This window comes from Lissotriton vulgaris, unplaced genomic scaffold, assembly GCF_964263255.1.
Source record: "Lissotriton vulgaris unplaced genomic scaffold, aLisVul1.2 SCAFFOLD_690, whole genome shotgun sequence".
Lineage (NCBI taxonomy): Eukaryota > Metazoa > Chordata > Amphibia > Caudata > Salamandridae > Lissotriton > Lissotriton vulgaris.
This window is the reverse complement of record NW_028248208.1, coordinates 858,595-930,683: the sequence shown is the minus strand read 5'-3', so window position 1 is coordinate 930,683 and position 72,089 is coordinate 858,595. Positions and strand designations below refer to the sequence as shown.

The following is a 72,089-nucleotide window of genomic DNA, read 5'->3' as shown; positions in this document are numbered from 1 at the left end:
GGGAAAAGGTTCAGAAATCTTACTGGCCACAATCCTCTTAGGGAGGTCTTCTCCAAGAAAGACATTGACTTTGTCTCCCAAAGGATACTGAAGTGGGTTGTGGCTCTACAGTTCTGGCAGACTGTCTGTCAAGACTCGGGGTGAGGAGTGTGAAACGACGGATGATGTTGAGTGGTTTGGAGGTGAATAACTGGATGAAGGAATTAATTTGTGTCTGATTAGTGAAGGGTTGATACCTGAGAGTGAGTACAGAGAACCTCAGATGAACGATTTAGACTTGCAGAAAGTTCTAACCATGGTCACAAGGTGGTTGGTGTGAAAAGAAGGACTGTGAAGAGGTCCTCGAAGGCTTTTGGCAAGTTAGGGAAGATCTGAGGTGGAGGATGGTCTCCTCATGCGCGGTAGTATGTTGGTTGCACCCCTTGCACTAAGGGATAAGCTAGTAAAGAGTGCTCACACCTCGCACATGGGCATTGCCATGCCAAAGGAAAGGATCAAGTAAGCATATTGGTGGCCTGCCATGGATGTGCATGTAGAGAGGTTGGTGGGTGAATGTGTTGAATGTGCGTGGTGTGACAGGATATTGAAGTGCAGAATGCAACACATGGTTATTACAGAACATGCTTCTGGTCTGTGGACGGACATTTCAATCAATATTTTGGGACCTGTGAAGTTGAAGACTCAGGATTGCTATTTGATCGTGTTTATTGATATGTTTTCCGTTTGGCCTGATATCAATATTGTTAATTCCGTTGAGTCTGGTGTAGTGATTGAGTTTCTAGAGTTTCCCGTTAACACTCTTGTCTGACAATGGTGTTTAGTTCACATCCTTAGTCATGGAAGATTTTCTAAGTTCCAGGGGGATCAAGCATAAGAACGCGGCCCTGTACCATCCACAAAAAAATAGTGTGGTGGAAAGGTTTGTCAAGGTTCTTAAAGAGACTATGCAACAGGCTGTTGCCTTTGGTGAAAGTTGGGACTGGGCCATTGTTGGACTTGGCCCTTCTGGCAGGTTTACCCCTGAACATTTTGCTTTTAATTGTGACCTGGTGTTGAATTTCTTTGGCTTCTGCGCACTTTCACTGTTTCCCAGTGGAATGTGCGTGCGCACTCTTGAGTGCGTGTGGTGAGATTGGCCTGCCCTCCCATAGGAATGCAAGGGGAATGTGTGTGTCCATGTTAGTTCCTGATGTGTGGGGAGTGCAGGGTCGAGTTGATATGTGCAGACTCGTGTGATCAACTAGAAGTTGGCAGGTCTGTGTAATAAAGATGAATTGACTGTCTGGCTTTTGATTGGCTGGCTCCAGGAGTCAGGATGGGTCTGCCCCGGTGGTGAATAGAGAAATTGACAGCCAGATGGGTGGGAGGAGTGCACCTGGGACCTGAATAGGGCTGGGCCTTCCCTACACAATGCTGACTTCGCCCCCTGTGGTGCGACTGATGTCCCTAGCCTGAATAATGAATGGGGAGAGGGGCTGAGCACAACAAAGTGCTCCAAAACCAGCTGCGTCTGTTTTTCCCTTAACCCTGCAGCCTCAGACAAAGGAGTTATGTGTATACAAAGGGGCTGTGACCCCATGTAAAATGCCCGGACTTTTGTGCACCTCAAGCGCCTGGGTGCGCTTTGCCTTTATTTCTTTACAGCCTTTTGTTTTCCTCCAGGGAGTGCTTCTGCTTTTTACTGCAGCACGGAGCTGAGATCGTCCTGCAGAGGGAGTCCCCGGCATGGGGACCCCCTGCCTTTGTGCCGTCTTGTGCCCCTGACGGGTGCCCACCCCGCCAGAGACTTGGCGCTTGTTTGCGGGTGCCACCCCGCTTCCTGTGTCTCAAGCGGGTGCCTACCCCGCGTGGGTGGTGACTGGCAGCTTAATTACGGCGCGGGAGTCCACCCCATCTCACCAGCCGCATCGGAGATAGACCAGGATTCCTCCATGCATCTGTTGATTTGAAATTCCTAGCGGGTGCCCACCCCACCAGGGACTTTTGCCTCTAAACGGGAGCCTACCCCGTATCTTGCCAAGGGACTCACCGCCGAAGCCCGGGGCCTCATCGAGAGGGCCGCACTGCCATTGGCTAGCGCGCCCCAGGGCCTGAAGGTTCGTCTCCCGGGCCGCGCTGCCATTGGTTCAAGTGCCCCGGAGCCTAGAGGCTCGCCTGAAGGGCCGCGCAGTGATTGGCCGCCCAGCCAGCCTGCACCTCGAGCCAGGGGGTGCTTCCCCGAGGTGAGGCTGCACCGCCTGGGACCCGCGGCGGAAGCGGAGAGACCGGAGAGCCCCCACGGAGTCCAGGAGGCTCTCCCGGACACCGCCTGCAGCCCCGCAGAACCGCCACAGGAAGAGAAGGGAAGCCAGCGGAGACGCCACCTCCCAACAGCCGGTGAGTGCGTTCATCTCGGCGAGTCGCTCCTCTGCTAAAGGAGGCATTTGTTTGGAGCCCATGAGGCTCCACCTGATTTCGGGGCATTGTTTTAGTTAGAGCCCGAGAGGCTCCTGGGGGCATTGTGGTTTCGAGCCTGAAAGGCTCCACCGTGACTTGGGCACACTCTTTGTTTTAGAGCCTACATGGCCGGGTACATTTTGTTTCAGAGCCCAAGAGGCTCCAACGTGTTGGGGCCCCGTTCATTTCGAGCCCACGAGGCTCCAGCGAGCATTTTGTATTCAGAGCCCACAAGGCCCCACGTTGTATTAGGGGGCATTTTGGAGCTTAGAGCCTGCGTGGCTCCCACGTCGTGTTTGGTCGCATTCCTATATTCAGAGCCCCAGAGGAGAGCCAGGCTCAGTTCACCAGCTGCCCAGCACTTAGTGGGCAGCTGCATCGTTTAGGCCTTGTACAATCTTCTTTGGCTGCCTGCGCAGCCAGCCCAGACATTCTGGACATTGGGCCTGTGAACCCCTGAGAGGCCAAGCTGGCCTGGGGTCAGATATATGGTTTTCTGCGCAAATGTGTGATTACTTACCTACTGTGATTTCTGCATAATATGCAATGCTTTTTGCCTATACCCCTAAATGTATTTTTATGCCTAGGAGGTTGTTTTACCTAGTATAGTTATACTAGTGAATTCATGGTGCCCTGCGTGATATATGCCTACGGTGGTTAGGGTTGCGTAGTGTGTACTTACCTTTTACCAGTGGTTACTGGTTGTGTGCTACATGTGCTATTTGGTGCTACAATTATTCTATGTTCTAAGTGTTATTCCTACAAAGTGCTATTTCTACCAAGTGCTAGTTCTAAAAGTTCTTATTCCTGACAGTGGTCCACATGGCCCTGTCCCATGTATATAATCCCCTGTAAATTCTGCCTGTGCCAGTTGGCACAGTGTAAATTGTGTGTTTATTATCTAATGTGTTTGGTATAATACAAAGGCTATTTTTATATATAACCTTGTGTCGAGTTTCCTTTGTGGTGGGCCTTGGGTGTTGTTGCTGGGTGCACGCGCAAACGCTTCACATTGCCTCCGGGATAAGCCTGACTGCTCGTGCCAAGCTACCAAGGGGGTGAGCAGGGGTTATCTTTGGCGGGTGACTTCCTTGACCTGCAGCCATGAGGAAGAAGGTTTGCGAGTATAGGTACACTTCTTGATCGTCCACTGTTGAAACTTCCTTTCATTTATTTAAAGGAAGGGTCCCCAACACGGAGGTCACTCGGTTGTGGGTAACGACCAAAAGAACCTTAGTGGATAACAAGCATTGGAAATGCAATAGGTCTCGCATTAGAAAAGTTGGAGCTATTGGTCTTGTAAATGACAAATGTTTTATTTATTTGTTGCTTTTTAAAATAGCTAAATTGATAGCTTTGTCATTTACAATGCCAATAGTTATAACTTTTGCGGATGTGACACCTATAGCATTTGGAATGCAACATGTTTTGTATTTACGTGACTTAGATGGCAGCTCTGGTCGTTAGGCCACATCTCTAGAGAGCAGGAGAGTGCAGCAGGGGAGAGAAGCACAGCAATGCAATAGGTCTCGCATCAGGAAAGTTTGAGCTATTGGTATTGTAAAGGACACTTTTTTATTTATGTGCTTGTTTTGAAAATAGCGAAATTAATAGCTTTGTTATTTACAATGCCAATAGTTTTATCTTTCGCAAATGTGACACCTATTGTAACACAATATGTGTTGTAGCACTGAGTGGTGTGAGGGTGAGTGGTGTGAGGGTGAGGGGTGTGAGGGTGAGGGGTGGGAGGGTGAGGGGTGTGAGGGTGAGGGGTGTGAGGGTGAGGGGGGTGAGGGTGAGGGGGGTGAGGGTGAGGGGTGTGAGGGTGAGGCTGGTGAGGGTGAGGCGGGTGAGGGGGGTGAGGGTGGCACACACATGCTTTTTACACCTACTTTCCCACAGACGTGCACGCACATGATTACCAAACATAGGCCTTTTCTCCAAAGGACACATTTCGTATTATTTAAACTGGACTTGAGATAATTTCCGGCCATTTAGGCAAAGGTTTGGGTCACACGAGAACGAGTGAGATAATGAGATTGTCGTTCACTCTGAGAGACTCCAACGAGGTCCGGGAGTCTCATGGCAGCAGTAGACTCGCAAGCTCCACCCTTCTTTCTGCTTATTGGAGTTGAATTATTCTCAAATAATGTTTCTGGTGTATTCAAATTTGCTGCTTGCGAAGCGTTGAAATTCTGGTGGGATGGGGCTTGTAATGTTCTCATGTATCAGTTCTGTTCCTGGAAGCGCTCTGACACCTTCGGGTAAAGTCTGCGCTATATAAAAACCGCATAAATAAATAAAGTTTACCGAAATTTATCAGGACGGACTTTGAAAGAAACAAGTTAAACAACTTTTAAAAGGAGACACGGCCTCCGGCCGTGAAACTGAAAGTACGGCCGGCCGGCCGTGAATAATTAGGGGGTGAGAAATGCGCTGGGAGGGCTGCCTTTGATGTGCTAATGCGAGGCAGGCAGGCAGGTGGCTGGTGGCATTGTGCACGCGCTTTTTAGGGCTTGCGCTTGCGCAATCACCTAAAAAGCACATGCACTTCATGCAATCGCCAGTGGAATCGCCAGTGGTGGTTAACCACTGGATAAGCCACATTAGAGCTTCGCCAGCTATGCGCATGTGCGCACAGCAGGCGAGCCCTAAAAAGGTGAGCAGCATGGAGGGCTGGAAAGAGAGAAAGAGGTGATTAAAACAAGAAGGATCTTGTATGATAAAAGGAGGGCTGTGAAGAGAACAGTGGTCGACGTGGGAGACTAGGGCAAGATTAAGTCTCCCAGGAAAGGCGGAGACAGATCCAAATTCACTCTTCCATTTAATGTTATCAAGGTTTTCAAAATTGCAATAAAGACCAGGGACCATAGAATTTGGAATTTAAGTTGCGTGGCAAAGTGTCAGGCTAGTGCTAGTTTTGATACTAGCACCGCAACTGGTGGGCCTGATTCGGGCTCTGAGGTGGAAGAGCCTGTTGCACGAGAAAGGGGCTCTGGGCCACTTTACTTGAAAGGTATTTCCCGACGTTTGCACAATTGTGTTTCTTAAAGTGAGCGCTTTCCCATTTGCCATGCACCCCAGTTTTCTCTTTGCCTATGAAATCGCTTTGTTGAGTTCTTCAAAGATCGTAACTGCATTCTCTATTATGTTCTCAGCATTCTTTGCATTCATAGTTAAGTTTCCTTTTATTTTCTTCAAGTTTAGAATGTGTAAGGGGGGAGTAGGGGTGACGTCCTGTGTCATGATACTCTGGAATGTGGGGATGGTTGCTAGGTGGTGGGCTGGAATAGAGACATTTGTCGGTCGGTCTTAGCTTGATGATGGATGGGGTCTCTGTAGCTGTGATACTTAAAAAACCCTTTCTTGACTTCCACTGTATGTTCTACTCTGCTTTCTGGAGGGACACACTTCCACAGAAGTCCATGTTAAATCTAGAAGCGCACAACCCACTGAGCATTCCTGCAGGTGTGGTACTTGATGGCAAAAGTTTATTGTCAGCGGTTTATGCCATAATGCCTAAAACATTAATATTTACAGCACCTAATAAAACAATCACAATTCTTATTCACTTAAAACAACTTAAGCACAGTTGATATAAATACTACATCTTGCGCATCGTCCATGATCTGACGTTAAATGCAAGTGCAAACGGATGACGTACATCACTATTAAAACCAATCAATTAGATAGAGCGGTCATTAGATCTTACAAAGCGTATCAGCTCACAAGCGCGTACCTAGGTGCAGATACCGGCATCTCCGTCTGCTCGTTGCCTACTCAGAGCAAGTAAACCTGCTAGGAAGCCTGAAAGCTGTCTTATAAACAACAGAAATAAAAGAAGAGCACAAGCTTGTGGCGCAGACGTTACCTAGTATGGTAAAAAAAGCGAGATTAACCAAATAATGACAGTTTTGCTGACAGCCCAATGGAAATTAACCCTCAGATATGCGTCAATAGACGGCCAACACCTAAGCGAGCATTTTATAAAGTGCAGGTGCAAGTAGAAATGTGCAACAATACCTCTCGATGCTCTGTTCAGTCAATAAGGGGCTCCAGGTCGTCCATAGTGCCCTAGTGCCTTTAATGCCGGAGTCGAGCCACGCTCCATTTTGTGAGGGCAGATATGTGTCAGTGTTCGATAACCAGATGCCCAAGAGTCCACAGGAGTGAAGAGAAATCCCCTTAACCTCTAAAAAACAACCACATGATTGATGAATAACATACACTCCTATGGACTGTTCTCTAAAAGTATGGGGGAAAAGTCCAAGGAGTGCCCACCACTCTCCCCATACGAGGGGGGGTGGGGGGGTATTGCAGGAGGGTAACAGGTCTGTCTGGTCTCAAGATGCTGAAAGGAAACAATAGGAATATACCAATACACTGTTTTATAAAATTTACCTAGCAGTACATTGACATGTGATTAGCATAGCATTAAACTTACCCCAGGTAGGTCTCGAAATGTCCTTGAAGAGTAGTGTGGGTAATATATTGGACTTAAGGAGATAGGAGTCCTGAGGGACTGGGAAGGGCTACTCAATATCGCACTCACACGACATACAACCATACAGACCAAAAAGAAAGTGCCAAAGGAACAACTCAAGGGTTTTGACTTAGGGAATTGAGGAGCAATGGCCGGCTCTTCTGGGGCACCGAAGAGCGGAGCATCTACTCTCTCAAGAGAGGCGAAGCCCGGCCCAGGACCAAGCGCCAGGCGGAGCAACACTCTCCCACACAGGGATAAAGAACTGAAAATGGGGAAGTCGACTCAAAGAGCCTTTCAAATGTGGTGCATACAGGCACAGCGTACCAATTGCGGAGAAAAACAAACTCGGCTTTCAAGCCTAAACATGCACTGTTCGGTGCGGAGGGTAAAGTGTGACAAAAGACAAAGTTTGGCGTCCAAGCCGAGAAGTGCACAGAGCGAGCGGAAAGAAATAGGGACCCGGTTTCCTAGTTAACCGAGGGCTTGAAAAGGAGGTAGACGGAGAAGTCCGTGCCGATGAAGCTGTCTCGGCAATCTCCCCTAAAGCAATCTTCGGAGAGCGGGGGATTCAGGGTGGAACCAGCAAACAGGCGTCACGCTAGGAGCGATGGCGATTAGCAACAAACAGGAACTGGAAAGGGGGCGTGGTCACGGCAGTAAGCCAAGCGTCTGCTTCACGGTAGAGCGTCCCTTTACGTGATTAAGGGATCGTCTCTAAAGAGCAGTCTATGTTGTTCTATGAGGGAGTGAGGGAAAAGAGACACGGGGTGGTCATGTAAACACATGTCAATGCCTCTCCCGGCTTCTTGCTTGCTCCACATGAATGACCAATATGTCTTTGTAACCAGTTCTAGGGTTGCCTTACTCATCAGTTCCAAGTTATTCTATTGCTCTACCCTACAAGTGGATGTTGAAATGTTCTTAACGTGCTTGAACCAGGGTAAACTATTATAGCATAACAAAACGGTTGGAGTGGGGTCTAAGGGGAAACCATATTTATAGAACCACTAGACAGTCTACACCCCCATATACATGTAGAAACAAACAAACTGACTGTCAGTGGTCTGTAGCGTAAGAGGACTATGTGTTTGGAGAAACAGGAAATTTCACTGAGTACAGGAAATGAATCCCATCAGCCCACCTAACTGGCGGAGCATCATCATCTGGGATTGTTGTGGAAACTCGTATAGATAGGGAGTAACACTTTGTTGAAATAGTGTGTTAATCTCCACTTCACCGAGACCACCAGCGATGGATCCAACCATGGAATGACAGGGAGGGATAGAATGGTGTGGGATATTTAATTGCAGTGAGAAAAATGTGTAAACAATGAGTGTGTAATTTAAAATTGGCTACCGTGACTGCAAGGAATAATTTTAATAGGGAGCAATCAGGTGTCAATATTAAAACAAAGTGTATGACAGTTTGACAAAATAACTGCCGGGGAAAGCTGGTATAATGGTCAACATGTTTCTGCCAATTATTAGGGGTATTCCCTACTGGCTTTCGTCAGGACCTAATAATACACTACTGCAAAGAAAGGAAAACAGTGCAAAACAAAGTATTTACACCAAGATAAATGATGCCGGGTATACTGTTGAGCGTGGAAGATCTCCTACGTCTCTTTATCCGGTTCAAAATCCTATTGGATTCTTTCCTGCAAAATTTACAAGCATAGAACAGTTGTACATGTAACAGACACAGAAAATACAGTTTCTAACCTAATATTAGATGTCACTCTTATGTCTGACTTCTAGAGATAGTCGAATGTAACTCACCCAAAATTCTTTGGGAGTAAGCCCCACCTCTCCTGCCCACTGCTCAGGAAATGGAGGCCCCGCTCTAAATCAGTGAAAAGAATAGAAATAATGATTGGTGGTACGGGTTCTAACTCTAGAGATACCAAAACCCATTTGTTCACTGTATTTACTCAATAGTTTAATAGAACCTTGGCATTTGATTTCTGAAGCACTTCAGACAACGGCATTGAGTGAGCCCACACCCAACGACGACATTGTGTGATAATATTACTCAAGGATTTAGCCAAACTGCCAACTTCAACTCTAACAATTCAAAATCCTAATGCATTTAAGAAAAAAGGCAGGGTAACACTTCAATATAGCACTCTTTAACAACATAAGGTTTAGTCTAAATATTCTGACAACCAAATGACAAGAGAGAACAAAGATCCGCTATAGTTTTGCAGAGTGCCCCATTTTCCTGCTGTCTCTTACCTCTCCGTCGGTACCTCTGGCCTCGTCCTGAGCCAAGAGGGGAGGTACCGACTGGTTGAGGAGGTTCGTTATTTCTAGTCTGTTGTAGCCAATCTCAATGGCTTAACAGAACTCGTGGTAATGCGGACCGCAAAGGGCACCGCGTGTAGAATGCTCCACCCTGGTCCGCTATTTAAACCAGGCGACAGACTAGCATGGGACGTGCTGCGATCGTTGGCTTAGCATTCTTATGAGAAAAGAGCCTCACTAAAGCCCAGTATGCAGACGTCAAGAAAGGAAAATAGTGGACACAAAGCGTCTCTGAAACCCGAAAGTTCATGGGGGTACGTGTACTGCATACCAAGGCTAAGCCGCTTCACTGTTAGAAAAACAGTAAACAGAGCCTGCGACCGCTGATTGGTTAACGCTATGGCCAATGGCGGGTGTCGGCTCAGATATCTCATCTATTTACCTTTTCGGCTCCAAATACGTCATATGGGCTAATGAGATACGGCAGCAGAGAGAGTAGAAATACATGCTGTAGTTTTATCCAGCGCGGAATATTTATAAAAACCATGCCGTTATTGCGATACATAGATTACAAACAACACCAAAAAACAAACGTCCGTTGATTAGGCATTGGCGTAATTAATCGCAGATTGCGGCAAGGAAAATGCAGAAGTCTCTTGAACGAGTCTCAGGCAGCATAATGCAGGCTATTTATGATCTATCAATCATCACTAGACCATGTAGTCTGCTTCACGGTAGAGCGTCCCTTTACGTGATTAAGGGATCGTCTCTAAAGAGCAGTCTATGTTGTTCTATGAGGTAGTGAGGGAAAAGAGACACGGGGTGGCCATGTGAACACATGTCAATGCCTAATTCTCGTAGCTGCTCTCAAACCCCTAACAATATGTCAAAGAACGACCACAGCCCCCAGAGACAAACCGAAAATGGTAAAACCATCACTACAGTTGGTTTATGGTTTGAACCCACTTCCTTCGTTGCTGTGTGTGGCAGGTCTGCATATACAAAGCAACTGCCTGGTAAATCTCCACACGATCAGTTCTATAACATAATGATAGTGCTGCACTGCAGCATCTCAGTTTACGTGCTAGCAAAAGGGGACGTAGGTAGTACCTTCGGATTTTAAGTGACATATCATACAACAGCATAACACGCATAAATGACTCGGGTCCCCCTTATGTTCGGGGGCACGTGTCAGATCCGCCTCCAGGGGCTTTACCCGTGATTTAATAAAGGTCCGCACCTAAGGAGTTCCTAATCTGAACATGAGATATAAAGCCATTTTCTCAGAAGGGAACAGCAAGTCCAAGAACGGCCCCCAGTGACGTTCACATGTTACTTTCTGGTAATTAGTCGGAAGGATGCCTCTCCTGGCTTCTTGCTTGCTCCACATGAATGACCAATATGTCTTTGTAACCAGTTCTAGGGTTGCCTTACTCATCAGTTCCAAGTTATTCTATTGATCTACCCTACAAGTGGATGTTGAAATGTTCTTAACGTGCTTGAACCAGGGTAAACTACTATAGTTCCTGCATCATTGCAGTTCCTGCAGCTCCATTCTATATCAGGCAAGAGCTGGAGTCGACCACACTCGCCCCCGGTGTCTTACGGGGTTGAGATCCTCCAGTGTGGTGAACCTCAGCTCAGCTGTTAATGCTGCCATTGGGGTACCAGGACCCAGGTTCAGTAAACTTCATAAGAAGATGTTTCCCAGTTTATGAAGAGCCTGAACTTTCATAAAATCTTACAGTTAGCACCAGAAGAACAAGCCACCCGTGCGTTTGTCTTGAATGCGTCAGTGCTCCTTTTATTGGTCTCTTGCTGCTTGAGTTAGCAAAATGTAGAATTGTGGCGTCAAGTTTGTTTCCAACTTCGCCCGATGAGTTTTCCAATATAAATGGTCTGCCGGGGTATGTGGGGAGCTTCCAGGGACACCTCAGAGCCTGGTCGATTCTACTTTGGCCTTTTCAGAATCCGGCCTAAAGGTTAGAGAGAATATTTTTCTCCTTTGTCCCGGTCTTGAGTCGTGACTGTAAGAGTTTCCTAAAGATTGCATGATTCTAGAATCGCACCAAGAGTCATTACGGTGTTAAATAACTCTGTTAAAGGCCCTGAAGCACTGAATGTCTGAACTGGCCCTCCCTCCTCTCCTCTGAATCCATGCAATAACGCCTCGCGAAGGTGTGGAGGAGGGAAGCCCATGTCACTGCGCAGTAAATCTCAGCCACAGGAACACCCCTGACAAGTGCTGATGCGGAGGACTCTGCTCTGCGGGACTGAGCGCAGATTCCCTCAGTCAGTTCCTTTGTGATGCACAAGATGATACAATGACATAAGGTCCTCTTCTGGGCAGAGGTACCCTTCTTGCAGCCTCTACAGTCGGCACCTAGGGTCAATATAAATGTAGACTTCCTTTCGGGGCTCTTACTGATGTAATGTCGCCTCCTCTGAGGGTAGAAGGTGGGAAGGGTGACAGATCGCCTCAGATGGAAAGAGGTCACTCCTTGGGAAGGAGGGGCGATGTAGTTCTGAGGAATAATTCCTCCAGGAAGAAGAATGTGAAGGGCGGCAACATGCTCAGTGCCTGTAACTCACTGATGCGCCGCAACGAAGTGATGCTATAAAGAGTACAAAGGTATAGCCAAACTGTTAGACGAGGAACCTGGGGGAACAGCAGATAACAAGCAACAACGCTTCACTGTAGAGTGATTTCTGAAAAATACCAAGAGCGGTCCATTAACAAGAAATGTACAGTTTTAACATTTGCTGACATGACGTGGACAATATGGAAAATACAGTTCAAAAGCAAAGATAGAACAATCACACTTGATTAAATCTATTCACAGAAATTAGCAAATGAAATCATTAATAATCATGAAATAAAGTGCGCAAGAAGTGAATAGATACTCATGTGAATAAAGAAGTGAGGGGTGCATCGAGACAAAGTGAAGACGTATGACTCGACTCCTCGAGTGACTTACAGGCGCTATAGACACTCCATTTCGTTCTATGGTTTGTAAACTGTCTTAGTTCATATTAAGTCTACAGCAAACCATTGTTGTTTGTTGTATATCATCAAAATAATAACCACAAAAAACAGTGTACAGTATCAGTAACCATAGCTAGTAATTATGGAGGGGCTCAGAAATGTGAAAACAAGTCCATTGACGCATAAGCAATGGAATAGGTGCAAAGATATGTGCCAGTCCCCTCAAATATCTATGATTGGAGATTGCATGAGGCATGCTGGACAGCGAATCAAAGTATCCTTCGTCTACTGCTCAACTCTGCAGGACCAGCGACAGAGCACAATGGAAACCTCCTGAAAGGAGAGCCTTCGAAGAGTCCACGTTATGATCAACACGCCAGACGATGTATGATTTTTATCTTCCTGAAGAGACTGACTAGGTGGAGGGGCAACAAGCTGATAAAATTAGATCAACCACCTCCATTGGCAGCTGGAAGGAGCTCCGATGCCCCTTTCAAACTCCAGACAAGGAACACCCTTCCAATCCACATAAAAACATGCCCTTCGCTCCTTCAGTTTAGAAAAAAACTGAAAACGTGGCTATTTAACCAGTAATTTACATCTCCGTACCTCCTGATCAGGGTGAGACAACATTTGCATTTCTAGCGCCGAGACGCCTACGGGTATTTGCAAGCGCTCTATAAATATCATTAATAAGGTGGAGGCTCTGGAGACCGAGGTGCGGGTCCCGTCTCTCTCGATCTCCAGGCATGAAGGTGGAGGCTCTGGAGAACGAGGTGCCTTTCCTGCCCCCTCTCGATCTCCAGACTTTCCAATTGGGAAAGAAGGTCCACTAGAGGCAGATGTGGCAGGTGGCACATGGAGAGGCGCAGGCAGGCCATGTACCACGCCCTTCTGACCAGTGATGGGTAGTAAGAATTGCTTCAGAACAGTCATGGGGAATATTCCTGAGAGCGGGAGGGATTAAGGATATGGGAAGAAAGGTGTAGTGGAGCGGAAAACCCCACCTCAACCGAAATGTGTTCCCCAACATTTTCCACAGTGTAAACTGAAGGACACGTAATAGTGGACAATGGGCGTTATCACAAGTTGCAAATCGGGGTCCCACAGGGCTAACATGTTCTACACCAGAATCCAAAAAAAGATGCAGTTCGTGCCTGGCAAGATGAAGCCAACTCAAGCTGAGAGCTGACCAGATGGTTGGCACCTAGCCAGGTCCCATGCTGGTGCACGTAGAACCCAGAGACTGGCACTTTTGCGGCGCCGGAACTTCACTTTTTTTAAGCTCCAGTGGCGCAATGTGCCACTGCATATTTATAAGGCCACGTGAAGCCACTTTACATGGCTTTTCATGGCCTTATAAATATGTGCCCCTTTCACGCAGAACACTGCATGAAACGGATGATCCATAGTTGTTACTGTGGGTGGCATTAGGGAGGCACAACCAGAAGATGTATTTTTTATTTCTCCTCGGGCTTTCCTTTTTCTATTTGTGCTGCATTCTGCTACACACCTATAGTAATAGGAAATCGCCTCTTGTGATTGACTTTGTGCAGGAGCCTACAATCAATCAACCCTGCATCGCAGGCACCCTTGCATTACACCTGCGCTGGGGAAAAGGACAGGAATGCGCTGAATCACATAGATATGGTGCATTCCTACCCTTTTGTTCTGACGTAGGACAGTGTAGCAAGATTCCTTGTGGTGCTGCCCTACCCAAAACCTCATAAATGAGGCCCAGAGTCTCTGGGCTTCCTGACTGAGGAGTAGAGACCTCCAGCAGGAAGACATTGGATTGACTGAATCCAGTCAAGCGTGAACTAGAAAAAGAAGAGATCACATTCTTTGGCCACATCTACACCGACACAAGATATTTGGAAGAAAGAACCAGACCACCCGTAGGATCATGAGACCACCATGAGCCAGACCACCGGTTGGATCATTAGACCACCATGAACCAGACCAGATTACCCCCTCCCGTAGGATCATGAGGCCACCATGAGCCAGACCTGATTACCCCCCACCCGTAGGATCATGAGACCAAAATGAGCCAGACCTGATTACCCCCCCACCCGTAGGATCATCAGACCACCATAGCGTTTGAGCAAGAAGCAACAGCTAAGACGAAGACATTCGCTGTATCAGAAGTCCACAGAGATGGGTCGAGGAGATGTGGTCATGGAGTGACTCGCGTGTATTCTCTTCCTCAAGCATTCTCTTTTTCGTGTTTTCTTTTCTTTCATTCTTCTCCTTCCTGTCTGATTTTCTTCCCCTCACCCCACCTGATGGCCCAAAATTCTTTCATTTGTCAACCAAGCGGTAAGATGTAGATTAGAGCTTAGTTTGAGCCGGTGGTCGGAGGTGGGGCCCTTCAGCACTCTCTTTTTGGGGGCTGGCACTTATTTTTCCTCATCAGACTTTTACCCATCAATCCATCCATCTATCTACCCATCCATCCACCCACACATCCTTCCACTCACCCATCCATCCCCCAACACACATCCATCCGCCCATCCACCATCCATCCATCTACCCACCCATCCACCAACCCATCGATCCACCCACCCAACCATCCAACCACCCACTGACACTTCCATTCACACATCCATCCACCCATCCATCCATCCACCCACCCATCCATCCACCCACCGACACATCCATCCACCCACCCATCCATCCATCCACCCACCCATCCATCCACCCACCCAACCATCCATTCACCCACCCACACAGCCACTGACCCATCCATCTAACCATCCATCCATCTACTCATCCATCCACCCTGACACATCCATTTCACCAATCCATCCACCCACTGACACATCTACCCACCCATCCATCCATCTCCACTTCTTTCCTCCATCTCTGACCGCCTTGGCAAAGTGGGCTCTGGCCCCGGGCCCGGCCTTTTAGGGGCCCCTGATAGACCTGGCTCTGTTCTCCACACAGCCCTGCCCTGATGACCTTGAATGGTTTTTAAACACAGTTTGTTTTCATATATTTGTATTACAGGTGGGTGGCAGGGATTGTGTGCAGTGTCAGTGAGCTGGTGCTGGGTCATTGGACACACTTTAGAGTCTGGAGCAGTCTGATTGGATCAGGAACCCACAACTGGTCTGTGCAGGGGCCCCAAAATGTTTGGTCCAGGGCCCTCACAATCCTTAAGATATACCAGCCTCCCCTCCTCTTCCTCTCTTTCCATCCATCTAATTTCTACCTCCCACCCCCAGAAGAGAAGCAGAGGGCCCCCTCCCAGAAGCAGAGGGGCCCCTCCTATAAGCAGAAGCAGAGGGGCCCCTGCCATATGGAGAAGCAGAGGGGCCCCTCCTATCCTTCTACAGGGGTCCCCAGGGGGAGGCAGCAGCAGTCGCCCAGGGAAGGGATTATTCTGTCATTATTTTAGGATCTTTATAAAGCGTGAACGAGGGGGGGGGGGGCCAAGGCGCCTCGGATTAAACATTTATTATCACAAGTTGTGACAAGAAGAGATACACACAGTATAACACCCCCAGAGGGACAGACATCAGGAGTGGGGTACAGTGGGGTGCAGTGTCAGCTGCACAAGACACGATCATCAACACAAGTCAGAAATACCCCAGAGATCTACCCCCTCCGGAGAGGACATTTCATGGTTAAAAGTCACTTTTTGGGGACGGATCATTGAGGGGTGTTGGGGGGGGGGGCAGCAGCATCACCGGAGCCAGGCCCCGGGGCTGAAAGATGGAAATGGATCAGGACATTTCCTTCATTTCCCTCATTCTGAGTGATGAACACGTGCCTCGTGTGTAGCACCTCGTGTCTGGTGTGTGGTATTAAAGCGCCTCGGTCCGAGCCACAGTCCTGCCCCGGGGGGCGCCTCTGGGCAGGTCCAGGGGAGCAGTGTCTCTCTTCGGGGCCTGTGGATAGCGCCCCAAGGCTCAGGGCGGAGTCAGACGCGCTGTATGGTGTGGAATGAACTCTGGGCTCCTCTGTCCTTAATGAGAATCCTTCACAGAGAGGCCTGTCCAAGGGTGCAGAGGAGGAGAGGCCTGTCCAGAGGTGCAGGGGAGGAGAGGCTTGTCCAGAGGAGGGGTAGAGGAGGAGAGGCCTGTCCAGGGCTCAGAGGAGATGAGGCCTGTCCAGGGGGGCAGAGGAGGAGAGGCCTGTCCAGAGGAGGGGCAGAGGAGTTGAGGCCTGTCCAGGGGGGCAGAGGAGGAGAGGCCTGTCCAGGGGGGCAGAGGAGGAGAGGCCTGTCCAGAGGAGGGGCAGAGGAGGTGAGGCCTGTCCAGGGGTGCAGAGGAGGTGAGGCCTGTCCAGGGGTGCAGAGGAGGTGAGGCCTGTCCAGGGGTCAGAGGAGGTGAGGCCTGTCCAGGGGTGCAGAGGAAGTGAGGCCTGTCCAGCGGTCAGAGGAGGTGAGGCCTGTCAGGGGTCAAAGGAGGTGAGACCTGTCCAGGGGTGCAGAGGAGATGAGGCCTGTCCAGGGGTCCGAGGAGGTGAGGCCTCTCCAGGGGTCAGAGGAGGTGAGGCCTGTCCAGGGGTGCAGAGGAAGTGAGGCCTGTCCAGGGGTGCAGAAGAGGTGAGGCCTGTCCAGGGGTGCAGAGGGGGTGAGGCCTGTCCAGGGGTGCAGAGGGGGTGAGGCCTGTCCAGGGGTGCAGAGGAAGTGGGGCCTCTCCAGGGGTGCAGATGAGGTGAGGCCTGTCCTGTGTTTGGGTGGTTCATAGAAGGTGGGGCCTGTCCAGGAGGGATGCAGTGGAGATGAGGCATGTTCGTCCAGGCGGGGTGGTCGAGAGCTGAGTTTAAGTTTGTTAATTGTTGTCCCAAGAGATTTGTGGAATGAGTGTAAGTTGCTTGTAAACTGGCCAATTGAGGAGCCACAGAGTGAAGCGCCTCAGAATACTTTGTTATATATACAAGAGATTAATGCAGATTTACAGACAATATTGCAAAGTCGAAGACCGGGTAAAAGAGGGCGCATCTTTTAGCTATGCATCCAGATGTTAGTGCTTAATGTGAGGGGCTGCAGACTAATATTCTGGATGAGATTTTGTTGTAACCAAAGTACTCTAGTGACAATTCTATTACTAAGCAGAAGAAGATCAAAATAAAAATAATGATGGCTCAGTCAAACATTACCCAGAAGGGTGACAAAAGTGGTTCTCACCGATTGTATTCTCGTTTTGATTCTGGGTTTGTTGCTGGTGTGAATTTGGATATGCACGGCGTTGGTGTGCAGAGTAATGATGTTCAGTATGTGCAAGGAGGAAATGTTGTTCCTCTGGGTCAGGGCCGGACTGAGAACCCAAACCAGGCCTGACAATTTTGATGGACCAGCCCCCTGCCTCTTTTGTTGCTGGAGGCGATATAACAGCACCACAGCAAAACCGCCCCCAGTAAGAAATATGTTTCCCAGCATTGAAGAATCGGCCCCCACTCTTTCAGCCTCCCGGGGAACCACTGGAAGCCCGTTAGGGCCAGTCCGGCCCTGCTCAGGATATAGGTTTTACTGACAGTGGCAATTTAAATACTTCAAACACTAATAGTGTGCAGAATCAGACATGATCCTTGTGATGTTTGCAGGAACCTGGGAAAATGGAACATGAATCAGATGACACAGAATGGGATGTCACAGTCAGTGGTCCCAGCCCAACTGGCCTGTGTGCCGAGCATGGAGAATCAAAGTCAGATAATTGGAACATGCCTTCAGTCCCGATGGCCCCACAGCCCAGTGCAGAATAGAACGCTAAATTCTCAACAAATGTAAGATTTCAACAAAATCCTATAGTGATTAATAAGGATTTTCCACAACTTGCATCTACACTAGGAGTTTCTACTGGACTGAATCAGACACAATGACGGTGCCTGAGATGGAAGAAGGATTGTGTGCTTGGTGCAGTCCTAGAGGTCACCCAGAGGGCCCTTTTGTAGAATAAGTAAATGGGAATCCAGCATCTCTTTTAATCAATAAATGTGCCTCCCGTTCCACAGTCAGACTGACGGGAGCTCCCAACCCACCCCTCTTGGGAAACAAATCCAACTTGTAGGCATTTCTAATAAACAACTAATAAGCTGTCAGCAAATGTTCCCATACAAATTGGGTCATTGATGAATGGCCACAAACTTAAACTGTGATTAAGATCCAGTTATTATGTTAGGGAATAACCTTGTAAAATGATTGGTGGCTTTTAGGTGAAGAGTCACAATTCATTATTCATTTCGTGGGTGTGGTTTATTAAATTACATTTTGTTGTGCCATGTTTTCATGAACATTCATTGATTGCTGTCATTTTTACCTCATCATGAACCATGTTAATAATGTGTTCTCTCTGTCTAAAAACGTAAGAACGTTTCCTTGATTTTTAACTAAGCAGGTTCTAGTCAGTTTGCTATTTGATATTATAAAAAAAGTTTTCTTATTTCTTAGCACACATTTGTTGTGGTGGTTTGTCTATTGACTTTACAGCTAGAGCTATTTCTGAGTCTGTCTTTTGATATACTTTAGAGGTTACCTTTATGTGATCCTCCTGCAAATATTATGATAATTATTTCTCTGATTGAGTAACCATGTTTATGCCTTCAGTAACTATTTGAAACCTTTATTATAGCTTTGTAGCTTGTTGTAGCTCCAAAGGCAAGTGTCTTTACCAAGGGAACGGTCCTTTAATGGGCAGTATTACCTGCTACGGCTGACTATAAGGTCATTACACTTTTTGACCTATGAGGGCAGAATGTGTTACTTAATAAAACAACGGTGTCCCAGAGACCCAGGGGGTTGAAACACCTCCGGTACTCCGAACTGCTGTAAGCGTGAATGTTGAACAGTTAACAGCCGCATGCAGGATCACAGGGGTTAATTGTTGAACAATCACAGCAATCGCTGTGAAAGGTGGCTGAAGTCATCCCCTGGTTCGCCCTGGGCTTGGCTAAACTGCTTTTCATCATTCAGGTGAGTCGGGAGATACGGGAGATGAGCAGAACCCCCCCTCCTTCTGAGATGCCAGTGACACTGCGAGCTACGGGAGGAGGAAGGGGGGAGGCTCCTGTGTGCCCTGCTGCAGGCTCTATCTTCTGCCTTCTCCTGTCCAATCCATAGAGAGAGAGGCTGTGTATTAGGACATTGTAATGTTGAGAGCAGCGGGCCTATATCAGGTTGTATAGGCTGCTGCTGCTTTGTTGTCTTCAATGGAGATCTAAACATTTCAATGTTCCAAGCTTTGTCTCGTGAAGGATTTATTTATGCTGACCCTCCGCATCATCCCTTCAGATAAGTTATAGATAAAAAGCGCCAACCCATTGATGCTTTGTTACTTCCATTGCTTGGCATTCAAACTCTGCATCAGTTTGACCTTGAATTGCAGTTGCTCAGAGAGCATGGTTTGTATAAATATAAGAGTCTGGTTGATTTATGAAGTGTGGACAGAATTATGTTCAAGGACTTTAACATACCTTTGCAAACCAGATTGTTTTGATTTGCAAGTTTCATGGTCTGTAAATGGAAAGATGGGGGTTATGAAGAAGTGGACTGTGTTGTTGGGGTTTGTTCTCTGAGACTGTGGGTGCACTCCATATTCACAGAGACCTTTTCTAGCAAGGGATCATGGTTCTTGGTGAACCAAAAAAGTATTTATTCATACCCATATTTGCTTCGCAATGGCCTCCTGAGAACAAGAGATTCTTTTGTGTTGTAAGTTCAGGACGGTTATTTGTAAAATGTGATGAAGTGTGATAGTCGTCTGATGCAAAACTATTTCTTTAATTCCTTTCAAGGTATTCCAGGATGACCAGGCAGTGCAGCGTGGCTGCCACCCTTGGAGGAACAAAATATAATATAACTGTCAGGTAAAGATTCCTATAACTCTTAAGTTTCCTCTTCCCCGGTTTCTTCTTTCTCTATTCTCTTTCTTGATCTCTGTTTTGTTTTTGTCTCTTCAGCTTCAACATTTGACTCCCTCTGTGCACTATTCTTGTTGTTATCAAACTTCTGATAATAATATGATGGAGCCATATTCCTCCTGGAAATGTTGGGGGTGTAGTGCAGGTCCGATTCCTTTTTAGGTTGGTTTTGCCCAGCAGTTCCTTAACTATTGGCACATTTGTCTCCTCCTCTACACCACGTGATACTCTCCCCCCTCTGACTGTTCTTTCGGCGTCTTTTCTCTCTTGATCTAACTTCCATCTCTTTATGTCCTCCTAAACTATCCTTTTCTGTCTTATCTACTACAAGCAAAAGACACAGTATATGTGTGTGAAGACACATGCACACAAGGCTTGCTTTAGGGTGATGCAACCGGTGGAGCTGCACCTAGTGCTGACCTTGGGGGCACTGTCTTTAGAAGTAACTTATGGGTTTACAAGCATCTGCTGCACAGTTTCCTGCGCAGGAACATGTGGTGAGAGTGGAAGATAGCCTTTTATCTCTTTCTTCTGTTTTGTGTTTTTCTTTTCTAGACCCTTTTTTTTTCATTTACTGTTGTGCTGTTTTTTTCTCTTTTTCAGGTGTTGCAGTGCCTGGGTCCTGTCGGAGGAGTGTGATGAGTTCTGGGCACCAAGTAAGTCCTTATCATCCGCACAATTTTAAATAGTGAATTCCACTGAGCTAACTGGACACAGCGTCAGCCTACAGTGGCATTTAAAGAAGTGATTACAACAAAGCTAATTCCTTTCTTCAATAAAATGTCCCTTCCTAGAGCACTGGAAAAAGGAATAGATTAACAGTCTAGGTGGACAGGAGATAATTCATTAAAAGTATTACAAATATCTCATTGTGATGCCAGCCTTTGCCACAGAAATTGTAACTTGATAGTGTTGGCTGCTGCTGAGAATCTGTGTCACAATATATGTGCAACTTGTGTTTCTTTCTTAAATAGTAATTACGTTTTCTCTCACATCCATGAGCTCCAGTGATCCGAAGCTCCCGATTTACAGTGTCCCGAGCTGTTTCACGACTATCAGAAATGATACTCAACTGATTTCCTGGCTTGTTTTTGTCAATATATTCTTTGTGCAAAGTATAAGGTCATAAATATTTTTTCTTTGTGTTCATTTACAATTTCTGACTCCGTTTCTACAGGTGACTGAAGCATGAACAGAAAAAAGAAGGTTTAAATTTAGAGAAACACAAGGAAAGTTAAAAACATTCTTGAGCTCTTGAGAAGAAACACATTCTATGTACCAGGAATGGTGAGGATGTTGGAGCGGAAGAAACTGGTGAATGTGAAAGTTGTCAAATCCCTAAAGGAAAATGACCATAAATGTTTAGCAAGTGTCAGTAACTGAGATTGAGGAGAACATTGGCCACAATTGATGCCCACGCAGTGCGCATGGGAATACTCAGTGTTGTAAATTCTGTTTGATGGTTTATGAGAAATTCTTTGGAGACGCAAACCCTCCACAACAGATCAGCATCCGTAGACGTGTTGTGATGTGACAGAACCGTCAAAAAGACTAATATCCTCGGTTTACAAGAGCAAGCTTTTGTCTCTGTCTCCTGAAGATGAGAGGAGAGAAAAGGTTGTTTAAAAGAAAGTCATTGTAAATACGCTTTCTCAGATGTCAATTCACCAAAGATGCTGGCTTACCATTTCCAATATAGGAAGATTTTCCCCCACCAACTCTGTCTCTTGAGGTTGATCCCAGTGTTTTCAAAGGGTCCTGTAACTCCAAAGTGGATCATGTACCTGTCTTAGTCACTGAGCAAAAAAGCATATACTAACAGAAAGTATAAAAGGGACCAGTGTTACGCTATTGATAATTCATAACCCACCCTGGCATGCCCTAAGCATCTGTCATTACTTGTATGAAAAAACATACCTAACAGTCAAACACTAAAGCCCAAAGACCTTATCAGTGCTTTTAAAACTCCTAAATCAAATGTGATAAACTAAAATCACTAAATGAGAATAATTAAACTTGAGAGAATTCACCCAGGCATAACTTGGAGAAAATGAATCCATGAGAGGTCTCTTAATCAATACAAGGGGCTCCTCAGTGAAAGTTAATAAGACAAGTTAGATAGGTGCCTTTAAAGGTAGGAAAATGATCTCCAGGTAAAAACTATAATTAGTTAAAATACATATGTTAAGAAGAGCATCTGAAATGTATTTTAGAAGTTAATGCTGAGTTGTAACATAAACAAGTACACAATCTGAAATCAAATTTAGTCTTAAGATGGCATGTACACAGGAACAAACCCAACTTGGAGAAACAAACAACTCTAATAAGAGCAATCAATGTGACAACAGCTTTAGTCATCAATCCCACCTCACTAAACATGAGAAAACTATCGTTGGACGAAAACCCTATCAGTGTCCCGAATGCCAGAAAGTCTTCAATCACAAATCCAGCCTTACGGTACATGAAAGAACCCACACTGGGCTTAAACCGTATCAGTGCTCTGAATGCTGTAAAAGCTTCAGTACCAAATCCAATCTCACTTCACATGAAAGAACCCACACTGGGCATAAACCGTATCAGTGCTCCACATGCCAAAAAAGCTTCAGTTTTAGTTGCAGTCTGATTCACCATCAGGGAACTCACACTGGCCAAAAACCTTATCAGTGCTCTGAGTGCCAGAAAAGCTTCAATCGTAAATCCAGACTTACTGCACATGAAAGAACCCACACTGGACAAAAACCTTATCAGTGCTCTGAATGCTATAAAAGCTTCAGTCATAAAGCCAGCCTTACTGTACATGAAAGGACCCACACTGGACAAAAACCTTATCAATGCTCTGAATGCTATAAAAGCTTCAGTCAAAAATACATCCTTACTGCACATGAAAGAACCCACACTGGGCAGAAACCGTATCAGTGTTCTGAATGCCAAAAAGGTTTCTATCACAAATCCGGTTTAACTCAACATGAGAGAATCCATACTGGGCTCAAACCCTATCAGTGCTCTGAATGCCAGAAAAGCTTCAGTCGGAAAATAACTCTCACTCACCATGAGAGAACTCACACTGGGCAAAAACCTTATCAGTGCTCTGAATGCTGTAAAAGCTTCAGTCATAAATCCAGCCTTACTGCACATGAAAGGACCCACACTGGACAAAAACCTTATCAGTGCTCTGAATGCTGTAAAAGCTTCAGTCAGAAATACAACCTTACTGTACATGAAACAACCCACACTGGGCATAAACGGTATCAGTGTTCTGAATGCCAAAAAGGTTTCTATCACAAATCCGGTTTAACTCTACATGAGAGAATCCATACTGGGCTCAAACAGTATCAGTGCTCTGAATGCCAAAAAAGCTTTGGTCAGAAATCCAACCTTACTGTGCATGAAAGGACCCACACTGGGCATAAACCATATCAGTGCCCTGAATGCCACAAAAGCTTCAGATTGAAAACAACTCTCACTAGACATGAGAGAACTCACACTGGGGAAAAACTTTCTTAGCTCTCTGAATGCTGGAAAAGTTTCAGTCGGAAATCTAGTCCCACTCAACCTGTGAGAACTTACCTGGAAAAATCCTTGTAATTGTTCTAAATGCCAGGGAAGGGTCTGCTGGAGATTCAGTTTCATTCAACAAGAGAGAACCCACAACGTGAAAGAAAATGACCCGTGCTCTCAATGTGACAAAAACCTCAGCTGTAAATGTAACTTTCCACATAAGAGAGACAATGTGGGAGAATAAAAGGTGCTCACTGTCAACCCTGAGGAGGAGCTTTCAGCATCGCAAAACATTTACATGAAGCAGCCACAAAGACATCAATCCATTGATTGTCCAACAAACTGTCTACTGAGAACAGCGCACAGCGAGGGATGGAAATGCTTGAATTAACCTCATTCTTTTGTAACTATTTGTGGCCTCATTCCATTCAGTGTGTTTTGTTCCCTGAGTGTTTATATGCAGTGGCTCTGACCCACAAAGGCCATTCGATCCTGAACTTTGAGGCCACGCTGCTAGGATCTGGAATGCAAGTAACTTCAAACTGTTTCCAGTGTTAACGAGCCTCACCAGGGGGCTGCAGCAGAAGTCCCTTTGTCGTAGGTCTCTATGGGACCAATATCTGTTCATGTCTGTACCACGTAGGGCTGATCATTGAGAAAAACTAAAAGTGATGGGTGGACTGGTAGTTAATCTTGGCAACATCCCGCCACATCATTTTCTATTCTCCGTGCCACTAAAGACAAGGCCAACCATATGCGAACCATTCGTGGCCCCACCCTAAATAGTCCTAATGATTTCTGTTCTAATGGGACATGGCCTCGTATTACAAAGATCCACACGAGTGGCCTCTTTCCATCTTCTTTTTGTTTCAAATGGAACCTGCTATCCCTTTAACCATGCCTCAGGCCTGCCACGTTCCATGCTTTGGCTCTTATCATCAACCTTGAACCATCTACATAACTTGGAAGCTCCAAAGACTTTGCAGCTGTTGTAATTGCTTGAAGTTTCACACATTTTGATTGCCGTGGATTCAGGTTCAACTTGATGACCCAACTCTACTCTGTGGGAATTTTGCACTTCAAGCCACTTCTGTGCAGCTCATCACCTTCTGAGACTGATTCAGCCAAAAACCTCGCATCAAATTCCAGTGTTAATCATCACCAGAGACTAAACTTATCTTTGCCCTCTCGAGCATAGCTGCCGAAGTCAACTACAATTTTGTAGGTGACTTCCTGATTGATTCCGTGGATCTGCTTGTTTTTTATTCATTTACCTTTTTGTTTTGTTTTGACAGTTGTTTTTGCTAATTAATGATCCTTACATCACAGCCCACCTTTAGATTTTGCTTCTGAATAATTATTAAATTTTCTTTTTGATCTAAACGTGGTTTGAATCTTAAAGTTCTTTGTCCATTTTTAATAAACTGTATTGAAATGTGTGACTTCCACTGTTTTGCTCTACCTACGCACCATGCTCCCATCTTTTCTAGTGCGGAGGATAATGTGAGAACTGTAACAAGATCACAATCAAGGGCTGTATTGAGAAATAATCGTCTTCCAAGTCACACAGTGGTTTGTAGTTCTTTATTTGTCTTTTATATGTACATCCCCCCATTCCCTTCCAAGGTAGAGTATAGTTTGCGAAGCACGACTCTCTTGTGGCCCGCTCCCCAGATTAAGTCCATAAGAACAGAAACAGAGTCCAATGTCCTGCAGAAGCGCCGAGGCGGGTAAACTAGAGGTGTCGAAAATCAGTATAAATGTATTAACAGCATTTTTGCAACTTCCACTCTACCCATGGGTCGATAGTGGCAGGGAGCCCCAAAACGACAGGGAGCTGCTAACATTGGACATCACCTAAATTGCCCTGTATAAGTTCATCATCGGTGTGGTACGTTCACCCCTAAATACCTGAAAATGTCAGGGTGCCACCCCAGTGCTAATTGGGGCAGCACTTCCTGTTCTAAGTTGTGAGTTTGCACATTGAATATAAGTTGGATTTGGTCCAATTTAGCCTCAGTCCAGAAGTCCTACCAAAAACGTCTAGAACATCCATCACCTGTGGTAGATCGCCTGCACATTCCTGAGGTACACAAATGCATCATCAGCATACATTGATATGGCCTCTCAATTTGGCCCACTACGTATACTGACTGCTGTGTCCTGCGAACGAAACAGGCCAGCGAACAGGTCCATGACTAAGGGTGGTGTCTCAGCTTGAGTATGGCTCTTACTGCGGTGCCACTCAGATGTTGCTGAGGAGGATGTGGGCGGTACCACTACACTACTGGGGACAGGTCTAGAAATGCCTCCCTCTTCTTCACCTTCCACCACAATAATATCGTCCCCTGATTCTTCATGCCCAACTTCAATTGGTTGAGTTGGGGTAGTTTTACTTAACGAAAGTGCTTATGTGCGTGAAACTAGGTTCTTAAATACTGCACTGGATAAATCTCCTCTACACCAACACGCTGGCCCGCATCCGGACAGGCAGAGATCTCAGTTACTTTTGAAGCATGAGCCTAAGTGGGTTAATGAAAACAACAGCACCACAAAGGAAAGTAATCCATCCTACCATTAACAGCATGCTTAGGTTGGAGGGGCAGTTCCAACGCAACCACCCAAAGGCACGGTTGTACAATGTGAAGCTTGCTAAAAGGTTAGCAATGGACCTTCTCCCTTTTTCATTTATGGAAGGGGTGGGTTTCCTTAAATTTGTGTCAGCCATCTCCCCTAAATGGAAGGTACCCAGCCGGTCCTATTTCGCAAGAAACCTGTGGAAAAGTCCCGAACTATGAAACATCCAAGTGGGTGAATCCTGGTCAGTTCTATCCAAAATCCATCCTCACAATCTGTATTTCATACAGAAATTTTCAATATATAATCACACTTCAAACTCCACTCCTGAATTAATGCAAGCACTCTCGCAATCACGCTGTGTATACATAATACATAAATACCATCTGGGACACTCACCCAAAGCAAATATTATGCAACTCCGTGTTTAAATATTAGATTGTGCATGAGTCAGGCTCCCACTCAAACCCGCTTTAAAAGAGACCAGCCAATGCAATAATAAAATACATTAACACAACCAAGATTCTCCAAGATGAATAATCCCTGAAGTTAAAACAAACTGCATATCCATCGCCCTGACAGCCTAGTAATGCTGCATCTGTGTGGCGTGCTGGATTGTAAATGCCATTTTTGTATTGTGTGTCTTAAGACCATCCATGTCTGTGACTAGTGTTGCCATCTCAGCTGGTTTTAGGTGTCAACCCTGTCTGTAACATCTAAAAATCTAAAACCCCAGGTCTTTACAGGTATAAATGCTTGCTTATGTGAAATATTCAATGCTGGAGCCTGGAGGAAGCTGTTCCATCAGCGGCCACCAGAGGGCGCTCCTCGCCTGCTGATGAAACCCACTGAACTGCATATTGGATGAAAGGAGAACGGTTTCCTCTTCCGGGTCAGCGGTGGCAAAAACAGCACCTGCAGCGATGCTGACATCACTTCCGGCCTCTCCTTGTTTGTTCAGCCTGCTTCAGAGCTGGAAAGGCACCCCTGTCTGGTGGGCAGTTACCTTCATCTTCCGACCCTCTCAGACCCCAGGTCTGCCCCCCCCCTCAGATCCCAAATCAGCCCCCTCCCAGACCTCATATCTGCCCCTCCCCCCAAGCCCCAGGGGGAGGGGAGAGCCTGGACAGGTTTCTGCTCAGGTCTCTGCTCAGGTAGGAGATTGTCAGCACCTTCTGCTGTGTTTGTAGAAATGGACTGAATAATCCTGGAGGGAATCTCTGCAGGAGCCGGGCTGAGCTGGGCTCTTCTATCCGGGGGCTCCTGGGGCTGAGCTGGGCTCTTCTATCCGTATCGGTATTTCTGTCTTGAGTTCCACCTGGCAGGATCACCTGATCCACCTTGGGAAGGTTTTAAAAGCCCTGCAAACTGCAGTCCTAACCATCAAGGCATCCAAATGCCAGCTAGGGCATCTGTGGTGTACTAGGGCCACCTTGTTGGTGGAGGCCAGGTACAACCCTTAGAGCCCAAGAGCCAGGTTATCCTGGACTGGGCATCTCCAACAATCCAGGCCCAAGTCAGGGCATTCCTTGGCTTGACTGGATACTACAGGAGGGTTGTGAAGGGTTATGGGTCCATTGTGGCTCCCCTCACAGAACCCACCTCCAAGTAAATGCCCATAAAGGTAAACTGGACAGTTATTTTTCAAAAGGCTTTAGACACCCTGAAAGAAGCAATGGGCTCCTTCTAATCAGGTACCCAGGGCCTATGTTTCTTCCCTAAAACTGTTTTGAAGCCTTACCCCAATTGGCATCTCTGGCCACATGTCAGCCCCTTGTAAATGGTACCACAGGTACCAGGGCACTGTGACCAGAAAAGGCCCCTAAGGGCTGCAGCACTTATTGTGCCACCCTTATTATTATTATTATTATTATTATTATATTTCTTATATAGCGCCAGAATCGACCCCCGAGGGGGTATCTCCGCGCTTGCCTTGGGAACCCGTCCTGGCTTTTCCCTGTGAGATAGCCCCTACAGGGCATCCCCAAGGTGAAAGCCAGGCATCCCGCCGCGGGGGGCCGTTGTGGAGATTAAGCAAGCTTAATGCCCAGAGTTGCAGAGTGTGAACCCATGATTAGGTCAGGCACCGAAGCGAGAATTATCGAGTCCGTGGACATTTGAGCTCAACACCCTGCCGCGTCGGGAATCGAACCCTGGTCCCGGATCTGATCTCTGCTTCAGGGTCTGCCTGCTCTAACCAGTGAGCCACACTTCTCCACAGAGGACCTTCTCCTTAGAGGACCTATACCCTGACACTCACACACTGCCCTTGCAGGCTACATGTCTTGGTGCAGAACAAAGTGAAAAGTCGACATGGCACACATCCCTGTATGCCATGCCCACAAACCACTGCCCTGGCATACATCAGTCACCCCTCTAGCTGGCTGCTCTATGCCAGCGGTGAGGATACAAGTGCATGAGCCCTGTGCCCCTACAGTACCCAGTGCCATTAAGAGTATATGGTGCTGGGAGTTTGTCATCATGAAATCTACAACACCATAATGGATACACTAAAGACTGAGAGGTTTGTTACCAAACTTCTCAGCACATAAAACCCACACTGATGCCAGTGTGGGATTTAATGTAAAATGCACCAAAGAGGGAATCCTAGAGATGCCCCTGAAACTCAACCAACTCCTAGTGATCTGACTGAGTGGCTGCTTAGGCTGCCACCAACTGACATGTTTCGGGACCCCTGGGTCGAAAGCTTGCTGCTCTCGGGGACCTGAAACAATGCACATCCTGGGACGAGGTACCAAGCCTCCTCCTCCAGGATGGGCAGGGTTCACGAAGGAGAAGATTCAAAGGCATATCGCCTTTGTGAGCCTCTCCAGACAATTTGCTGCTTTCAGCAACTGGTCCCTAGTGGTTCTACCCCCCACTTTGGGCAGGAAAAACAAGTGAGGAAGAGGGGTGTTGCCAACTCCACCTCTCAGGTGGGGGAAGCGGGTTGAAGCACGGCCTCGAGTCCCCGCCATCTTGAGGATGGGGGACCCAGCCAACCAGGGACAGGCTCCTGCCCCCTACCACTGGAGAGTGGCAGAATAGGGGGTATACCCACCCCAGGGAATGGACCCATTGGTCCATGCCCTTTACCTACCTGTAATATCCCTAAATCTAGTATTTAGGGGGCACCCTGAATCTTGCTTCCTCAGATCTGGAAATGACAAGAAAAGAAGATAAGAAGAAGGACCGAAGAGCCGTGCAGAACTAACAAGAGGACAGCGCCCACTAACTTGGGCCCAGTCCTACAGGCCTGCCTCCCCTCGAACCTGCTCCTGTGAAATCCCGGTGTGTCCTGCAGCCAGCAACCTCAAAAACCACAGAGGACCTGCCTGCCTTCACTTTAAAGACTGAATCTCCTGTGAACACCGGATTTGTTCAAACAGCAACCCCTGGCAGCAGTCAGGGACCGTAAATACAGCCCACTCTGCACCCGCCGAACCAGGCCCGAACTCGAGTGGAAATATACCACAAGGAGGTCACCCCGGTAATCCTGACCCGAGATCCGGTGACCCCTGACCTGCCTCAAGCCTCCAGCTGACGAATGCAGCCTAAATCCAGAAGGCCCCCTTAAACGCGACCAGGAGCTGGTAAGAAGATCCGACCCCAGAAGTCACCCCTGCACCCGACGCCCCGTGGCCTTGTGTGCCCAAACCGACGGTGCCTAACCAATCCTTAACTTCCCAACTTACCTCTCCCAGTGGTGGACGCACCCAGAAGTCCTTCGTCTCCCTGCCTGAGGTTCTCCATAGAAAAAACAGGGCGCCCAATGTCTAATCAGCACTCTGCACCCGGCTGCCCCAATGCCGCTGAGGGTGCACCTTTTGTGCTACTTTCTTTCCCCACTTGCCCTGACCATAACCCTAGGAGCTTTCCTCTCTCAACCCAGTGACCTGCTAGCCAGCAGCCACCATCCGGAGACCCCCTGTCCCCCTTAGGATAACAGTGGGCCTCAACACTCTGCACCCCGCCGCCCCAGTGCCGCTGAGGGTGTAAGAACAGTGCAACACTGACCCTAGGGGACCCCTGCGTCTAACCCCAGAATCTTAACTCCCACAGTCAATTACTTACCTATGGACTGTTAACCTGTTTTCTCTCCATAGGATAACATTGACACTTTTTCTCCAAAAACTTTCCAAGTGTGGAGTTTGGAAACCTAAAAATGTTCTTTAAAAATCATGTGAATAACCAAAACGTATTTATGTACCTGTTTCCAGGAAATGTCCCAGTGCTTAATCTAGGTATCCATCTTTGAGTAAGGAAAGTAACGTAGAAAGTAACTTACCTTTCATTTACTGAAAAAGCATATTCATTTCAATGTACTGTATTTGCTAACTGTTGCATCATTCTGCATACCCTGTAAATCAAACAAAGTACAATTTCTATTGCATTTTCAAACTGTTCTATATCCAGTAACTTATTACTGAAAAGTATTTAATGCATACCTGTGACATGTTTGTCATTTGCTGACTGAGTGTGTACATCAAATGCTTAACACTGTCCTCTGATACTGCCTTACTGCTCGACCAAGCTACTACTTTAAAGAGTAAGGTTCTATCTAACGTTAACCTCTGCCTACCTCTAGGTTCACTTGGTCTCTATACACACTATACCTCATTTTTGTGTAGTATATATATAGCCAGTTTCCTACAATATGGCATTGAGTTTTTTTGCTACAAGTAATGGATGGGACGGAAGTCTCTGTAGGGTTTGCTTCCAGAAGTGAGGTTCCGTGACAATTGTAAGTGGTGTTTTCGACTCGTACGAATATGGTCGAGTCTGGTATCTATGAACCGCAAATGACGAGTTTAGTAAGTGTGCGCAGTTTCGCTGTGCTAACTTAAACCGTTAGTTTGTTATGTGGGTTTTTCATCTGTACCCACGGGTTCCATCTTAGATACGGCATCCATTTTGTCTCTTGCCCTCAAGTAGCCAGCGAACGGACGTTGTCCGCTTCGCGACCCTGGGACTCCCAAGATATTTGCGGAAGACGAGGGGGATGCTACTGTAAAGCAGATGGCGCCGCTCGAGGCTCATCTTGCCGCATGGACTTATTGTCTCAGCCGTGCATCTCATTAGGCACGTCCCTTTGATGCCTGTATCTCGTGTTTCCCGATACCTCCCCTTTTACACCCTTTCCAATCTCCCCACTGTCTCCGTCTTCCTCTACACCTGTCCTTGTTCCCATTTCGATCTGTTTTACTGCTGATTGGAATTCGCTAATGGTGGGAAGATGGGTTTTTACAGTTGGGAACCACCAAATGTTTCCGCACTTATGTTCCGGACCTTATGTGTTTCAAAGTGACCAAAGCGACCCCTCTGGGGATGATGGTGGGAACCGGGTTTTAAACCTTTGTGTACCATGTTGTCTTATGGGTGAAAACTGTATAAAAGGAGCGATCCACAGAACCAATTTGAAGCAGTCTCCCCAAGTTGCACGTGGTGTACTTGTCGTGACTTCTGTGTTCCCTGCAGCAAATAAACCTTGAATCTTTGACGCCGAAGGAAGTGTCCCGTGTCTCTGTGATTCGTACGCCGGAGCAGGTTACCCACGAAGGTTTCAGGTGTTGTGCCCTGGCACTGCTGGGTCTTAAAGAACCCAGTCCTTCAGTTGGCGCCCAACGTGGGGCTGCATCAGTGGTACCGGTCCAAGCCCGACGATCGTGAGGAACTTCGTGTGAAATCTCCGAGGGAAGGTGCACCCCGCTTCATCGATCCTGTTGTCGAAACAAGTGGCCCGAAGACTTTTCCCGCGAAGATTCCCGCCTCCTGACGGCTGCGACGGACTGCTGCCCTGACTGTAGACCTGTTTTGGCGCCTGGCGTAGACCTTGGTATAGCGAGACGACTGACGGGCCTTCCTGGTGACGCCATCGATCTTTGAGTTAAGTATTTGTGGGTCGCTCCCAGAGTTCTTGGTTGTTGACACTTTAGCGAGTGTTTTTGTTGTTAACGCTGTGTGAGTGTTTTTGTCGGTGACACTTTGCTAGCGTACTTTGTTGTGTTGTTTGACGACTGCAGCCGCCAAAAACCGAGGGTTTTGTTCTTTGCTGGGACTTGGTAAATCCCGTAACCCTTGAAGTTTGTGAAACTCGGCTAGTGTGCAAGATGCCTGGTCGCAGTACTTTGTTTAGTTGTTTCAGACCTTGTGGTACGGATTCCCGACTGGAGGACTCGTGTCCGATACCTCCGGTTGCAACTCCCACTTATGAGCTATATAGTAAGCATGGGCTAGGCCCAATTACTTTTAACGATTATTGGATTAAATACACAAAGAAGGACGGTGACCTTCGTTGGCCACCTCATGGTAGCTTCGAGGCCCCGATCTTAGATAATCTAGAGATTAAATTGTTTGAGAGAAAGTCAAGGCCGGCCATGTTTGATGCCTTTCGGTTGTGGCGCAAAGAAGCCCGACAGAAAGAAATCAGACAGAATAAACGTACTCAGCGAGATAATGTTGCTACCATAGTGAAGAAAGCAGAGCAATTTCAGCGAGATAAGGAGGTTAAGGATAAGGAAGTGTTTGACCGATTACAGCGTATGACTGTAGATAAATGTTATCCCGCTTTGCCTACGGAGTCGGAAAAGAAGGAAGAGCCAGTTGAGGATCCTTTAATGTCTTATCTCATGAAGTCACCACCTCCGTATGTACAGGGTACCGCAGCTCCTGTGGTCCCTGCCGTTCCTATTCTTCCGCCTATTCTTCCTCCGCCTGTTCCTCAACCTGTACCTGCCCTTCCGACTGTTCCTGCTCCTTTGCCTGTTGCTATCCCTACTGCTCCTCCGCTTCCACATACTCCTGCTCCCGCTACTGCTCCTGCTACTGCTCCTGTTCTGTTAACTCCTGCTGTTGCTACTGTTTCTACTCCTTCTCTTGTTAGTCCTGTATTGTATGCTTCTCCCTCTACTCGTTCTCGTACTACTCCTCTTGCGGCTAGCTTCTTTCATTCGCTCGGACCTGTTCATGGGTCCGCTGGTTCCGATGGTCCTCAGAGACGTAGTCAGCTTCCTGGAAACAGAGAACGCGTTGCGCTATATAATATGGCGATGGGTTGGATGGTAAATCCTCTTAGAAGTCCACCCCGTGTTGTCCTCGAAACATTTTGTCAATTCAATATACCAACCCAGAGATATGTGTTCAACGAAATGTGTAAGTTCCTTCATGATCAGATAGCGGCCGATGCGCCTGACGAGGTGCTCACCGCTCTGTCTGATCTTCAGCTTCAGTTCGCAAATGGGCTGATAGTGGATACCAACGTTCGACGTGCTGTTGAGCGGTTGCTATCTTTTCGTCCCGCTCCGATACCTCATGCATTGTTCGTTGAGGATATTGAAAAACAACCAGACGAGTCTGGCCAATATCCCATGCGAGAAGTTCCACCGGTCTGGATACCACCTAATCCTAATGCTCAACCTCCGACGACAGTGGGGCATTTCGAGAGAGTATGGATACATCTCCCATGGAAACGTTCGGAAGTGCTACAGGTGAAGCAATCTTTGCCTGACCCTCGCAAAAATCCTACAGGGTATTACAAAGAATTATCGCAGCTCGTAGATGCTACGGTAATGAATCTTTCCGATATCGATATGTTGTTCGGCAATGTCGTACCGCAACCGGTATGGGCTAAGATTCGGCAGGAGAATCATCCGAATGAATTAGGCGGTGATTGGGCTGCCATTGTAGCGGCAGATGCCGGACAAGTTGGTGGTGCTAAACCCGACCAGATGATTACTGCTCTTCCCCAACGAATAATAACATTAATGAAAACTCTTATGCCAGCTATGAAGGTGAACTGGGACAAATTGTCAGCTTGTAAGCAGAAGAAAGATGAGAGTGTCTCCGACTTCTTTACGAGGTTCGAGGAAGCATTCATCGACCATAGTGGACAGGATATGGGTACTGAGGGTGGTCAAAGATTGTTCGTGGATAAATTTGTTTCGAATTTATTGCCCGATCTGAGCAATAAGTTAAAGAATTCGGAAAGTGCATGGGCCGTTTCTACTTCGGCTCAGATATTGGCTACGGCACAATATTATGAGAACAGAGAGAAAGAGGAGAACGACCGTGCTGACAAAAAGACGAAGGAACTGAAAACTAAAGTGTTGCTTCAGCAAGCGTATCCTCCACGATCGAATCAGAATAATTTGCAACAGAATAGATCGCAGCCGCAATCGAACAGATCCCAAACTCGTAATGACTCCTCCTCCCAAAGATCCTCGTTAGGGTACAATCAATGTGCTTATTGTAGACAGGAGGGACACATTAAATTCAATTGCCCTGTTTTGAATGAACGTAACAATGGTAACTCATCTAGAGGAGGTCGTGGTGGTTCGCAGCAGGCATCACGTGGTAGAGGTCGTGGTGCTCAGAATGATCGCTCAGATAACTCATCTAATTCTAATAATTGTTTCGATCAACGTGGATCATCGCAAGGACGATCTGCGCAGTACAATGTAGACGATTATTACGTCGATCAGGGAACTGACGACAGTAATTACTAGGACAGCCATAGACAAGGAGAGGGAGTGGTATCAGTTCCGGTTGATCAGAGAGGGCCTTACGTCGCAGTCGCTACATCGGGCGTCGTTGAGCCTTTTCTGTTGGACACTGGTGCAGCGAAAAGTTCTATCATGCATTCGAAACTCCCTGGCGCACCTTTGTCTGGCTTAACAAATGTTTCCGTTGGATTCTCTGGCACCCCTGTTAGCAATCCAGTTTCGCGCCCTTTGCCCCTTAAAATTGGGCCACGTGAGCTAGAAGCTCCGTTGATTTTGACTACGGGTTGTGGTGAAAATCTTTTGGGCCTGGATTTGCTTAAACGTTTGTACGCGACTTTGTATTGTTCTCCCGCGGGTGTAAAGCTTACGTTAGGAGAGAGGGTTGTCTCTCCTATGTATCTGTCCCTCGATAAGCTCCCACCGGAATTGAGTTCTCTTCCTGCGTCTTTGTGGGCAACGGGTCCAAATGACGTGGGCCTACTTGATATCTCCCCTTATGTTGTACAGTTGAAATCCAATGTGCGACTGCCACGTATTCCCCAATATCGTATCTCCCTTGATGGTGAACGAGCACTGTTAGCGATCATCTATGATTTGATCGAGAAAGATGTTATTGAGGAGACTCGGGGAAACGTGTGCAACAGCCCTGTGCTGCCCATTCTTAAACGTACTGATCCTTCAAAACCGCCTGTTTATCGCTTTGTTATCGATTTACGGGAGGTGAATAAAATTGTGGTTCCTCAATTTCCCGTTGTGCCTGACATCACGGCGCTACTGACTCTGATTCCAGCTTCTGCATCATGGTTTTCGGTGATTGACTTGAAAAATGCGTTTTTCAGCATCCCGATTGCCGAGGAGAGCAGGGACCTTTTCGGTTTCTCTCTTGGTGGACGCAGCTTCCGGTTCAAACGCGCTCCTCAGGGCTACTGTGAAAGTCCATCTATTTACAGCCAAGCCTTGAAGGGTCAACTGGATGCGTTTAGGTTGCCGGTTGGTGCGGCCTTAATCCAATACGTCGACGACTTATTGGTGGCTGCTGATACTCAGGACATTTGCAAAATTGCTACAGTGTCGTTGCTGCAACATCTCTGTGAGTTGAATCATAAGGTGTCCCCTTCTAAACTCCAATATTGTTGTCAAGAAGTAACCTATCTAGGTCACTTATTGTCAAAGGAGGGAAGAAGGTTGACCCCAGAGAGAATTGCAGCAATTGCGCGAATGGCTGTGCCAAAAACCCAAAGAGATGTGCGTGCCTTTCTAGGTATCACGTCGTACTGCAGGCAATGGATTCCTAATTTTTCATTGCTAGCGAAACCATTGGTGGCTCTTACGTGCAAGGATGTTTCAACTCCTTTACCATGGACGGAAGAATGTCAGAAAAGTTTTTCTGAACTGCGTGATTCATTGTGTTCGGCTCCTGTGTTAGGTACCCCTGACTACAGTAAGCCGTTTACGTTATATGTTCACGAGAGGGAAGGTTGTGCTTTGAGTGTCTTAACGCAACCTTTTGGTGGTAAGCAACGTCCATGTGCATATTTTTCCTCGACCTTGGACCCGGTAGCTAGAGCATTGCCGAGTTGTTTACGAGCAACAGCGGCAGCCGCGGTCTCCATCCGACAATCAGCAGGATTGGTCATGGATAATATGCTTACGGTGATGGTTCCGCATGCAGTCGATACTCTTTTGAATCGAACGAAAACTCAGCACTTGACGAGTGCGAGGTTGTCTGGGTACGAGTTGACGCTGTTGGCAAGCCACATTCAGATAAAACGTTGTAATGTTCTGAACCCGGCAACTTTGTTACCAATGAGCACAGAGTCAGATGAAGTAGCAGAACATGATTGCTACTTGAGGACAGAGGAGGAAACAAAAGGTCGAGTGGACCTTAAAAACACCCCATTGGAAGATCCGGATGGTACACTGTATGTGGATGGGTCTTGTTTTAAGTTGCCGAATGGTGATGTGACTACTGCTTATGCTGTCGTAACGTTGAATACTGTTGTTGAGACTGCGAGGTTGAATCAGAATTCTGCCCAAGCTGCAGAATTGATTGCTCTCACTAGAGCATGTGTGTTAGCGAAAGGGAAACGTGTGAATGTGTTTACCGACAGCCAATACGCATTTGGCGTCGCTCACAGTTTTGGACGATTGTGGAGAGAGAGAGGTTTCTTGACGTCGCACGGTACGAAGATTCAGCATGGCCAGCTTGTGAATGATCTTTTGGATGCATTGACGTTGCCTAAACAAGTAGCGATTGTTAAATGTAGTGCGCATCGTAAGGTGACGGATGATGTTGGTCGTGGTAATGCGTTTGCGGATGAGACTGCTAAGGAGACTGCCCGGAACCTTAGCACTCGGATGTATGTGACGAGTTCGGTTAGGTGGCCTACAGAATCGAGTATGTGTGAGGACACTATCGAAAGTGTGAAAGAAATTCAGAATGAGGCCACCGAGACTGAAAAGACGAAGTGGAAAGAAAGCACGGGAAAGTTGGATGCGAATGGTTGTTGGATTGATTTGTCGGATCAGAAAAGATGGTTGTTGCCTGATGCGTATGTGCTGGCCGTTGTGACAATGGCGCATGGGTTAGCACATATTAGCGTGAAAGGTATTTGTAAATTGTTGTCTCCGGTGTGGAAGAATGATGGCATTACGAAATGTGCTGAACGTCTGGTGAAGAATTGTATGGTGTGTATGATGTACAATCCTGGCAAAGGAACCCCAACTCCTCCTGGCAGTTTTGCTCCCCCTTCATGTCCCTTTGAGGTGATTCAATTGGACTTCATCCATATGGAGCGATGCAATAACCTGAAATACGTTTTAGTTGTGGTTTGCGCATTCTCCCGATGGATCGAGGCCTATCCTCTCAAAGACAATACTGCTTTGTCTACTGCGAAAATCCTACTGAAGGAATATTTCCCTCGGTATGGAATGCCTAGAGTCGTGTGGTCAGATAACGGAAGTGAGTTTGTGGGTAGTGTGATGAAGAGTGTGTGTAAGGGCCTTGGAATTAATCAGAAATTCCACAGCGCCAATCATCCCCAGTCAGCTGGATTGGTTGAAGGGTACAACGGCACCCTCAAACTAAAGTTAGCGAAGATTCAGGCAACGACTGGTCTTTCGTGGCCTGACGCTTTACCTTTAGCATTACTGTCAACTAGGGCGACTGTACACTCCCGAGTAGGGCTTAGTCCCTATGAAATAGTGTTCGGCCGTCCTGCGAATGTGTGGGGGGTTCCTAGGCCAGGAATGTTCTGTGATCTTGAGTACCCAATGTTGATCGATTATCTACATGACTTGACTGCTAAACTGAGGTTAATTCACCAACAGGTTTACGACGCATTGCCGACGCAGACGGAGGGTCCAGGCCACCAGCTCCAGCCCGGAGATTGGGTGGTGACAAGAAATTTTTCACCCAAGAATAACCTGGACCCGAGGTTTACCGGACCCTATCAAGTGCTCCTGGCCACGAGGACTGCCGTTCGTCTCGAGGGACGTAAGAATTGGGTGGATGCCACTCATACCAAAAGAGTCCCCATCCCTTTGCCGGCAGACCCGTGGGTAAGGAGAGGCATTGCATCAACTGAAACAGAAACATTGCCGGCGTTTGTACCTTTCAGCGACGCACAGCCTGTTGGAGAATCCTCAGCGCAGCAGAAAGACACTGTTGAACAATTAGCATCAAAAGACTCAAGACCAGAACACTCAACTGATCAGCAGGACGTTGTCTCTTCAACGGATCCTTTGTTTGACGAGCAGACACGTCCTGGGAAAACCCGATACTTTTTGCGATCTCGCACTAAAGACTAATAAAAAGATCCTGTTTTTTTCTGTATTGACAACTGCATTATCCCGTTTTCCGTGATCAGTTTTGAATATTCATATTACTGTAATTATTTTGTACATATATTGAGCTTCATTCCTTATACTTTTGCTTTTACAGCTGAGAGACTTTGTTTTTGCATATACATATTGTGCATTAAAGGCCGTAGGGCCGCGCGCGTACTTCCTTCTGGATAGTAGGTCTTGACGCTAGGTTAAAGGCCGTCGGTTCCTGGGAACTCCTAGCGATTGACTATTGCTACACAGAACGAAGTGCGTCAAGAAACGTTGCGGACGGTCATAGGGAATGGCATTCTCGAAGCTGAATGATTTGGAGGGAGCTCAGGTTCACAGATTCAAGCTGCAGCAACTCAGTCGTACCAAATGTTTTATATTCCAACTGTTTGTATTGTTCTTGACTGCTTCTGCATTATTGGCGGGTGGGGTGTATTATACGATGTCTTACTTCTTGCCTTCTGCTACACCTACTCCTACTCCTGACCCTAAACTTACCTCTACTGTTTCTCCCCATTCCTTTCATATGTTACCGGAACACGAGCAGGCTAGACGTGTAGAATTCCGCAACAATTCCTTTATTCAGCTCCTTCATCAGCATCAGTTAGTGGTTAACACTACTAATTGTTGGGTGTGTGGGTTGATGCCACATACTACGGATAAGGGAATTCCATATCTGGTGTTACCGTATAGTTCCCAAGGGTCAGCTCGAGCATTTCAAACAATGTTTCGAAGCGCACTGGGTTTCCACCCCATTCGAGAACCACGTTCCCCCTACTCTGGTCCTACCTAGTATCAAAAACCTTTGTCGATAGCAATAGAGGATTTAGATAGTGATATCTATGATCCCTCGCTTATTCCCGAAGAAGAGGTACAGGCCTATAGGGTCCTAAGTAGAGGTGAATATAGTGCGTTCACTAGCGAAAAGCAGCTTAAAAGCTCGCCTCCGATATGGGTCGTACCCCACACTGGTAATTTTTGTCTCATGGGTCGTGGCCGAAGATCGCAAGCCCGACTTGGAGCAAGTGCTTGCACTGAAAATTACATTCTGCCAATGTTCTCGTCCCCTGTGTTTCTGGCTGCCAAGGGTACATACTTTATCTGCTATGATCGTGCATATGCATGGTTGCCCGCTGACTTCATGGGCTCATGCTTCATTGCAAATTTGTTGCCTCCGACGTTCACTGTAGATGCCGATTATCATAAGACTAGAGTTGTACGAGGCGTAATTAGCGAAGAGGATACTGCCGGTCAAGAGGCAGGAGACTTTTTCAAGGGTTTCCTCCCGTTTTGGGGACCTATGGTCAATAGTAGGAACCTGAGACAGTTGACTCGAGTGGTAGAATCGACAGCTAATATTACTGCCAGTGCCCTTGGTAATATCACCACAGAACTTCAGGCGGATAGACTTATGATGTTACAAAACCGTATGGTTTTAGATGTTATCTTAGCAGATCGAGGTGGGGTATGTAAGGTGATCCATTCGAGCTGCTGCATTTTCATTCCAGATAACGCTCCTACTGTCTATCAAGCCATCTCGAGGTTGCATAAGATCTCCGAATCCATACACGTGGATGTAGGGGATTGGACGCTACTTGGGTGGTTTTGGGGCCTGATGTCGACTTGGGGTTGGAAGATTCTGATGATCATCGGAGTCGTTGTAGTGTTCCTGTTCACGTGTTGCCTTTGTGTGCAGTGTGGTCCTGCCTTATGTGGCCTCTGTGCTACAACGTGTATAAGACAACCACCTGTTACCAAGGGGACTCGGTTGGACAGAGCTATGCTACAACAACATCTCGATGGTTTGATGAATATCGAATATGATTCCGACTAGTGCTTGCCTACATGAGGGCAAAAGGAGCGTCTGAGGTTCCGTGACAATTGTAAGTGGTGTTTTCGACTCGTACGAATATGGTCGAGTCTGGTATCTATGAACTGCAAATGACGAGTTTAGTAAGTGTGCGCAGTTTCGCTGTGCTAACTTAAACCGTTCATTTGTTATGTGGGTTTTTCATCTGTACCCACGGGTTCCATCTTAGATACGGCATCCATTTTGTCTCTTGCCCTCAAGTAGCCAGCGAACGGACGTTGTCCGCTTCGCGACCCTGGGACTCCCAAGATATTTGCGGAAGACGAGGGGGATGCTACTGTAAAGCAGATGGCGCCGCTCGAGGCTCATCTTGCCGCATGGACTTATTGTCTCAGCCGTGCATCTCATTAGGCACGTCCCTTTGATGCCTGTATCTCGTGTTTCCCGATACCTCCCCTTTTACACCCTTTCCAATCTCCCCACTGTCTCCGTCTTCCTCTACACCTGTCCTTGTTCCCATTTCGATCTGTTTTACTGCTGATTGGAATTCGCTAATGGTGGGAAGATGGGTTTTTACAGTTGGGAACCACCAAATGTTTCCGCACTTATGTTCCGGACCTTATGTGTTTCAAAGTGACCAAAGCGACCCCTCTGGGGATGATGGTGGGAACCGGGTTGTAAACCTTTGTGTACCATGTTGTCTTATGGGTGAAAACTGTATAAAAGGAGCGATCCACAGAACCAATTTGAAGCAGTCTCCCCAAGTTGCACGTGGTGTACTTGTCGTGACTTCTGTGTTCCCTGCAGCAAATAAACCTTGAATCTTTGACGCCGAAGGAAGTGTCCCGTGTCTCTGTGATTCGTACGCCGGAGCAGGTTACCCACGAAGGTTTCAGGTGTTGTGCCCTGGCACCGCTGGGTCTTAAAGAACCCAGTCCTTCAGAAGCATGAAAGATTTGGAAACACAATATTCTGTAATAGAAAGTGATATGTTGGAATGCGTTTGGGGTGTCGGCAAGTGTAAGCCATATCTCTTGAAAAGAAAATTTAGCTTGAGGACCGATCACAGACCTCTCATTGCTATTTTGTCTAGGATCCAAATTAAGATCCTAAGCCAGATTATCTATCAAATTATTGGAGTTTTAGTGTGCTTCATATTACAGGAGGAAAGAACATTAGAGTGGACTTCTGTCTTGGTTACCATTAGATTTGTGTTCAGTAGATTTACAGGAATAAATTGCGGCATGTATCATTGCATAAGTTGAAGAATTGGTCATTTGTTCCAATTTAATGGAATTGTGTGATCGGTTGAGGGAGGATACTGTATTGACCAAGGTCATGAATTTTGGGAAATTTGGTGGGCAGAGGGAAAAAACTTTGGAGAATTCTTTGCAATCTTATTGCAAGGTGGCGGATGAGTTATCTTTGCAAGGAGGATTGTTGGTAAGAGGTGATAAGTTAATTCCCCCAGGATGTTTCCACCAAAAGATTTTGGAGACAGCTCCTGTAGGCCATCTGGGTATGAGTGCCACTAAGCGTAGGATAAGAAATGATTTCTGGTGCCCTGGAGTGGATGTGGAGGTAGAAGGATTAGTGAGAAATTGTGCACCATGCTGTTTGAGTGATAAACATTTGGTGACCTCTGTGCCTACTGCTATGCCTGTATCATGTCCTGGTAAGGTGTGGCAGAGAGTTGTGGTTGATTTTTTTTTTCCCGACCCTTTTCATGTATTACCTTCCAATATGAGGCACTTCGTTGTCATGATGGATCATCTTTCCAGGCGGGTGGAAGTACGTGGTATAGCCGAACCCAACACAAACTCTGTGATTCCTTTTGGTTGTGAAGTGTTTGCTAAAGAAGGGACTCCCGAGGAGCAGCTCACTGACAATGGAGTTCAATTTACTTCTTCCACCATGACAGAGATTTTAGGCAAATGTGGAGTGAAACATTTACGCACACCATTGTACCACCCTCAGGCCAACTAGAAGTGGAGAGATTCAACAGGTTTCTAGTGGAGTGTATCCGGAGCGCGGTGACATCTAGAGTTGACTGTGAAGTAACTACCAGATATTTAGGGAGGGATTATAGCTGTACACCTCACTTGATCTCTGGTAAAGCACCTTTTACACTCATGACGTGGAGAAAAGAGGTGTCCCCTGTGTATCCCTCATTTGATCTCTGGTAAAGCAACTTTTAAACTCATGATTTGGAGAAAAGAGGTGTCCTCGTTGTGTCCCTATTTCGATCTCTGGTAAAGCACCTTTTACACTCATGAGGGGGAGGAAAGAGGTGTCCTCATTGTGTCCTTTTTGAAGATGGAGGTGATGGATCAAGGATGTGATGAATGTCTACAGCAAGTGATGATGCCGGGAAATTGAGTGACAAACAGTGTTGCTCGGTGTCAAAGGGACGTGAGGTGTAAGGAAAAATATGTCCAGGAGGTCAAAATCGCAATGATTGATTTGGCACGTGTCAGGAAGACACCATTTTGCTAAGAAATGCATCTTCAAAATCTAGAGATCCTGTTAGAGTTATCGAGGTTAGAGGCAATGCTGTTCGTGGTTCGAATGGACAATGTTGAAATATGACAAGAGTGGCTAGAAATGGAAAATGTGAGAATGAAAGTGAAAGTGAAAACCATGTAAGTGACAGACAAGTGTCTGTTGCAGGGAATGGTGCAGAGTTCTTGGTTAAGAAGGAGTTCTCGTGTTATCAAAGTGCCTAAAAGATACGCTCCTCTTTCTTGAGTGGCATCTGGTTAGTTTTTCATATTTACCTTGGGTATTGCTTTTTTCTGGTTCTCTGGGTTGATTTATTGTCCTGTTTTGTGTGTTGTAGTGTCACTGTGGTTCTGTGTGTGTGTATGTCTGTGTGTGGTGTTAAAAAGGGGCAAAGATGTGTAGCCTCTGCAGATAGGATGCCTTTACTGTTTATTGTTATATGATGTAATATGGCAGTGTACAGACATTGGTCATGTTGTGTTCTGTTATGGAATTTTGTTATGTGATGCTTTGAATAGTGTTACAGATGCAAGGATCCGCTGGGCCTTCTACAGCTGTGTAACAACTGGCTCTTCTGGGACTTCTCAGATCTCTACCCCCACTCCGCCCCCCACCTTGTGGATTGGCGTTATTTCCACGTGGTTTCTACCCCTCTGTTCTGGGGGTTCTTGCCTGTCCTCCCCATGGCCTCCGCATGTTTGCCGCCACTGACCCATACAGTGAACAGTGGTGGGAAGGTAGAGTATATTTGTTTGCGAGTTCCACAAAGTTCCTTAGTTTTCCACCTGTTACCCACTCCATAGCACTATCATACCCTTTCTCTCCAACAACCTAGACCAATATCCCTCATGCGAGAGATGTAGTAATGCCGACAGTGTAAGGTACTTCGCACACGGAACCCTCATTTGTGTTCGCTGCAAGACCCAGGCCCATTGAAATTGCAGGATGTCCAGCAAAAGACCAGATATTTAACTCTTGGTTGAGCATCAGGGCTAATCAATCTGGCCCACAGCATGGTACTGGCGTAGAGAAAGTGTACGCCAGTCTCTATCACGCCCCTCTCCCCCATCGACAATGTCATCAGTAAGCTGCCCATTTCAGGTGCGCCGCCAGGCAATAAAGCTCCAAGTCAGGGACCGCTAACCCACCTCCATCAGTGGGGAGCCGTGGTTTGATTAATGCCAGTCTACGACGTCCTGTGCCTTATATGAGGTATATCAATAGGCTGTTAATCTCCCAAAAGATGGATTTTGTGAGCCAATTTGGGCGAGCTGCAAAGTAATGAAAGAGACTGTAAAGGAAAACCACCTTCACACTATCACCCTGCCTGCAACTGATAGAGGAAGTATTAGACAGAAATTTATGGATGTCTGCAAACATCAGTGCCAGTTGAAGATTGCTCAAGATCGGCCAAGTTGTAGTAAATATGAATGCCCAGGAAGCATAATGTGACTGGTTCCGAGCAGAGATCCTCCCCCATTTCTGGCAGAATAGTGGCTGGTGTCAGAGCATGTATCGGGAATGCATTTGACTTATCCCAATTCACCTGGACTCTCGACGTCTGGCTAAAATCATCCAAAGCTCTAAATGCGTGATCCACATTTGCGTGTTCCCCACGCCGGTACACTTATAGATCCTCTCCATATAGGATTGGTGTCACTACAACGCAGGCTTTTACAACGCCTGCCGTTACAACGCGGTTTTTACATCGCATACCACTACAACGCATAGTGCTTTTAAGCGCTGGATAGTGATTTATTTAATTTACTATTCCAACTCCAGTCCCCGTGGATAGTAGGGAAGGTGTTGGATAGTAAATTAAATATATTCCCTATCCTAGAGCGCCCCCCAGCGCAATGCGTTGTAATGGTTTGCGTTGTAATGGTTGCGTTGTAATGGTAGTGCGTTGTAATAAATGCGTTGTAAGTGATGTTCCCCATATAGGGGGATATAAATGGGGTGGTCGTCAATCACTATTCCTCGATAATGATGGTTGGTGCAGAGTGTCAGGGCCAGGGTCTCAACAGCCAAGGCAAACGGCACTGGCGACAGCGGGCAACCCTGTGTGGCAATGGCCTCTACCCTACAGGGTGCTGATATCACACCCCATTTCGGACCGGAGACATCAGGGGCACATATAGCAGACGTGTCCAGGTGAGGAAGCCATTCCCCAGTCCCATACTGGCCAGAGTAGCATCAAGAAAGTCTCAGCTCCGATAGTCACATGCTGTCTCTGTGTCAGTGTTGATCACTAGTGCTCTAGGATAGTCCACTAATGGGGTATGGAGCATAAGCGAATGTGAGGGATCAAACTGCGTTTAGGTATAAAACCCATTTGATCCGTGTGAATAAGATCACCTGTATGGTTGTCCAGTCACCAACAATTTACTAAGTAGTTTATAATCAACATTTAATATGGAGAGCAGTCTATAGGATGGTATCTTATCACTCTACCCTTTTTGTGGAGTGGAACAAACAGGGACTTTCCCTTCATTGGTGGTAGTTCCCCCACTGTTTTTGCTGCATTATACAGTGTAGTCAAGATTGGGGGAAGCGAGTTTGCACAAGATGAATAAAATTCCAGGGTCAAGCCATCTGAGCCTGGTACCTTGCCCAGGGCTTTAATCAACCCATATCTTCCTGGATTGGGATATCACATCCTAGGGATGCAGCCGCTACCGGTGACATTGCTTCGTACTTGCAGATAGAACATAATCCTACACTGGCTGGATTGGGTCCACATCAGAGCACCCATAGATGTTAGAATAATAGACAGCAAAGGCCGTATTAATCGCGGCATACCTGTAAACAAGGTTACCTTCCCCTTGTTTTGCATCTGCAGTATTTGGGGACACTGTCTATCAGGATTGGCCAGCCATACTAGTAATCTGCCGGATTTATAATATTCTATGTGTGCCCTAGTTTTTTATATGCTCGATAATCGTATGCCAGGAGTCGCTCCACTAGTTTGAGGAGTTTTTCCCTTTCTGCTCTCAGTGTGTCATGCAGCACCTGTGCTCCCTCCGTTGGTAGATCCGGTTTTATTAAGAGGTGCTCCAAGTGTTTGATCTAAGTATGAAGCTGGGACCGAGTCCCTACTACTGCTGAGATGCTGCAACCACGTAGCACTAGTTTGAATGCCTCCCACTACGCTATTGTAGAAGTTGGACCTGTATTCTCCATAAAGTAATTACTGATCACGTTCCCTAGGGTAGATCTGAAGACTGGGTCATCAGCTTCGCAGTATTGAGCTTGCATGTCGCAGTGCGGGGTCTGGACAACGCCCAGGCCAGAATCCGTAATAACGGGTGGTGGTCACAGTATTTTTCACCAGACATTCGACCCTTCTTGCTCTCGCATGTACGCTAGCCGAGCATAAGAAAGTATTAAAGTATACTGATAGCTTGTGCGTACCCAAGTAATAAGAATTGAAGAGTTAAGGTTCTCCAGGTATCAACAAATCCTCAATTGTTAATCCAACATCGAAATGCGTGGGCAGTTTATGTAGTGGGGATGTGGGCTAAAGTGACACCAGCCATGCAGTTAAAATCTCCTCAAAGTAACACAGAGTAATGATGTATTTGGGTGACAAGATAGTTTGGGAGAATAGGAATGATAGTTTGGCCCACATTGGGGAAATAAATGTTCACTAAGTCTATGTCTTTACCATCCAGTTTGCCTGCTAATATCACATAGTGACCTTCTCAGTCTATGATCTCGATCTGTGAGAGAAATAGGGAAGGAAGGATACAAACCAGCACCCCCCACCAAAGGCGGAGTTTATGGTGGCAAAGAATTCCCCCACATCGCTTCTGCAGCTCCCCCACTTCACCTCCAGCAAACATATCTCCGTCAGTCACACCACAGCTCTCCATTGGACGGACCACAGCTGCGTTCACTTTTTCTACAAAAAGCCCACAACCCACAACCATCCTCAACCTACTATGCGAAGAAACTGGAACAAAATCACCATCGACCAGATCTCCTCATCGCTTCTTCAAAACCCCCCTGCCCACTCTTCGAACACCAACCAAGCAGCCATTAACCTCACTCAATGGTGAACCAACAGCGCCGACAACCTAGCACCCCTGAGAAAAGGTCAAATCAAACTAGGCAACAAAAACGCCCCCTGGTTCAACAATGATCTTAAGAAATCCAAGAAACTCTGTCGCTCCCTTGAGAAGGCATGGAAAAAAGACCCAAACACCAGTACCAGGGACGCCTTCAAAAACGCCACTCGCATACACCACCAACTGATCCGGACTGCCAAGAAAGCCGCCTTCAAAGACCGACTCAACAACAACGCCCACAACAGCAAGGAATTATTCAACATCGTCAAAGAGTTTACCAACCCCGCTGCCAACTCTAACGACATCACTCCCTCCCAAGCCCTTTGTGACTCCTTAGCTTCGTTCTTCCACGACAAAATCGCAGACATCCACAACAGCTTCAACAACCAACCCGGAGACCAACCCACCCAACCTTCCGCCGTACCTTCACCCCCCTTGAACATCCTTAATGACTGGAACCCAATCTCCACTGAGGACACCATCCGCCTGATGAACTCCATCCACTCAGGATCCCCCACAGACCCATGCCCTCACCACATCTTCAACAAAGCTGACTCCATCATAGCACCACACCTCCGAGACGTCATCAACTGCACCCTTAACTCCGCCACCTTCCCGGAAAGCTGGAAACACGCCGAACTAAGCGCCCTTCTGAAAAAACCCACAGCGGACCCCACCGAACTCAAAAACTACCGCCCCATCTCGCTCCTTCCATTCCCGGCCAAAGTAATCAAGAAAGCTGTCAACAACCAGCTCGCCGCCTTCCTCGAAACCAACAAATCCCTCGACTCCTCACAATCTGGCTTCCGAGCCAAACACAGCACTGAGACCGCACTCATCGCAGCAACAGACGAAATTCGAACTCTACTGGACAATGGAGACACAGTCGCCCTCATCCTCCTCGACCTCTCCGCAGCCTTTGACACAGTTTGTCATAGCACCTTAATACAACGCCTTAGAAACACCGGAATCCAAGGAAAAGCACTGGAATGGATCACCATGTTCCTTTCCGGAAGAACTCAGAGAGTCCGCCTTCCACCATTCAAGTCAGAGGCCACTGAAGTCATCTGCGGCGTGCCACAAGGATCTTCACTCAGTCCCACCCTCTTCAACGTATACATGAGCCCCCTCGCGGCCATCGCACGCCAACATAACCTCAACATCATCTCCTACGCTGATGACACTCAACTGATCCTCTCACTCACCAAAGACCCTAACACCGCCAAAACAAACCTACATGAAGGAATGAAAGAAGTAGCCGATTGGATGAAGCACAGCCGTCTGAAACTGAATTCCGACAAAACAGAAGTCCTTATCTTAGGAACCTCCCCCTCTGCCTGGGACGACTCCTGGTGGCCAGAGTCCCTTGGAAAAGCCCCCATCCCGACAGACCACGCACGGAACCTGGGCGTCATCCTGGACTCCTCACTCTCGATGACCAGACAAGTCAACGCCGTCTCATCATCGTGCTTCAACATTCTTCGCATGCTCAAAAAAACTTTTCGCTGGATCCCCACCGAAACTAGAAAAACGGTCACCCACGCACTGGTTACAAGCCGCCTGGACTACGGAAACACCCTATACGCCGGCACCGCCGCAAAACTCCAGAAAAATCTCCAACGCATCCAGAACGCATCAGCTAGACTCATACTAGACATCCCGCGTAACGACCATATTTCTGGTCACCTGAAAAACCTCCACTGGCCCCCCGTCAATAAGAGGATAACATTCCGCCTCCTAACCCACGCACACAAAGCACTCTACGAACTTGGACCCGAATGCCTCAACACACGACTTTCCTTCTACACCCCCCCCCCCGCCAGCTACGCTCCTCCAACCAAGCCCTTGCTGCTGTACCTCGCATCAACAAAACCACCATGGGAGGAAGATCCTTCTCCTACCTGGCGGCTAAAACCTGGAACTCACTTCCCACCCACCTTCGCCTCACTCAGAACCACGTAGCATTCAGAAAGCAACTTAAAACATGGATATTCGACAAGTAACTCCCCACCCTTCTACAAGCGCCTTGAGACCCTCTGGGTATGTAGCGCGCTATACAAATTAACTGAATTGAATTGAATTGAATTTGAGGTATCTGTGAGGGATGATGCAGATACATCACCTGCGGTCCCTGTGCCCACCCACAGTTGTTGTTTCAGTCGTACCCAATTGGTGCGTTCCGGATCTGTGGCAGAATGATATGCTTCCTGTGAGAGCTGATGCGCCAAATGAGATATTTCCATCTTTGGAAGTCTCAGTTCGCCTGAAGTAGCGGCTTGGAGTTTGGACATGGCAAGTCCGCGTGTCTCACCTTGCCAAAAGTATGTTTTAATGGCTGCGTCTATTAGGCCTAGTTCTGATGCTGGGACCAGTATAGGCAGCATGCTGAAAATGTAGTTAAACCTTGGGCTACCTCCATGTTCATAGTTTGGACTCGTCCCCACAGCGACAATTGCGGTTTGATCCATTTAGTGAAATCCGTGTGCATTTGATCAATCAGTGCAGTCATATTGTCTTTGATCATCATTGGAAACTTGGTGGTAATCAATACTCATAATATTTAATCTTTGTGGCGATTTACCAAAATGGATGTGCATGGAGGGCTTCCCTCATTGTATAGACCATCAAGGGTAAGACTTCACTTATGGTTCTGTTCATTCTGTACCTGGAAAGTGCTGTACAGTCTGATATGGTGAACGTCGGTGCTGGCAGCGAACGTTCTGGAGAGGGTAAAGTAAGAAACATGTTGTCTGCATACAGCCTAATTTTCAGGTCTCCGGCTATGATTTCAGTTTCCCAAATGTCTTCTGAGGAGCATATGCTGAATGTGAGGGGTTCTAAGGTTAACAGAAAGAATGCCACAACCATTGGGCTTCTTTCCCTCTTTCAGCTCTTCTCCACTTCTTTTCTAGTCTGCCATCTGTTTGTTCTCATCCAAATGCACACTTCACATTATGTGTTGTATGCATGCTCAGAATTTAGATTTTCCTAAGTTTAAAGATTCAGAAAGTCTCAACTATTATGCATTTCATTCCTAGCTTTATCAGCATCCACGTTAAACGCAGTTATAAAAAGACTGCTCTTCCCAGAGCCCATTGGAATGCAAGACTACAGAAAACCACACCTGGTGCACCGTCATGACACACTAGATCTCATATTTAATCCTCCCATGCATGCAACAAGTCCTCTTCTCTAAAAAGGAGCATTGAAAACAAGATTCATTGGCTTTTCTGTTTTCAGTTTCTAAATTGTGGTTTTTTCAGTGTTATTCAAACTTTTAAAACATTTTTTACTTATTTTTATGCTCTGTAAAAAATTACAGGGCTAGTGAGTTTATTTCCTTCTCTTGCTTGTCCCTTTTGTCATTTCTAATTTCCATCTATCTTCTCCTAACAATTTTTTTGAATTTGCTCTTTCAGGTCATGTTTCAGTGTTTTGCTCACCTCCAAACCTTCCCATCGATCTCTTTCCAGCAGTCTAGTCCCAGGATGTGCAGGATGGAGGTACGTTTGCATCTCATTATCTCATAAATATTTGATTGCATTTTTTATTCTTGTAAAACATCAACAAGAGCAAACTCTTTGAGCGATACAGGTTGCAGGGAACATCAATGACATAATATATGTGGCATATGTAGAACACATCCTGGTTAGGAAGCATTGCCAGTTACATCACTGTGAGAGCAAGATCTACTAACTCCTTCCATTCTTTGGACGTACTGGTAACGTCCATGGTTGTGGCGCTCCGGTGCCAAATGTAACCGTTACGCCCAAGGCCCACTATTTTGGAATCCCTCTGCTGCAAACAGCAGAGGAATTTCCTTTTTTTCTTGGGAGCTGGTGATGAGCTTACCCAGCTGCCGAGGCACTTTTCTTTCAGTGTACTGACGAGCAGCGTGCATGGCGTGCTGACGCCACTACAGTGAAAGTGAAATAAGCTGATAGGTTCATTTCACTTTCACTGCCTACATGCTCCTGGGGCTATCCTAGTCCACCGAGCACGTAGGCAGGCAGGAGAGGTATCATTGGAAAGGGGAGAATCTAGTGGATCTCTGCTTGGGGATCGCCACAGGATGGCTTTTTATTTAACTTAGTGGTAGGGGCTGCCCTAAATGGGCATTATACTGCCCCCAGCTGTCGAAAAATGATCAGTCTTTCTGCTCCCCTCACCCTGGGGGACAGAAAGGCCACTAGGCACCAGGAATTATAATTTTTTATTTTTTAATAATGGAGAGGTGGGGGCTGCCCACAATGGGCATGTCTATGCCCCCACCCCAAACACAACAGGGACAGCCCCCCCTGGGAGGTAAATAAGGGTTATTACCTACGATCAGCCCCCCAGGGGAGCAGAAAGCCCACTAGATGCCAGGGATTTTTTTTCCTCTCTGAAAGAGAAGTGGGGGCTTCCCAGAATGGGCATGCTAATATCTCTATACCCCAAAACAAAAGGGACAGTCTTTCTGTCTCTCCCCGGGGCAGGAAGGGGTTATTACCACTGATCTCTGCCCCTCTGTGGGGGGAGGGGGGGGTGAGTCCACTAGACACCAGGGATTTTAAGAAAAGGGATTGGAGCTACCCACAATGGGCAAAGCCATGCCCCCATTCACAATTATAAAAATAGAAGTCTTTCTGCCCCTCCTCAGGTTCAATTGAGGGTACTAGCCCCCGATCTGCCCCCAGAGTGGCAGAAAGCCCACTAGGCCCCAGGGATTTCTTGTTTTCAATATGTGTGCCAATGACCCCACCTCCAAACAAAAAAATCAGACAGTCTTTCTGCCTGCCTTGAGGGGGCAGATGCGGGTAATTGCCCTCGATTTCTCCCCAGAGGCAGTAAGCCTATTAGACATCAGGATTTTTTTTAATAAAAGATGGCTGCGATGCAAATACCCCCTCCCCCAAAGGGGCAATATCCCCTGATCTGCTCCCTGGAGAGCAGAAAGCCCACTATGAACCAGAGAAATGTTTATGGGCTTAGGCAGGGTTGGTCCCTTTTTTGTGAACACATTTTTGCTGCTTCTGCCCTCCCCCCCACCACCCTCTTAGGGGCAGATCAGCAATATTTGTAGGCTAATCTGCTGAAAACCTTTAGACAGTAGCTTCTGTGTATGTGAACTGGAGTGCGGATGATGGTCCGTTTTTACTGGCATTTGGCTGACTGTGTGTGAACCTGCATTTTGCTGGTAAAGTGTGTGGCCTGCGCTTAGGTGGCAGTGTGTGTGGACTAGTGCTTGGCTGGCAGTGTGCGTGTACTGTCGCTTGGCTATCGGTCTGCATGGCTGGACCATGTCTTGCGATTTGTATGTGGACTTTCACTTTGCTGGTGGATGTTGTGTTGCTGGCGGTACATGGATGGTTCTTGGGTGGTGATGTGCATGGATGGTGCTTGGTTGGTGGTGTGCATGGATGGCGCTTGACTGGTGGTGTGCATGGATGGCGCTTGGCTGGTGGTGTGCATGGATGGTGCTTGGCTGGTGGTGTGCATGGATGGTTCTTGGCTGGTGGTGTGTATGGATGGTGCTTGGTTGGTGGTGTGCATGGATGGCGCATGGCTGGTGGTATGCATGGATGGCGCTTGGCTGGTGGTGTGCATGGATGCTGCTTGGCTGGTGGTGTGCATGGATGGTTCTTGGCTGGTGGTGTGTATGGATGGTGCTTGGTTGGTGGTGTGCATGGATGGCGCTTGGTTGGCGGTGTGCATGGATGGTGCTTGGCTGGTGGTATGCATGGATGGTGCTTGGCTGGTGGTGTGCATGGATGGCGCTTGGCTGGTGGTGTGCATGGATGGTTCTTGGCTGGTGGTGTGCATGGATGGTGCTTGGCTGGTGGTGTGCATGGATGGCGCTTGGCTGCTGGTGTGCATGGATGGTGCTTGGCTGGTGGTGTGCATGGATGGCGCTTGGCCAGTGGTGTGCATGGATGGTGCTTGGCTGGTGGTGTGTATGGATGGTGCTTGGCTGCTGGTGTGTATGGATGGTTCTTGGCTGGTGATGTGCATGGATGGTGCTTGGCTGGTGGTGTGCTTGGATGGTGCTTGGCTGGTGGTGTGCATGGATGGTGCTTGGCTGGTGGTATGCATGGATGGTGCTTGGCTGGTAGTGTGCATGGATGGTGCTTGGCTGGTGGTGTGCATGGATGGTACTTGGCTGGTGGTGTGCATGGATGGTGCTTGGCTGGTGGTATGCATGGATGGCGCTTGGCTGGTGGTGTGCATGGATGGTACTTGGCTGGTGGTATGCATGGATGGCGCTTGGCTGGTGGTGTAGGTTGTGTGAAACCTCCAGCGTTTTACTACCCAGAAGCTCCTGAAAACCTTTAATTTAGCTAAAAGTCACACTTTCCTCACATTTCTGAGTGGAAAAGTTGTGGCCTCATCGTGCCGGCACATATTTCCCACCAACCAGCGTACTCCTCGGTTTCCTGATAAAAAAATGATATCTCAATTGTATTAGGCTGACTCTGCTTTGGGCACCCACACAAGTGAGGTATCATTTTTATCGGGAGATCGAGGGGAACGCTGGATGGTTAGAAATGTGTGCCGGCGCAGTGATCTCACAAACTTGGCACACAGAAATGTGAGGAAAATGTGACCTTTTAGCTAAATTTGAGCTTTGCAGGGGATTCTGGATAAGAAAACTTTGGGAGATCCATGCAAGCCACACATCCCTGGACTCCACCCGGTGTCTAGTTTTCAGAAATATCTATGTTTTGTAGGTTTCCGTTGATGGCATGCGGGCCAGGACCAAAAACGCAGGTGCTCCCAATCAATCACAAAACAACCTATTTTTGCAAAGGAGTTTTTGGTCTCGGGCTCAGCAGCCATCTATGGAAACACCGGGTGGAGACCAGGGAGGTGTGGTTTGCATGGGTCCCCCAATGTTATCTTACCCAGAATCCCCTGCAAATCTCAAATTTAGCTAAGAAATTAAATTTTTCTCACAATTCTGTGTCGTATGTCACTGAACCTGTTGGAGTCTGTAGGAGCCCAGGATCAGTGATGAGTTCAGCTGTGGTTCAAAGTGGTAGCCAACAGCTCCCTGAGCTGGTTTGAACTGGAGTATGCACGGAGGGCACCAAATCTGTCCTTCCAGCAGACTATGAGGCGCTGGCAAGCGCCTCCACCCCTGCCTAATACACTAAATCTTGTCTCGGAGATGGAAACACCTCCCTATGACAGGAAGCCTATTGTCCTACCTTCCCCTTCTCGGGCTTGGCCCAGCAGCAGGAGGGCAAAATAGGGTCTGTTGTAGGCAGCAGGCCTAAGTTGCTTTCAAGGTCTGTAGGATCGGTCCCAGGAGCGTGGTATGCTTCCCGGAGGAGCCCTACCGTGGATGGAATCATACCTCCAACACCAAATACAGTGTTGGGGTATGATTCCAACACGTCTGATACCAAATATGCCCAGGTTCGTTCCAGCCAGTTTAGAGATAGTCTTGCTGTCTCATAATGGCTGATTTACGTACAATGCCTGGAGAATGGACTTCGGGGTTTGTATGGGTTGTTTGCTCATGCAGGGCCACCATCACATTCGGAACCAATCACCCAGCCTTTGGGCCTGAAAGGCCTGCTAAAGGGGTGACTTATAGGTTTCAAGGGCAGGGATGTTAGATATAAGGAAACATATCTTTCGTGAGAGGTGCATGCACCAACTCACAAAGGCTACAATGGCAGGCCTGTGGTCAGAGTTTGGAGGGTCCCTCATAGTCATAGTCATACATTCTTATATAGCGCACAGTTCACCGTAAGGTCTCAAGGCGCTAGCAGCTAAAGAATGGAGGACAGGGACAGTGCATTGCGGCTAGTTGGTGGGAGGGGGGAAAAGCCAGGTTTTAAGATTTTTACGGAAACATTTATGATCGGTTATGGAAGAGATATGGACCGGTAGTTTGTTCCACCACATTGGGGCCAGATAGGAAAAGGAACGGCCCCCGTTGCGCAGAGTCCGAAAACGGGGCTGAGCAAGGAGGAATTTGGAGCTGGACCTTAGAGATCTACCAGGGATGTACCTAAGGAGCTTGTTTTTTAGGTAGTTAGGGCCGGCGTCATGCATTGTCTTATGGACCAGGCTTAGGATTTTAAAGTGACATCTCTGGCAGATTGGGAGACAAGGAAGAGTCGGTAGGTTCGAGATGGATGAGGATCTACTGGGGAGATTGAGGACAAGCCTAGCTGCCGGGTTCTGAAGAATCTGAAGCTTGGAAAGCAGATTGGCATTTAGGGCAGTGAACAGGGCGTTTCCGTAGTCCAAACGGCTAACGATAAGGCCCTGTACCAGTGGTTTCCTAGCCTCAATAGGGAGCCACTTAAAAATCTTACGGAGAATGCACATGATGCCGTAGCAGACCCCAAGAACCTGATCTATGTGGGGCTTCATGGACAAGGGGGCGTCTATGGTAATGCCGAGGTTTCTGACAGATGGTTTGGGAGGGGGGCCCAATCCTAATTCCGCAGGCCACCAGTCAGACGACCAGACCTCCTCAGCTCTTCCAAACAAGATGATCTCGGACGTGTTGCTGTTCAGTTGTAACTTGTTGGCGCTCATCCATTCATTTATTCGGGTCGTACAACTCCTAAAGCGAAGCCGGGTGCCGACGAGATCGGAGTCACAGGTGACAAGTAACTGAGTGTCGTCGGCGTAGGACACGCTTTCAAAACCATATGATCTAATGATGGCAGCTAACGGAGTGGCAGCTCATGGGTGGCATAACACATGCTGCAGCCCATGGGGGTCCCCTGGAGTACCTAGGCCCTAGGTACCTAGTACCATATACTAGGGACTTACTAGAGTACATCAGCAGCCAATAAGGAATGTACCAAGGTGCTCACCATAGCCAATTTAGAAAGGAAGCACAGTGAGTGGGGTCCTGATTAGCAGGATCTGACGCAGACTAGTCAGAAAAACTGTATGACACCAGCAAAGAGTGGGGGAAACCATGATAGCAGATCCTACCTTCCCACCACCCCACCCATTCTCCCCACTCCTCTAGAGAGTAGCATGTGTAGTGTGTTATCCTCTGCTCGTGCACAGTGCAGGGGAGTATGCAGCCACCTCTTAGTGTCTGGCACAGAGGCCGCTTTCCAAAACATTGCTTTTGTCACTTGTAAAGTACGTATCCAAGGTCTATGAACCAGTGTAAGTGTTTGCCCCCTCTTTGCTTTATTGAGAAGGCCTAGCAGGCAGGATTCAGGGGTAGTTGACAGTGTATGGTCTGTGAGTTCTGCTTTGGTGGCTGTAATCTCAAGTATGACACCAGTAGTGGTGGGCACTCCCGCACCATATGTTAGAAGCCAGCGCCAGCCAGTTTACAGCACCAATACTCTGGTGTCGAATCAGGAAACATGCACTTGATTCGGTGGGGGGAGAGTTAACTGTAATGTGTGTAGTTAAATTATGTGAATTGAATCAAGGATTCCAGGACACTTCGCTAACATGTTTTAGCGCCCGTATGCACGACTTGAGCGGTTGCGTGAGCACGGTGTTCACTCTAGCCAATGCCGTCCCCGTGTGCAGCTGGTGAAAGGTTAATGGTCGGCATTTAACACACCTTCCTGTTGCCCTGTTCTTCAAACAATCATTAAAGATTGGCTTATGTGAGGTGCTCAGTGCCGTGTTATTGGAAGCCAGCGTCCTACTACCCAGTTCTTTATCTCAGAATACTACTGAGCTATAAATGTTTTACTTCTGACTGATCTGGGCCTGCCCCCGCTCTATATTTCATAGAGGAAAAGCACTTTTTTCAAAGAAAGAACACTTTGGTGACAACAAACTTTGCAGCTGCGAACGCATTTGCGAAAGTAAAGAACCTTGGTGGCATGCTGCACGCTATGGATCATTTGGCGGTGCATTTCACACTGTGAAATACTTTTATTTTGCATTATTGAGCTGTGCCTGTGGCATTTTGTGAGTATTTGAAAAGCAATGCTAAGCATGTTGTTAACTTCTCAATCCTCGGGATCAGCGTGATGTTATAACAAGGCCACCTCCAGATCTAACCAAACCCAGATTGCTGAAATAGCCGTGGGTTAAGGAAGGATCAGGTGAGGGCAAAAAGAAAGGCGGGGAAGGAAGGGAACAGCGGGGAGGGAGATCTGGAAAACACAAGACAAAGAAATGTGTTGGTACCAGATACTCTCACTCCTGTTTCAATCAGCAACCCATTAACATAAGATGTACCCATCTACCTGTAAAGAAACTAAAGGAACGGTGTAATAGAAGATACAACTCTTCACCAGCATCAGAGCCCTGGAAGGATATGAACGGTGCTACGTCCTCCCTGTAATACACAATGAATACCTTTCTTATTCTGTGCCCTTGTATAACCGTATTGCAAGAATGAAACACTATGCTATTGTACATACCCCACGACATATGAACATGACGGGACGTAGAGGAGAGTCTTGAGCAACATCCGAGGGACCCCTGGATTCAATGTATCCGAGTAAAACAAAGTTAAGCAACAATGGGTTACGTCACCCGATAGTATAAAACAGTACAGTACCTGTGTTACTCCAATCAGTATTGAATATGGTCCTGAAGGGCACTGCTTCAATTCAATATGAGATCCTGATTTCCTGTGTACGAGCCGCAAGACGCAGGCACAGCATACAGAGCAAAACTTACCACGTGCGGTAAGATTAAGTATATACGAGAATTCGTCCTCCACACGAGCCGAAGCAAGAAGGCTCACCTGCGGAGGGCAACTGCAAGAAGGAAACACTCTCATGGAGAACACTCCACACGGAACACAATTCGTCCTCCGCACGAGCCGAAGCAAGAAGGCTCACCAACGGAGGGCAACTGCGGTAGTGAGACACACTCGTAGAGAACACTCCACACGGAACACAATTCGTCCTCCGCACGAGCCGACGCAAGAAGGCTCACCAACGGAGGGCAATTGCGGTAACAATTCGTCCTCCGCACAAGCCGAAGCAAGAAGGCTTACCAACGGAGGGCAAGGAAATCCTTGGTAACTGCTACGGGAAGCAACTCACTCCAAGAGCTCAGAGTTCAGGTCGATAGAATCCAAAATATCCGACAAGAGGAACAGGACCGCCCCTAGATAGGCGCTAAGCAGTCTGGGACATGTAGTTGTTTAGTCCGTATGACATCCAGCCGGATGACTACGTTCTGAGGCGCTCACAGAAACCTGATACATGTGGCCCTTTGTAAAAGCTGTGTAGGGACTGTTTCATTGCCGGGCATGTGTGAGAGTCGCAGAAGGCACTTTATCTTTATCTTATGTGCAGTGTGCGCTGTTCTGGTGCATTCTCCATCTTGTGGAAAGAATGAGCGCACCTCAGGATTGTACCATTGAAGGTGGCCACAGTGGTTTGTACAGGCGATGTTGAAAAGCATGAGTAGGAGGAGAGACCTATGAAAAGTCATGGGAATTACGTGGTTGGAAAATGTTGTTCGCAGGTTTTGTGCTGGAAATGGAATGTTGAAAGCAGGTCAATGCAAGTGAGGTGCAGGTGAATAGGTTTGAGAACAGGCTCTACCTTGTGTGGCGGGCAGCAGAGGTGTAGGATGTATGAACAGAGCAGTTTGACTTAAGAGATGTTTTTAAGAGAGTGTTTCGGGTGCTGAGCATGGTCCAGGGGTGAAAGGGTGCTAACAGCCTTGGCTTTGGCGTACCATCTGTGCTCTTGCTACGCTGATGCACCACAGTTGTCAACTAGTGGGCCGCCAGTCTAGCATGCTATCTCAAGCTCTAAAGTTAGAGGTGGGACAACTAAACAACAGACCAGCCAAGCTCAATCTCCTTGTCCAGCTGGGAAACTCCCACCCCAGTGGATAATACCGACAAACTTAGAAATATATGTGAGAGAAGTAAAACCACAAAGTAAATACATTCATTAAACTGCTGCTCTACTGCATATTGTGGGTGTAGTGGATGAAGCAAAGCACCTCTGCGAGCAGCAATATTTGATTCATGGCACAACATTCTGATGTCCAACCTTCTGTCTCAAGTCTTCCTGATCCATCTCCCATCTCTTACTCAAAGAGCTGTTCTTGTTTTACAAAACCTTGACCATTTGCCACTACCTAAAGCTGTAACTAGTGTATGAGTGCTATGCGAGCGCCCTTTTTTTTACCAACTTACTCATGAATAATTAAGATGTGACATATTCAAAGCAACTTTTATGTAAATTTCTGTGTATGGTTAAATATGCCTTCATATGTTTCAAAAATGGTAATCAAGAGATATTTATACAATCAATAAAGAATTGTGTTTGCACATTCCGTTATGTTTCCCTTTAAGTTATTAAATTTTTTTTTACATCCGACAGAAAACAATCTTTGATTGTACGAAATGTTTCAAAATAAGGAAGATAACACTGTAAATCTGCAAAGACGAAGTCTGAAATATTGAGTTCCAGTATTCAGGAAAACATAAGTGCCGTCAGAGCCAGCCAAACCCGAACATAAACTGAGACATCCTGAAAGAAGGGAGAAGGGACACAAGAAATTCAGTGATTCCACGAGTCTCAGCTGTGTACTTCCATGCCTCAAAACGAAGAAATAACCTCTAGAAAATGAAGACAATACTGATAAACCTCCTCTTGTGTAAACATGTCCAATAACAGCTTTGATCATGAGGTCAGTATGAGGTGGTGACAGCAGTGCTGTGCTTCCTAAAATAATACCAGGCCACCATTCTGTGCTAGAGGTGTATTGCAAACTGTTTCAGACCAATCCACAGCAACCATTGAAAAGCGCAATGGAGTGGAGTCAGACAACTGAAGGTTAAAAGAAATAGGGGTTCTGCTGTCTAAAATACAGAGCACTGTCCCAGTGTGCACCGACCAGAAGGACGTTGGATCTTTACCCGCATGCGTGCCGAACCATTATCCAGTCTAAAGACACAATCGCCCACGAAGAAGCCTTACACACGTTTTGAGATTGGGAAGTAGTTGGTGGCCATTGCACTTTATTCTTTAATCGGAAAGCAAACGTGCAAAATACGACTCATACAGGGAATGCAAGAATAACACAAGTGCTTTATCAGTCATGTTGGCCCTTCAGGAAGTACAGTCAATGGATGTAAACAAGTATATACCAGACCCAGAGACGCTAACCAAGAGAGAAGTCTCAGACACATGTAGTGAGAGCTTTAGTTTGTCATCAATATTAAAACACCATCAGCAAACACACACAGGGAAAACACAATTCAAATGCACTGAATGTGTAAAGAGCTTTATTCAGTTTTCAGGCCTAAAAAGACATCAACGAACACACACAGGGGAAAAACCATATCATTGTAGTGAATGTTTGAAGAGCTTTAGTCAATTATCACACCTAAAACGGCATCAGGGAACACACACAGGAGAAAAAACATATAATTGCACTGAATGTGTGAAGAGGTTTAATCGATTATCACACCTAAAACATCATCTGCGAATACACACTGGGGAAAAACCATTCCAGTGCAGTGAATGTGAAAGAAGTTTTAGTGATTCATCAACATTAAGGAAACATCTGCGAACACACACAGGGGAAAAACCATTCAATTGCAATGAATGTGAAAGTAGTTTTAGTCAATCTTCAACATTAAGGAAACATCAGCGGTCACACACAGGGGAAAAGCTATTCCAGTGCAGTGAATGTGGAAGTAGTTTTAGTGATTTGTCAACATTAAGAAAACATCAGCGAACACATACAGGGGAAAAACCATTTAAGTGCAGTGAATGTGTGAAGAGCTTCTCTCAATCATCACACCTAAAACAGCATCAGAAAACACACACCGGGGAAAAACCACACCAGTGCAGTGAATGTGAGAAGAAGTTTATTCTATTATCAGACCTAAAAAGGCATCAGAGAACACACACTGGGGAAAAACCATTCAATTGCAAAGAATGTGGGAAGAGCTTTATATATTTATCAAGCCTAAAACAGCATCAGAGAACACACACAGGGGAAAAACCATTCAAGTGCAGTGAATGTGGAAGAAGGTTTAGTGATTTGGCAACATTAAGGAATCATCAGCGAACACACACAGGGGAAAAACCATTCAAGTGCAGTGAATGTGAAAGTAGCTTTAGTCGATATTCAACATTAAGGATTCATCAGCGAACACACACAGGGGAAAAACAATTCCAGTGCAGTGAATGTGGAAGTAGTTTTAGTGAATCTTCAACATTAAGGAAACATCAGCGAACACACACAGGGGAAAAACAATTCCAGTGCAGTGAATGTGGAAGTAGTTTTAGTCAATCTTCAACATTAAGGAAACATCAGCGAACACACACAGGGGAAAAGCCATTCCAGTGCAGTGAATGTGGAAGTAGATTTAGTGAAATGTCAACATTAAGAAAACATCAGCGAACACACACAGGGGAAAAACCATTTAAGTGCAGTGAATGTGTGAAGAGCTTTTGTCAATCATCACACCTAAAACTGCATCAGAAAACACACACCGGGGAAAAACCATACCAGTGCAGTGAATGCGAGAAGAGGTTTATTCAATTATCAGACCTAAAAAGGCATCAGAGAACACACACTGGGGAAAACCCATTCAAGTGCAATGGATGTGGGAAGAGCTTTATAAATTTATCAAGCCTAAAACGGCATCAGAGAACACACACAGGGGGAAAACCATTCCAGTGCAGTGAATGTGAAAGTAGTTTTAGTGAATCTTCAACATTAAGGATTCATCAGCGAACACACACATGGGAAAAAACATTCAAGTGCAGTGAATGTGAAAGTAGTTTTAGTCAATCTTCAACATTAAGGATTCATCAGCGAACACACACAGGGGAAACAACCATTTAAGTGCAGTGAATGTGTGAAGAGCTTTTGTCAATCATCACACCTAAAACAGCATCAGAAAACACACACCGGGGAAAAACCATACCAGTGCAGTGAATGTATGAAGAGGTTTGTTCGATTATCAGACATAAAACAGCATCAGAGAACGCATACAGGGGAAAATCATTCAAGTTCAGTGAATCTGGAAGTAGTTTTAGTGAATCTTCAACATTAAGGATTCATCAGCAAACGCACACCTGGGAAAAACCATTCAAGTGCAATGAATGTCTGAAGAGCTTTTGTCGATTATCAGACCGAAAGCACCATCAGAGAACACACACAGGGGAAAAACCATACCATTGCAGAGAATGTAGAAGTAGTTTTAGTGAATCATCAATATTAAGAACATATCAGCGAATACACACTGGAAAACCATTCAAGTGCAAGGAATGTGACAATGGATATATATACATATATATATATCAGGTCTAAAACAGCATCAGAAAACACGCACAGGAATCCTTCAAGTGCAGTGAATGTTGATGTAGGTTTTATGAATATTCAATATTAAGTACTGATCAGCGAACACACACAGGAAAAGCCATGTCATTGAAGTAAATGTGTGAAGATCTTTTGTCAACTCTCAGAGCTACAAAGATGACAGCCTCTCTTCAGAAGAGTGCAGGATCAATAATGAAGGTCACAGAGCTACAACTGTGTGACAGCTCGGCCGAGCACACTTCAGAAGAGTGCAGGATCAATAATAAAGGTCACAGAGCTACAACTATGTGATAGCCAGGCCGCGTACTTCACTTCAGAAGAGTGCAGGATCAGTAACGAAGGTCACAGAGCTGCAGCTGTAAGACAGCCAGGCTGAGCACACTCCAGAAGAGTGCAGGATCAACACTGAAGGTCGCAGAGCTGCAGCTGTGTGATAGCTAGGCTGAGTACTTCACTTCAGAAGAGTGCAGGATCAATAATAAAGGTCACAGGGCTGCAGCTGTGTGATAGTCAGGCCGAGCACACTCCAGAAGAGTGCAGGATCAACACTGAAGGTCGCAGAGCTGCAGCTGTGTGATAGCTAGGCTGAGTACTTCACTTCAGAAGAGTGCAGCATCAATAATGAAGGTCACAGAGCTGCAGCTGAGTGATAGCCAGGCCGAGCACACTTCAGAAGAGTGCAGGAACAATAATGAAGGTCACAGAGCTGCAGCTGTGAGATAGTCAGGCCCAGCACACTCCAGGAGAGTGCAGGATCAATAATAAAGGTCACAGAGCTGCAGCTGTGGGATCACCAGGCCGAACACACTTCATAAGAGTGCAGGATCAATAATGAAGTTCTCAGAGCTGCAGCTGTGTGATAGCCAGGCCGAGCAGACTTCAGAAGAGTGCAGGATCAATAATGAAGGTCACAGAGCTGCAGCCGTGTGATAGCCAGGCTGAGAACACTTCAGAAGAGTGCAGGATCAATAATGAAGGTCTGAGATCTGCAGCTGTGTTATATCCAGGCCGAGCACAGGGTGTCTGTTCAGCAAATACAGATTATCAATGAAAGTCTCCAACCTGCATGCTGTGTGATAGACAGGGTGAGCGCTTCTCTTCAGGAGAGTGAGGAATCATTTATAAAAGTCACTGAGCCGCATGTTGTGTGATAATTAGGCAAAATCACCATTTACATTCTTGGACGAAGATTTTTTGATGGCTAATGGAGCCGAATTTTGACATGATTGTTCCACAAAAGAAATGAAAAAAAAATTGATTGTATAAAAAATAATATTAAGGTAGAACCAATCACGGTGCTATAAAATGTACACAATAATGACTAAGTTTTACATATTAAAAAGAAAGGCACGTTTTTAAGATATGTAATAGAATAAAAAATTATTTGGATTTTGACATTTTACTGCTGATTGTAAAGAAATTATATTGAGCCCCAAACTCAAGATAATTTGTGCTGCCAGCAGGGAGTCTAGCAGAGGTGGCAACAGATGGGGGTTCTATCTCGACAGTGTGACTGCTGTCGGCAGGTGGTCTGGCAGAGGTGGCATTAGAAGGAGGTCCTGTCTCGACAGTGTGACTGCTGTCAGCAGGTGGTCTGGCAGAGCTGACATTAGAAGGAGGTCCTATCTCGAAAGTGTGACTGTCCTCAGCAGAGAGTCTGGCACAGGTGACATTAGAAGGAGGTCCTGTCTTGACAGTGTGATTGCTGTCAGAAGGTGTCTAAAATGAACAAAAGAGATGCACGTGCCGCTATTGACTTAGCCTAAACTATTTTTTCAAAACATATGAACTAAAACACCATGTTTCGTGTGTATTATCACTTCTTTTATTTGTTTTATATTTTATTTATATATTTCCTTTATTTTGGTATCTTAGTTTGCCAAATTCACATTTTTAAGACCTTATGTACACAAAGAAATACATTCATATTTACATAAACAGAAAACAACAAAAACAGATTTCAATATACACTTCAAAAATAGGAATCATTCAAGCCACTATTCAAACGGTCCTGATGATAACTCCAAAATAACACGAGTTTGAAACGCGTAGAACTTTCAATAAGCCAAAAATTACAAAAAGGGTTCCAAGAATTGTATAATTAGATCTCTTTTAGAGAATATTAATTGTAGATGGCTTTACTGTGAATAATTCTATTCCAGTATTCATTTAAAAGTATATTGTTATTGTTGTTTGTGGTGGTAAGTCTGATGAATGAATGGTGGCTTGAATGATTCCTATTTATGAAGTGTATATTGAAATCTGTTTTTGTTGTTTTCTGTGGGTTCCTCCGGGGAATAATCATTCCATAGTCCTATGGAAGCCTAAATTTAAATGTATAATTTTCTATAATGGAACTGAAAGCCCTCCTGCACTGAGCCAAGGTAGGGATAAGTACGTAGTCTGTACTGATGATTGTCTTTTTACCTAATGAGCTCGAGTGTGGATGATTGGCACAAGGATCGCTGTCATCACACAGTTAACCAGCTCAAATCTGTGTATGGAATTGTGTTAAAATGTCCTCATTTTGTGCACATATTCACACCAGTACTTCTGAAGAACCGGGTTATTTAATACCCAGCGGCGCCAGGGGCATGCCCAAAGTCTTCGGGTTCGACCTGTCTTAGAATACAGAGACACAGAAACTTCTTGGTGGCGTCAAAGATCAAATTTATTGGCTGCAGCCAGTAACAGAAGTCCTAGAAATCATCACGGTATGAGTTCTCAGGAGACTGCTCAATTTTACACAGCAAGTCGTCCCTTTTTATGCCAAAAATCACATTCCAGACAAATACCTAATATTTACAAACTGTCCAATCACATGTATTCACACCAAAGGTATCGCATGACAGTAAAACCCACTTTTCAGTTGCCCAGCCCATTATCAATCATCGGTCAAACCCAACATTCTTCTTTAGACAGGTTGAACGAACCCATAATAAAAAAGGCCACAACCCAATCATAAATAGACCATAAAGAAAGGAGCAGAAACAGGTGAGAGTAGGATAAGGCATATTTGTGTGCAATAAAACTTTACGATGTCCTGTGCTCTGATCCTTAACCTTGATCAGCTAGAGGGCAGGAACTGGTTTAACAAGGTCAGCTTCAGGCAACAGGGTCAGTTCACTCAGGTCAAACAGGAGTCGGCACGAACTGGAGCTAAGGTGTACATGTCCTTAAAAAGACTAGTTCAGCCACAGTCATCGGCCTATGTGAGGGCAACCACAAAATGGCTGCCATACACAAAATGGAACCCAAGGGTTCAGAACGAAATCCCTAAATACGTAGTGAATCCATCGGTCTAACGTGATGAAAACACTCATACTTGCCGCACTAACTAGTTATGGTTCCCTAATATCAAATTCGTAACGAAACCATCACCTTTATGAAACGGGTTCAGAATTCACGGAACCTCAGACCCTCCTTTTGCCCTTACATAGGCAATAATCTAAACTCACGTCAATCTGAGTCCAGGTCTATATTCATCAGATCATCAAGATGTTGCTGGAGCATAATCCTATCACTTAGTACCTCTCTTGGGACAGGTCTCTTTGCACACGTAGTAGCACAGAGGCCACATATAGCAGGAGCGCACTGCACACAAAGACAGAACAGGAAAAGAATCGCTAAAGCCATCCCAATGATCATCAGAATCTTCCATCCCCAAGTCGATAACAGTTCCCAAAACCATCCAATCAACGACCAATCTCCTTTATCCACATTTATAGACTCAGAGATCTTATGTAACTTAGAAATGGCCTGGTATACTGTAGGAGCATTGTCTGGTATGAAAACGCAGCAACTCGATTGGATCACTTTACATACCCCACCTCGATCTGCAAGTATGACATCTAAAACCATTCAATTCTGTAATGTCATAAGGCGATCTGCTTGAAGCTCAGCGGTCAGATTACTAAGGGCACCAGCAGTTTCATTTATGGTGGATTCAACCACTCTTGTCAATTGCCGTATATTTCTACTGTTTGCCATAGGTCCCCAAAATGGTAGGAAACCCTTGAAAAAGTCTCCCACTTCTTGTTCCGTAGTATCTTCCTCACTGAAGACACCCCTAACAACTCTCGTTCTGTGGTAATCTACAGCAGCAGTATACGTAGGAGGCAACAAAAATGCAACATTACATGTTCCCGAAAAATCAGGGGGCAACCATGTATATGCTCTATCATAGCAGACAAAATACGTGCCCTTAGCTGCTAAAAATGGTGGGGAAGTTTGGGACTCAAAGACATACGTCTGAGTACAAACACTCTTCCCTAACTGAGCTCTCGGATTCTTGCCTTTCCCTTGCAGACAAAAATGACCACGATGGGGTAATATCCAAATCGGAGGTGACCTTTTTCGTCTCTGCTTCTCACCCAGACTAATACTATATCTGGTTGCATTCCAACCAACATATGCCATTAACTCATCTCTGGGAATAGTTCTATAAGTATCGATCTCTCTACTCATGTTTAAAACTCCTTTCACCAAAGCTTGGTTACTCGTGTTCTCTCTTCCAAAACGCGAAGCATAAACCTCAAGGGCATAAAGGAACATAGTCAGAAAAGCCCTCAAAGACCCGTTCTGACTGATCGGTAAAATCAAATAGGGAACACCTCTATCCGTAGTATGCGGCATAAGACGACACACCCAGCAATTAGTGATGTTCACCACCAACTGATGTTGATGCAATAACTGTATGAATGAGTTATTTACAAATTCTGACCTTCTAATCTGTTCGTGTTCAGGTAAAGTATGGAAAGAATGCAAAGAAGTAGTAGCAGGTAAAGTCGTAGGTTGAAAAATGGGTGCAGAAATCAGTTGAAGAGAAAATACAAACCAACCCACCAAAGCTAACGTCATGCTAAAAAACATCAAAAGACATGTGATCAGAAAACATTTGCCGTGCATAATTTTACACAGTTTCTTCTTAAAGTTCATTTTCTCAACGGCTCTCTCAATCTCAAAAAACTACATCCTCTAACTCAGTGGTTCCCAAACTTTTGACTCCTGAGGACCCCCATTGAGTCACCACTGGAAGCCGGGGACCCCCAAGCAATGTGTATGAGTTAAATTTCAAAATTAAAACAGTCATTCGAAAAAAATACACACGTGTGCACACAAAACAAATACTCAAGGTACTAAGGATTTTGGGGCCAGATATACGACCATTTCATTTAGCGCCTCGCAATTGGCGACACATTGCGAGTGGCAAATTGCGAGTCGCTAAATGAAATGTACAACAGTGTGTTTAACACTGTTTGGGATTCCCAATGGGGTCGTAAATTGCGAGGTTCATTAATATTAATGAGCCTCTCGCAATCTGCGAGCCCATTGGGAATGCCAGCCCTCCCAGGGATGGTGGCCTGCTGGGCTCTGCAGGCCACCATGTCTCGGACTGCTTTTAAATAAAGCAGTTTAAAAAAAAATGCAGCCTGTTTACCATGCATTTAAAATAAAAAAGAAAATGAAACGTTTTCGTTTCATTTTCTAAGGGCAGGCAGAGGTCCCTGGGTCCTCTGCCTGCCCTTAAAAAATAATTTTACATGCATTTGCAAAGGGGGAGGGGTCCCCTGGGGACCCCTTCCCATTTTCGAATGCATTACCATCTACTTGAAGTAGGTGGTAATTGCGACTGTTTTGCGACCGCAAAACATTTGTACATGGTTTTGAGACTCTCTATTTGGAAGGGAATGCCCCTTCCAAACAGCAAGTTGCAAAACCTATTTAGCGAGTCGCAAACAAATTGCGACTTTGTGGTACTTAAAATTCTGGACCTGTGTTATAAACATCGTCGTATCATGACAATTTTGGTATCAGCAGACCGAGAATGACAAGTATACTATATACGAGCATTTTCGGTGTGTTCGAGTGATGAGATCACCACTAAATCAGAGTTTCCGTCCTGAACCCTCTTGGTCCATTTTGTGAGCGCCAGCCATTTTGTGATTGCCCTCACATAGGCCAATGACTAAGGCCAACCACGAGTCTGAAGGACACATACACCTTTGCTGACTCCTCTGTGACCTGGGCAAGCTGACTCCACTGCCTGAAGCCAAACCTGTTCGGCCAGTTCCTTTCCCAGTGGTCGAATGAGATTAGTATCAAGGCACAACATGTCATAAACCTTTCATCGTACACGAACCATGCCTAATCTTACACACACCTGTCCCTGTTTCTTTCTTTATGACTTGCTTTACGAGGAGGAGGTGCCCGTTTTTATTGGGGGTCCGTCGATATCTGATGAAAATACTGGACCTTGCCGGGTAATTGATTGTGGGCTGGACAAACTGAAATATGGGCTTGTCATCATGACTCTGCTTTTTCTTTGTAGTGGAAATATGTGAACGGTTAACTGTAAAATAAGGAATGTTTGCCTAAAGCATAATATTTTGTATAAAAGGAGAAGGATGGCTTTGTAAGATTGAGCAGTCTCCTGAGAATATACACCGTGTGGTACTTCTAGGACAGCTGTTACTGGCTGCAGCCAATAAATTCGATCTTTGACTTCACCAAGAAGTCGCTGTGTTTCTGTAGTTTGAAACAGGAAGGACTCGAAGTCATAGGGTTTTTCCCTGGCACCGCTGGGTTCTTAAAAACCCAGTACTTCAGTTTGCAAAATAGGCTATGTACGTGGCTCAATAGGTTTTTGCATGTATAAACGGGTTTGCGAACCCGTTCGCGCATATCAAAACAGATCGTACATCTGGCACTTGGTATTTTATATTGAAGTAATAGCCCCTCTGTCACATGTATTTCATTTGTTTTATAGCATCTCTCATACCATTGTAGGATGTCAGAGCACTTTACATCACACACATATAGAGACATTGAATCATACATGTAAATCAGTGTGTATATAAAATGTTTAAAGAGTGCTTATCTGGAAAAGCACAAACTCAGGATTCAGAGCATAACACAGTGGCTAGCACTGACTTTAACATTAAAAATGCATTTACACACAAATAAATATTTTTATCAGCATCAGGATAATGAATGGGAAAAAATATATGTTAATAACTGGTACCATGCAGTTTGCAAGCAGCTCTTTGATGACAGTTTATAGGTCCATATGCTAGATTATGATTGTCACTTATGAAGTGCACAGTAACAAAAGAATTTCTGTGACAAAAGCAGTAACCACGAACCTATGCACATAAAATACAGCTTTTTAAAATGCATGATACACGTTCTTTGCAGTAGGCACATTAACCCTCTGTGCTACATTAGTTCAATCAAAGCTGCCACTGAACAAAACTCTCCTCAGCTCCAGCAGGTACATTAATCACTGGCATTCTCTTGACACTTTTATTGTTGCTGGAAGGCTGCTAATTATACAAGAAATGTTTCTGTGCTTTTAAAACTGTTGCCTACGGACCCCCTGGGAATGTGTCACGGACCCCTGGGGGTCCGCGGACCACAGTTTGGGAAACACTGCTCTAACCGATGCTGTTCACGGCGGTTGGTTTTCTTCTGCTAAGGAATGCTTCTGTCAGCCCAGGGAACTCCCTTACACCAACCAGAACCGTCGACCTTGCGTCTTCGGCTTGCACTCTCTATTCTTTACACCGTGACCCTACAGCTGAACCCGGATGGTGGTTCACAAAAATATACCAAAAAAGTTTCTTGGCTGAGAGAGTTCAGTTCCTGAGAGAGTTCAGTTCCAAAAATCAAAAAAAAAGGAATTCATTTATTTTATTAGTCCATTGTTTCTAGGACGTAGATTATAACGCTCTTTTCCAGGCCTCGTTTGAGGCTGAAACTACAGTTCAGGTTCAGTAGTGTCTAATCTTTGAGACACAGGCACAGCTTCTTGAAGGACATCGTCATCTCCTTTGTCGGAACCTCTCCACACCAACTCAGCGTCGCTAAACGGTGCAAACTTCGGCACCCTTTCAGTCTCTGAATCTGCAATACCTTCTCGGACCCATTGGTCGTACGGCAGAGGCAACGGCACCCTCTTACAATGTACACCGTGGATCCAGTTTTTCTTCCCGAAAACCTTTACTGAAGTCCTCGTAGATAGCAGGACTTGGTACGGTCCATTCCAGGGGGGCTGATCATTCTTAGTCCGCTGAAAATATTTCACCAGGACCCAGTCACCGGGATTGAGGATGTGACCTGGGTCCGCAGAAGCTGGCGGCAATTCATCATGAACCTGTTGATGTAAGACACGCAATTTAGTCGTCAAGTCATACAAGTAGTCCACTAGCATAGGGTATTCGATGTCACTAAACTTCGTTGGCCTCGGCACTCCCCAAACGTTTGACGGACGGCCAAAGACAATCTCATACGGACTAAGGCCTATCCAGGAACGTACTGTAGTTCCAGTAGACAAAAGTGCCAATGGTAAAGCATCAGGCCATTGAAGACCAGTGCTCGCTTGAATCTTAGCCAGCTTTAACTTTAACATGCCATTATAGCACTCAACTAAACCAGCTGATTGGGGATGATTCGCAGTGTGGAATTTCTGGTGAATTTCCAACCCTTCACACACTCTCTTCATCACCTTCCCCACGAATTACCTTCCGTTATCACTCCATACCATCCTTGGCAACCCAAACCTAGGGAAATATTCTTTGACCAGGACTTTAGCAGTGGACGAGGCAGTATTATCTTTTAGGGGGTATGCTTCTACCCATCTAGAAAAGGCGCAAACAACTACAAGGACATACTTTAAATTATTGCACCTTTCCATGTGGATGAAATCCAATTGCAAAACCTCGAACGGATACGTCGGAGGAGCAAAGTGACCAGCTGGAGTTGGGGTTCCCTTGCCAGGATTATACATTAAACACACCATGCAATTCTTGACCACATTCTCCGCACATTTGGGAATTCCAGCATTCTGCCATACTGGAGCCAACAACTTACAAATCCCTTTCACACTGATGTGAGGCAAACCATGTGCCATAATAACCACTGCAAGCACGTGCGCATCTGGCAACATCCATCTTTGGTGTTCTGACAATTCAACCCAACAACCAATCGAATCCAATCTACCCGTAGTTTCTCTCCAAACATTCTTCTCACTTTCAGTAGCTTCAGCCTGTATCGATTTCACACTCTCAAACGTATCTTCACACATTCCAACATCACCAATCCATCTCGCAGGGTCTGCCACATACATTCGACTCATCAGATTTCTTTCTGTGTCTTTCGCAACTTCATCCGCAAACGCATTACCACGGCCAACATCATCCGAAACCTTCCGATGAGCACTACACTTCACAATCGCAACTTGCTTTGGCAAAGTAAGTGACTCGAGAAGCTCATTCACCAACTGTCCATGCTGAATCTTAGTCCCATGGGATGTGAGGAATCCCCTTTCTTTCCACAAACGTCCAAAACTATGGGCAACACCAAACGCATACTGACTATCGGTATACACATTCACTCTCTTTCCTTCAGACAAAACACACGCTCTCGTTAATGCAATCAATTCCACTGCTTGTGCTTAATTATAGCTCACTCGTTCAGTTTCAACAACTGTACTTAATGTCGTCACGGCATATCCTGCAGTCATATCACCATTCGGAAGCTTGTAGCATGAACCATCAACCCATAACGTACCATCAGGATCCGGAAGAGGAGAATCTTTTAAATCGATCCTACCCTTCGTCTCCTCTTCCGTACTCAGAAAGCAATCGTGCTGTACCTAACCATCTGTATCCACAGGCATCGGCAACAATGTTGCTGGATTCAATACATTGCATCGCTTAATATGCACATGACTAGCCAAAAGTGTCAACTCATAACCCGACAACCTTGCACTAGTAAGGTGTTGAGTTTTTGTCCGATTTAATAAAGTATCCACTGCATGTGGAACCATCACAATCAACGTATTATCCATCACCAGTCCAGCAGACTGTCGGATAGAAACAGCCGCTGCCGCTGTAGCTCTCAAGCAACTCGGCAACGCTCTAGCAACTGGATCTAACGTTGATGAAAAATACGCGCATGGACGCTGCTTGTCCCCAAAAGATTGTGTCAACACTGACAACCCACATCCCTCTCTCTCGTGCACATAC

General features: G+C 46.2%; 2 protein-coding genes across 2 annotated transcripts; both read left to right on the top strand.

The window, feature by feature from the left end:
• The first annotated feature begins 19,891 nt into the window (after positions 1-19,891).
• LOC147664884 (uncharacterized) lies at positions 19,892-24,768 on the top strand. Its single transcript, XM_086949926.1, has 3 exons — positions 19,892-19,966; positions 20,624-20,676; positions 21,198-24,768. Exon 3 carries the CDS (start codon positions 22,295-22,297, stop codon positions 23,522-23,524), a length of 1,230 nt encoding a protein of 409 aa, XP_086806052.1. The 5' UTR covers positions 19,892-19,966; positions 20,624-20,676; positions 21,198-22,294; the 3' UTR covers positions 23,525-24,768.
• Positions 19,897-63,941, top strand: LOC147664883 (uncharacterized). Its single transcript, XM_086949925.1, has 4 exons — positions 19,897-19,966; positions 20,624-20,676; positions 50,235-50,318; positions 59,103-63,941. Exon 4 carries the CDS (start codon positions 59,824-59,826, stop codon positions 61,582-61,584), a length of 1,761 nt encoding a protein of 586 aa, XP_086806051.1. The 5' UTR covers positions 19,897-19,966; positions 20,624-20,676; positions 50,235-50,318; positions 59,103-59,823; the 3' UTR covers positions 61,585-63,941.
• Positions 63,942-72,089: the final 8,148 nt, after the last annotated feature.

Excerpts from the sequence above, each read along its gene's own strand:
- LOC147664884 (XM_086949926.1), top strand. The coding sequence starts at position 22,295 with ATGGCATGTACACAGGAACAAACCCAACTTGGAGAAACAAACAACTCT.
- LOC147664883 (XM_086949925.1), top strand. The coding sequence starts at position 59,824 with ATGTTGGCCCTTCAGGAAGTACAGTCAATGGATGTAAACAAGTATATA.